Source organism: Thamnophis sirtalis, unplaced genomic scaffold, assembly GCF_051295495.1.
Source record: "Thamnophis sirtalis isolate CommonGarterSnake01/CBP01778 unplaced genomic scaffold, rThaSir2_p1.2 scaffold_2, whole genome shotgun sequence".
In the NCBI taxonomy this organism is placed as follows: Eukaryota; Metazoa; Chordata; class Lepidosauria; order Squamata; family Natricidae; genus Thamnophis; species Thamnophis sirtalis.
The window spans coordinates 97,106,092-97,176,378 of record NW_028261382.1 but is presented as its reverse complement, the minus strand read 5'-3'; the positions used below and the strand labels follow the sequence as shown (position 1 = coordinate 97,176,378).

At 46.9% G+C, this 70,287-nt stretch overlaps 3 protein-coding genes across 3 annotated transcripts in view; 2 read left to right on the top strand and 1 right to left on the bottom strand.

Moving 5' to 3' along the window:
- Nucleotides 1-11,044, top strand: part of MFRP (membrane frizzled-related protein) — a 21,394-nt gene extending 10,350 nt beyond the window's left edge. Inside the window, exons 7-13 of the mRNA XM_087703790.1 lie at nucleotides 992-1,117; nucleotides 1,284-1,360; nucleotides 2,560-2,708; nucleotides 4,640-4,770; nucleotides 8,675-8,809; nucleotides 9,207-9,337; nucleotides 10,791-11,044. Coding sequence (XP_087559916.1) covers nucleotides 992-1,117; nucleotides 1,284-1,360; nucleotides 2,560-2,708; nucleotides 4,640-4,770; nucleotides 8,675-8,809; nucleotides 9,207-9,337; nucleotides 10,791-11,015 — 974 coding nt within the window. The 3' untranslated portion in view covers nucleotides 11,016-11,044. The remainder of the gene's footprint in view (nucleotides 1-991; nucleotides 1,118-1,283; nucleotides 1,361-2,559; nucleotides 2,709-4,639; nucleotides 4,771-8,674; nucleotides 8,810-9,206; nucleotides 9,338-10,790) is intronic.
- A 5,427-nt stretch (nucleotides 11,045-16,471) lies between these two features.
- On the top strand, nucleotides 16,472-23,073 carry C1QTNF5 (C1q and TNF related 5). The gene is made up of 3 exons (XM_087703789.1): nucleotides 16,472-16,567; nucleotides 19,225-19,455; nucleotides 21,525-23,073. Exons 2-3 carry the CDS (start codon nucleotides 19,236-19,238, stop codon nucleotides 22,040-22,042), a joined length of 738 nt encoding a protein of 245 aa, XP_087559915.1. The 5' UTR covers nucleotides 16,472-16,567; nucleotides 19,225-19,235; the 3' UTR covers nucleotides 22,043-23,073.
- A 14,911-nt stretch (nucleotides 23,074-37,984) lies between these two features.
- On the bottom strand, nucleotides 37,985-43,339 carry RNF26 (ring finger protein 26). The gene has a single exon (XM_014066342.2). It carries the CDS (start codon nucleotides 42,489-42,491, stop codon nucleotides 41,073-41,075), a length of 1,419 nt encoding a protein of 472 aa, XP_013921817.2. The 5' UTR covers nucleotides 42,492-43,339; the 3' UTR covers nucleotides 37,985-41,072.
- Nucleotides 43,340-70,287: the final 26,948 nt, after the last annotated feature.

Sequence of the window (70,287 nt, the reverse complement as noted above, 5' to 3'; positions counted from 1 at the left end):
TATTTCTCTCTATTTCTCTCTCTATATATATATCCCTTTATCTACCTACCTACCTACCTACCTATCTACCTACCTACTCTCTCTCTCTCTCCCTACCTACCTACTGTATTTCTCTCTCTATTTTTCTCTCTCTCTCTCTATCCCTCTATCTATCTACCTACCTACCTACCTACCTACCTACCTACTCTCTCTCTCTCCCTACCTACCTACTGTATTTCTCTATTTCTCTCCCTTTCTATCTCTCTATCTATCTACCTACCTATCTAACTACTCTCTTTCTCTCCCTACCTACCTACTGTATTTCTCTCTATTTCTCTCCCTCTCTATCCCTCTATCTACCTACCTACTTTTTTTAAAAAAAATTGCCTCTTCAAAACCTTGGTGCGTCTTATATTCCGGTGTTTCTTATACTCCTGAAAAATACAGTAAGTGTCCTAGAACAGGTTCTACCTAGAATAGGTAGAATAAAGACCGTGTTCCGTGAGCATCATGAGTGAAGTAATGATAGGATTGGTTCTTTCTTTCTTTCTTTCTTTCTTTCTTTCTTTCTTTCTTTCTTCTTATTTTTCTTCTTTTTTTCTCCTCCTCCTCCTTATTCTTTTCTTGTCCTTCTCCTCCTCTTTTTTCCTTGCTTATTCTCCTTCGCCTTCATACTTTTGCAAAGCTACATTTCCCAAAGTATCTCAAAAAAGAAGGGAGCTGAGGTGGAGCAGTGGTTAGGGTGCAGTACTGCAGGCCACTTTAGCTGACTGTTATCTGCAGTTCAGTGGTTCAAATCTCACCGGCTCAAGGTTGACTCAGCCTTCCATCCTTCCGAGGTGGGTAAAATGAGGACCCAGATTGTGGGGGCGATATGCTGACTCTGTAAACCGCTTAGAGAGGGCTGAAAGCCCTAGGAAGCGGTATATAAGTCTAACTGCTATTGCTATAATTGCAACCAGTTCCGAGGTAGACTGGATTTGCTCTGAACCTTTAATTCTATTTATTCCAGAGAACTGCTCCTGGGACGAATTCTTCTGTGACCAGGGACTTTGCCTCTTCCCAGCCTTTGTGTGCGATGGTCACCAGGATTGCCTGGACAATAGAGATGAAGCCAATTGTAGCGCCAAGCATACAGGTATGGAACCCATGCAAGCAAGAAACATTGCTGTGACTCTGCCTCGCATGAGGAGGAGAAGAAATTGGAAAAAAATAAAAAGATGGGAGGACACTGCAAGTATAACCAGCCAAGCGCCAGTAAGATAAATCCATGACCACCTATGGTGTTGGTTGTCTCCTTCCAGGTTGTGGTGGGACCTTGACCAGCTTGGAGGGACAGTTCTTCTCCCCAAACTACCCCAAACCATACCCACACCTACAGGTGAGTGAAGGCCTTTTGAGGTGGCCAAGCTTGGGCCCTGGGGACTCATTTTGCCCCAGAAATCCCACCTTCCACCTCTATCACTGTAGCATTACATTGTACCCCTTTCTGGGGAAGCCTGGCCTCTAAGGATTGGACCTGGCACGTAGGTAGGTAGGTAGGTAGGTAGGTAGGTAGGTAGGTAGGTAGGTAGGTAGATGAGAGAGATGATATATAGATGAGAGAGATGAGAGACAGAGAGAAAAAAACAGATAATTAGAGATAGATAGATGATAGATAGATAGATAGATAGATAGATAGATAGATAGATAGATACATAGATGATAGATAGATAGATAGATAGATAGATAGATAGATAGAAGAGGAGAGAGAGAGATGAGAGAGAGAGAGACAGATTAGAGAGATTAGAGATAGATAGATAGATAGATAGATAGATAGATAGATAGATAGATAGATAGATAGATGGACAGATAAATAGATAGATAAGAAAGATGGATGGATGATGGATAGATGATAGATAGATAGATAGATAGATAGATAGATAGATAGATAGATAAGAAAGATGGTTGGATGGATGATGGATGGATGATAGGATAGATGATAGATAGACAGACAGATATGGATAGATAGGGATGGAAAGATGGATAGATAAAAAAGATGGATGGATGGATGGATGGATGGATGATAGGAAAGATAGACAGACAGACAGACAAATAGGACAGGACAGGATAGGATAGGATAGCTAGATAGAAATAGAGAGTTAGAGAAAAAATTTGAGTCTGAGAAATTTTCACTTGGAAATTTAAACCTTAGTGGTTTAAAGAAAAATGGGCCTCCTACAGTGATGGAGTCTGAGTAAGGAGGAGAGAAAACTGCCCCATTCGCAAGATCCTGTGGTCAAGGCAGAGCAAACCCTTCCATCCCAACTCTCTGTTGGATTCATTCTTCATGTTCAGGTGGATGAAGATTCAAACCAAAAAAGAGGCCCAGTTCCCATGATTTTGAGGTCTTTGTCTTCACTCCCCGTCTTCCCCCAACCAACGACACGTCCGTGTTCAAAGAAATCTAGGGGGCTGCTAGGAGAGAAGGTTTGGGACCCAGATTTCTACCATCCCTTCTGACACCCTTGTCTTAGCATGGAGCTCCGTATCCTCCTCCCTTCTCCACTCATCTCCTGGACTTCTTCTCTTCTCTTCCAGATTTGTCTCTGGCACATCTCCGTCCCTGTGGACCACGTGATCCAATTGCAATTCTACAACTTCAGCCTCGAGTCCCACAAGGACTGCAATTTCGACTTTGTGGAGGTCTACGACAGTGCCGCCATGGGGGCCGGCAGCCTCATGGGTCGGTAAGCTGGACCCTTTTGCACACACCAGTGCTGGGTTTCAAAAATTGTTCTAACCTACTCTGTGGGTGTGGCCTCCTTTGTGGGAGTGGCTTGCCACCCATGTGACCGGATGGGAGTGGCTTGCCGCCCATATGACCGGATATGAAGATGCCAACGACACTTGTCAGAACCACCTTCAATTACCTCACACACAGCACTGGCATGCATAAGAATATGATGCAAACTTGTTTTTTAAAAGGCATCTTTGGTTTGCGTTAAAACAACTTCAACACCCGCAATGTTCTGATTGCACCACAAACGCAGTAGTCATCCTTACCTTTCACAGAGGCCCTGAGTTTTATAAATAGGAGTATGATAGTGTGGAATAATCATATCCAAGGACTAGTGGGGGGTTTCAATAAATTTTTGGAACCTCTTCTGTAGGTGTGGCCTGCTTTCCGGGTCCACTGGTGGAACCTCTTCTAACCGGTTCGGTAGATTTGACGAACCGGTTCTACCGAATAGGTGCAAACTGGTAGGGACCCACCTCTGACACACACACACTCCCTTTCTTCTTCTTCTTCTTCTTCTTCTTCTTCTCCTCCTCCTCCTCCTCCTCCTCCTCCTCCTCCTCCTCCTCCTCCTCCTCCTCCTCCTCCTCCTCCTTCTTCTTCTTCCTAGGATATTCCCACAGGTGCAGGGTCCACTTTTCAGACTGTTGAATGCCATTTTGCACACTCAGCTATATCTCCATGGTGACTTGCATATCTTTGTTGATGGCGTCTTGCCATCTCTTATTTTGGATGCCCACGAGGTCGCTGGCCATTGACTTCTAGCTGGTAGGCAGCCTTGGCCACAGTGGAAGGTGTTGCTCTCTGGACATACGTATCCATAGCAGGGGAGTCGGCCTTCTACCATCTTCTGAACCTGTACTCCAGGTTCTTGATTGCATTGATCCCTAAGGAAGAGAAGAGAACAGAATTTTTTCTTGACTGGACATACAAGGAATTTGTCTTTAGTGCATAACTTCTCAGGGTACATAAAAGGACAAAATACATTCATCAAGAACCATAAGGTACAACACTTAATGATAGTCGTAGGGTATAAATAAGCAATCAAATCATACTAGGAAACAATCCATATAAATCTTAAGGATACAAGCAACAGTCCTGCAGTCATAAGTGGGAGGAGATGGGTGATAGGAACGATGAGAAGACTAATAGTAATAGTAATGCAGCCTTAGTAAATAGTTTGACAGTGGTGAGGGAATTATTTGTTTAGCAGAGTGATGGCGTTCAGGGGAAAAAATGGTCCTTGTGTCTAGTTGTCTTGGTGTGCAGTGCTCTATAATGTTGTCTTGAGGGTATGAGTTGAAACAATTTATGTCCAGGATGCGATGGGTCTGTAGATATTTTCTCAGCCCTCTTTTTGATTCATACAGTTTACAGGTCCTCAATGGAAGGCAGGTTGGCAGCAATTGTTTTTTCTGCCGTTCTGATTCTCCTCTGAAGTCCGTGTCTGTCTTGTTGGGTTGCAGAGCCAAACCAGACAGTTACGGAGGTGCAGATAACAGACTCAATAATTCCTCTGTAGAACAGAATCAGCAGCTCTTGAGGCAGTTTGAGCTTCCGGGAAGAAAGAACATTCTTCCTTATGCTTTTTTGATGACATTTTTGATGTTAGGTATGAGATAGGATAGAACCTAGAAATTTGAAGGCCTCTACTGTTGATACTGTGTTGTCTAGTATTGTAAGAGAGGTGGTAGTATGGGAGGATTTCTCCTAAAGTCTACCACCATTTCTATGGTTTCGAGTGTGTCCAGTTCCAGGTTGTTCCAGTCGCACCACGAAGCTAGTTCTTCAACCTCCCATCTGTATGTGGATTCATCGTTGTCTTGAATGAGAGACCCATCACGTTTCCAGAACTAAGTGTGACTTCCCTGCTTTCTGCAGGTTCTGCAACTCCAACCCGCCTCCGGTGTTGACTTCATCCCAACACGTCATGACCATCCTGTTTGTGGCTGATGAGGAGATTGTGGACGATGGGTTCTTTGCTGTCTACCGTGCCCACAACCTGAGTGAAAGTAGGTAATGGTGGCCCCGTTGAGGCTAAGCGATGCAGCTCAGTCATCTGCTCACCCCTTGCCCCGAATAAGTGGGGTAGACCTGTCCTGGAATGGGAAGCTAAGCAGGGTTAATGATTGGACGGGCAGCTGCCCTGGGAAATAAACTGAAAGAAAACAAAAAAGAAATGCAGGAAGAAGAGAAGAGAATATTTGAAGCTCAGGATGGATCTTTGAGGTCCTTGATGCTCTCTGAGCTTGGTGGTTTTCTTGAAGACATTTCATTATCCAACTAGGTAATGTCATCAGTACTAGAAGGGAAGGGGGTTGAAGAGGAGGGGGAGGAGGAGGAGGAGGAGGAGGAAGAAGAAGAAGAAGAAGAAGAGGAGGAAGAGGAGGAGGACTGTGGGGTCCTTGATGCTCTCTGAGCTTGGTGGTTTTCTTGAAGACGTTTCATTATCCAACTGGGTAACGTCATCAGTACTAGAAGGGAGGGGGGTTGAGGAGGAGGGGGAAGAGGAGGAGGAGGAGGAGGAGGAGGAGGAGGAAGAGGAAGAAGAAGAGGAGGACGACTGTGGGGTCCTTGATGCTCTCTGAGCTTGGTGGTTTTCTTGAAGACGTTTCATTATCCAACTAGGTAACGTCATCAGTGCTAGAAGGGAGTGGGTTGCTTTCGGTTAATATATCATAGATTTCCTTGTCAGCATTGGTGGGAATATGGGGTCCTTGGTGTTCTCTGAGCTTGGTTGTTTTCTTTTTTTTCCAAACAAGTTTTTATTTTATTTTATATTATTTATACGTATCAATGTGTGACTGGTGGGATACCTGGGTATCCTACATTTCAATGCAAATAAGCATAATATTGTTACTCATAATTACTACATTTCATTCTCATTCTTTCATGTTGTTTATACATAACCTTACTACCACCCTTCAATTCCTAAAACCTCCTTCTTATTCTTTTAAATATCTTAATATGTTAATATATACTGTAGTTTTCGGACTATAAGACGCAGCGGTGTATAAGACGCACCAAGATTTCGAAGAGGTAAGTAAGAAAAAAACGTTTTCGTCCTCCCCAGCCCTCAGGAGCACTCGGCAGGCTTCAGTAGGGCTGGGGGAAGGCAAAAAGGCCCCCATTTTTTTGCAAAAATGGAGGCGTTATTGCCTCCCCCCAGCCCTGCTGAAGCCTGCAGAGTGCTGCTGGTGGATGGGGGAAGGCCAAAAAACCCTCCATTTTTGCAAAAAACCAGCCCATTTTTCACCTGTTTTTCACAAAAACGGGAGATGGGTGGATCTTCGGGAGGCCAAAAACGGCTGCATTCTGTGTATAAGATGCACCAACATTTCCACCCTCTTTTAGTGGGTGGGGAAGGTGCGTCTTATACTCTGCAAAATATGGTACATATACTATTATTCCCCTCTTATTTCCGTCTCTATTTTAACCAGCCTGGTTGTTTTCTTGCAGACGTTTAATGACCAAAGTAGGGAACAGTATCAGTACACTGACGATGTTCCCTAGCTGAGCCATGAAACATCTGCAAGAAAACAACCAAGCTCAGGGAGCATCAAAGATCCTCCCCTTTTCTTCCCCCCTCCATCAATTATTCGGGTGAGCCATCCAAGCAGAGAAAGGCTGGACTTCATCCAGGTCTCACGAGAAGCATTGTGGTCGCTTGTTCCCAAGCTCTCTTCTTTTGGAGACGGAACACAGTTTTGGTTTCTTGATTCCTGTAATTAGGGTTCCATTTTTCCCAGGCAAACTGAAAAGACCTTCTGAGAAGTCCTCCCCATCTGCAAGATGTGTGGGGTTGTGTTTATACAAGCAGAAAGATTGTGTATCCAGTTACATAACTGGGTAGAAAGACAAGACGGTGTTTCTCAATCGCGGCAACTTTTTAAGATGGGTGGATAAGTTCCCAGCCTTGCTGGCTGAGAAATCCTGGGAGTTGTGGATGGATGGATGGAAGAAGGGATAGAGGGAGGCAGGGAGGGATGGGAGGAAGGAAGGAAGAAGAGATAGATGGATGGATGGATGGATGGATGGATGGATGGATGGATGGATGGATGGAGGAAGGCATAAAGGGAGGGAGGGAGAGAAGGAAGAAGGAATGGAAGAAAGGAAGGAAGGAAGGAAGGAAGGAAGGAGAGATGGATGGATAGATGGAAGAAGGCATAAAGGAAGGGAAGAAGGAATGGATGGATGAAAGGAAGGAAGGAAGGAAGAAGAGATGGATGGATGGAATGAAGCAAGGAAGGAGGGATGGGAGGAAGTATGGAAGGAAGAAGGGATGAATGGATGGATGGATGGATGGAAGAAGGAAGGAGGGAGGGATGGGAGGATGTATGGAAGGAAGGAGGAATGGAAGGAAGGAAGGAAGGAAGGAAAGAAAAAGAGATGGATGGAAGGAAGAAGAAATGGATGGATGGGTGGATGGATGGAAGGAAGGAGGCAGGGAGGTAGGAATGGAAGGAAGGAAAGAAAGAAAGAAAGAAGGAAAGAAGAGATGGATGGATGGATGGATGGAAGGAAGGAGGGAGGGAGGGATGGGAGGATGGATGGAAGGAAGGAAGGAAGGAGGAATGGAAGAAAGGAAGGAGGGAAGGAAGGAAGAAGATGGATGGATGAATGGATGGATGGATGGGATAGGTGAATAGATGGGTGGTTCAGTGGGTGGCTGGAGGAAGGAAGGGATGTCATGTTGGACAGATGGATAGATAGATGGATAATGGTGCAAATTTTGATACAGAGTTTGCACAATCTCAAAAGCACCAAAAGACACCTCCAGGTCTCAGCAGGATTTTAAAACTGACACCGCCATGTTGCCTCCTCTGCCTTCACCCCATCATCCTTGCAGTGATACAAAGCCTTCGATATAAATGACCAAAGGGGCAGCTGAACAACACACGAAAACGACAGAAATCATTAACAAAGAAATGACCTAAATTGGTCTCTTCTCTGACATTCTCTTGAAGGCGTGTTGTTGCACTTCCTTCTGTTCCTTCTTTCTTTTAAGCATTGCGTAAGCGGACCTCCTGTGTCTTCCACTACATTAACCTAAACGTTGGAAGAAAGCCACAGCAGAAGTTTCAAAGGTGTAGTTCACGTGGGCAGGTGACCTAATCAGACCAAATGTTCATCCTTCTGTAAACTGTGGCCTAGAATCCGGCTTTGAGAGAGACGAACGTTAATTTTTAACTTTCACGCTTCTCTGGCAGGCCAGCGTCTAAACTGTTAGTAAATCACTGCTTTGAGCAGCTGGCTTCTGCAGGACCTCAAGCCGAGATTAAGGAGATAGCAGTCTCGCATCAAGAATCTTTGACTTCAGATCGGAGGATCTAAGTGAAGTGTTGGGAAGGGAGCACCTGTGAAGTGTTTCCTGGCCAAGCTGGGACCAATAGGTTGTCTGAAGGCAGAGCTTTGTGCCTGTGCTATTTGCGGTACATTTTTCCAGATGTTCTGGTTGTGTTGTTTTTTTTTCAACTGAAGAATTGAGGTGGCTATTTTCAAGAGAGGCACAAGAATAATCTAGGTTTCTTCTAGGAATCTCTGGCTTCCTTCAAAGAGAAAGACCAGAAATACAATGTGGGAAGAGTAGACATCCACCATCTTAAGCGGTGCTCCTCAACCTTGGTGGCTTGAAGAATGATGGACTTCATCTCCAAGAAGGCATCTTCTTAAGCAGGGTTTCTTAACCTTGCTGGCTTAAAGATGGGTGGACTTCTTCACCAACTTAAGCAGTGTTTAACAGCTTGAAGATGGGTGGACTTCAACTCTCAGAATTCCCCAGCCAGCCCTGAATTCTGAGAGTTGACCTTCAACCATCTCCAAGCTGCCAAAATTGAGAAACACTGATCTTGAAAGCCCAAGGAATTCTTTTCTCTAAATTCTTCTCTCTTTTCCTTGCCCCTCACCCCATGCAAGAGACATGTGGACCTCTGGAATTTGTCTGCAGGAATGGCGAGTGTGTGGCACAGGAGTTTGTGTGTGACAGCTGGAAGAACTGTCCAGATGGAAGTGACGAAGTCAACTGTACCAGCATTTCTTCCACCTCAGTGGGTAAGTAATGTCCCCTTACGTGGACCAAGCTCCCTTCGTTGGCCAATTTGCAGAACTACTCATCGCAATGCCCGCAGTTCAGATCTCACCTGTGATCTCAACCCAACTTCCTAGGTGGGTCAACCACACTCTTCCCCATCCAGCCCCCCCCCCATCCTCCTTTTTCTCCTGGCCTTCAGCTGGTCCCATGACGTTGAGGAGAACCTAAAAACCAACCTGAGTCACCAACAGGAGACCAGATGTGTGAATTCTGGAGAACAACCCACCTCCATTTTCCACATTTTTTTTTGTTTTGAGTGCGGGAAGTCTTCTTCCCCCTGAAAGAAAAGGACAACTCAACTCTTTACCATTGTATTCTGGTTACTCTCTGAGATCTTGCCTTCTCTCCCACCACTAGCAGAGGCCACCTGCGAACCGATAAAGATAGAAGTGTGCCAAGGTCTCAGCTACAATTCCACCTCCTTCCCCAACATCTGGCTGATGATCCCACATCAGCAGAATGCTGAGGAGCTGCTTCAAGACTACATGGTGAGGCTCAGGGCAGGCGCGAGGCTGGCCAGGAGGGCAGAGAGAGGGGGGAAGAGGGGTCAACCCTTGGGAAGAAACTCCACAGGGTGGGCATTGCATGGGGAGCAAACCCCAAACTTCCATCCCTATCAACACATGGAGGATTCAGGGTTAATTTCCCGTTGCATGATTAGATACCAAGAACTGGGTGGAATTTTCACGTTTTGCTACTAATACGTGCATGAGAATGACTTCTGTACAGCAAGTGTATGAGGAGGCGGCCTGGGCGGCCAGGGTCAGCGTCAAGGCAAACTGAGAAGCCCCCAGGGTCACCCCTCGCAGTGGTTAGGAGTGCAGTACTGCAGGCCACTTCAGCTGACTGTTATCTGCAGTTCAGCAGTTCTAATCTCACCGGCTCAAGGTTTACTCAGCCTTCCATCCTTCCGAGGTGGGTGAAATGAGGACCCAGACTGTGGGGGCGATATGCTGACTCTGTAAACCGCTTAGAGAGGGCTGAAAGCCCTATGAAGCGGTATATAAGTCTAACTGCTATTGCTATTGCTGTCCATTGCAGCTAGAAATCTCAAATACAGCCAAGGATGAATGTTTGTGTTAGCGTTCCAAATATCGTGCAGAATTAAATCAGAGTCGAAGGCAAAACTATGCTTAAAGTTCCAATTTAATAAGGCAGGCACGTTGGCATCGTGCTGTGGGGATTCCAACTCTGGAAGTTACATCAGAATCCCACTCAGTTAAAAGTTCACGATCTTGGCCCCCCACACCCACAGTCCATCACTTGGTCCAATCTCCTTCTTCCACGCTGTCATCCACACCCAGCTGCTTCCGGTCAGGTGCAAAGGTTTGGGAGACAAAAGATGACGTTGAGCTTCTAGGAAGGAATTTTTTATTTGGAAAACAACACATTCTACCCTTTGCTAAATCCCCCCCACCCCTTAATAAGAGTGTGGCAGGCCAAAGATTCTTAAAGGAACCGCTGCAGGCCTGACAGTTTGTCTTGTAGCCAGCCTGGGCGCTAAATCAGCCCTCTGCAAGCTCGCCCAAAGTTTCGTGCACCGCTCAGTGAAGTGCGCTGCTTGAGCTCACGGCTCACCCTGGGAGCCCTGCCTGCACTCCCAGGGAGGGAGGGAAGGAAGGAAGGACTGGAGCTACTAAACAGGCAGCCAAGCTAAGTGCCTGAAGGACCCCATCCTATCAACGAGTGGGAGTAATTGCTTCAGCGGCCCGTATCCGGCCCAGGGGCCGTAGTTTGAGGATCTCTGATTTAGTGCAATATTTTTTAAAAATGCAAAAATGCAAAGGTTCTTCTGCGGACCACCAAGATTTTCTTGCAGACCCCCAGTTGGTAGGGAACCTCACGAATGACTCTTTGTTGGTAGCGTTGGTCCCTCGAGAGCGTAGCCCAGGAATTCCTAAATTCCCAGCCCCTGACTGAGTCCGGCCCTCTCTTTTTCAGGTGCTGCGGGATCTCAGGTGTTACCCGTACCTGCGTTTGCTGATCTGCAGCATCTTCGTCCCCAAGTGCATCCCGGGAGGGGGCACCTTGCAGCCCTGTCGCTCCGTGTGCCTGGGGGCGGAGGAGCACTGCCGGAATCCCCTGGCCCACTTGGACATCCTCTGGCCCTTGAACTGCAACATCCTGCCCGACTCCACCAACCCTCTGAAGTGCTTCTTACCTTGAGGAGCCCCACCCCGTGCCCAGTGCCCAGAGGAGGAAGGGAGGGAGGGAGGACCAATTGGAGGCAGCCAGGAGAAGTCCCAGTCCATAAGATCCTTTGATCCGTTCATCTCGCAGGGAGCCTTTACTGGTTGAGCTCGAAAATATCTCCGGGGAATTCCTCCTCTGTTGAGTCTCCTTCTGGGCTCCATTTCTGTCTCTGTCGAATTATAGATTGCAAACAGATCGAGGGATCTCTCTGTCCTGGAATTCTAGGTCGTGAAGTTGGAAGGGATCTCAAAGGTCATCTAACCTAGCTTCCACTAAGTCATCTCTGACAGATCACCATTCGAGGTCCGAAGATCTGCGGCCATGGAAAGCTCAACACTTCATCGGCCAGCCTTAGCTGAGGGTTGCGCAATTGGAACGTCCCTCTTCGTCTCAACTCCCACGGATTCTGCAGGCAGATCTGTGAACTAAAAACTAGGACTGTGGTGGAGAACCAATGGCACGCGTGCCCAAAGTGTCCCGTGGAGCCATGTTGGCTGGCATGCGCAGAGTTGCCCGATCCTCCTCCTGGTTCCTGACACGCATGCGCATGTGATGATCAGCTGATTTTTGCGCACATGTGGCAGAGCTGGAAACTGGAAGAGCTGGTCTTCCATTTTCCGCTGTACACATGTGCACCAGCCAGCGCATCGTCATGTGCGCATGCAAGCAGTGGTGGGTTCCTGCTGGTTTGGCCTGGTTCAGCCATGCCGGTAGTGGCTTGGCAGTCTGGATTGCTGGAACCGGCAGTGACCAGGCCTGCCATGCCCCCCCCAAACTGCTTCCCTGGTTGGTGCCATCTTGTTTTTCAATTCTGCTCATGCGCAGAACAATTTTCATTGCATTGCCATGTGCGTGCAGTGTGCATCAAATGCATGCAGCTTGCACACAAGTGAATCAGCAGTAGGCATGTATCCCAGTAACCGGAAGACAAGCTGGCCGATGTTCCTTCTTTCTTTCTTTCTTTCTTCCTTTCTTCCTTCCTTCCTTCCTTCCTTTCTTTCTTTCTTTCTTTCTTCTTTCTTTCTTTCTTTCTTTCTTCTTTCTTTCTTTCTTTCTTTCTTTCTTTCTTTCTTTCTTTCTTTCTTCTTTCTTTCTTTCTTTCTTTCTCTTTCTTTCTTTCTTCTTTCTTTCTTCTTCTTTCTTTCTTTCTTCCTTTCTTCCTTCTTTCTTTTTTCTTTCTTTCTTTCTTCCTTCCTTCTTCTTTTTTTCTTTCTTCTTTCTTTCTTTCTTTCTTTCTTTCTTCTTTCTTTCTTTCTTTCTTCTTTCTTTCTTTCTTCCTTCCTTCCTTCCTCCTTCCTTCCCTCCCTCCTTCTTTCTTTCCTTCCTTCCTTCTTTCTTTCTTTCTCAGCACCCCCAACCCACGTTTTTGGCCTATCAGGCTTCAGGAAAGTCTGCTGGGAGTAAAAACGGACACACACACTGCGTTTCCGGAGAACCTGTAGTAAAAAAATTCTGAAAAAGTAACAAAAAAAAAAAGTTCCAAAGATCAGCTGTGCAATGTGCGATTGTTGGAACTTTTTTAAAAAAAACTTTTTAAGTATTTTTTTACTCCCGGTTCAGGCGAAGTGGCCCGAACCGGTAGCATTTCACTCCTGGGTTGGTTCCTGCTTGAACTGCCTTACCTCGTCTGGTGTGTCTCCTCTGACCTCAGCAGAACACACCCAACTGGGAAACACAAAGAGAGACACACACTCCCCAGCAGGGAGGAGTTCCATGGAGACAGCTGGCAAAGAGCAGCGTCTGCAATGGTTAGGGGCTGACCTCATCCAGATGTAACTATCACAGCTGGAAAACACGCAGAGCTTCTCCTGATTGCCACATGCAGCTGATTTTTTTTTTTTAAATGCAACCAGCTGCCGATAGGGGAGCACGCATGCGTGACGTACAGAGGCACACATGTGACACGATGTCCTATGTGTCAGCCGGCAAGCGGCGTAGATTTTATTTCATGGCTTTAAGGGGAGAAAAAGCCCAGATGTTCTTCATTCAGGCAAGGACAAATGAATGACTTCCAGGTGTCCTGGAAGAGGATGGCAGCAGCATCCAAGCAGCGCATTATGCGCTAACCGAGCTATGAAGCCAGGACAGGTTCAGGGTTTGTAGACTGCCCGTTGCCTGGAGGGTGGGGAATGAAACCCCCTGGGAAGAGGAATATCGGAGGGGGGCACGACAGGGTCTTCTGCCCTCTGCAACATTTCCTGTCAATTCCACCCTTTCAGCTCCTCCACAGCCGAACATCAGACATTGATTATTGGCAGTAAAAGAGGGGAGCATGGAAAAATAAGGGCAGCTGTGCCGCAGGAGCATCTTATAAAGCAGGTATGAATGCACATACACACAGGCAACAATCACTCCTGACGCAACCTCCACTCAGCAGTTCCCAAGGCTTCACTTCTCTGCTTCCATTCAGCGGGCAGCTGTTTGTTGTTTAAAATAGAATAGAATAGAATAGATATTGGACTGAAGAATAGAGAATAGAATAGAATACGAGAATAAGAGTAGAATAGAGAATGGAAGGGAAGGGAAGAGAAGGGAAGGAAGAGAAGAGGAGAATAAGTGTAGAATAGAATAGAATAGAATAGAATAGAATAGAATAGAATAGAATAGAATAGAATGCAATGCAATGCAATGCAGTAGAAAAAATGGAATACAATAAGAGAATAAGAATAGAATAGAATAATAAGAGTAGACTAGAGAATAGAATAGAATGCAATGCAATGCAGTAGAAAAGATGGAATACAATAAGAGAATAAGAATAGAATAGAATAGAATAGAATAGAATAGAATAGAATAGAATAGAATAGAATAGAATAGAATAGAATAGAATAATAAGAGTAGACTAGAGAATAGAATAGAATGCAATGCAATAGAAAAGATGGAATACAATAAGAGAATAAGAATAGAATAGAATAGAATAGAATAATAAGTAGAATAGAGAATAGAATAGAATAGAATAGCATGCAATGCAATGCAATGCAGTAGAAAAAATGGAATACAATAAGAGAATAAGAATAGAATAATAAGAGTAGAATAGAGAATAGAATAGAATAGAATAGAATAGAATAGAATAGAATAGAATGCAATGCAATGCAGTAGAAAAAATAGACTATAATAAGAGAATAAGAATAAAAATACGAATAAGAATAGAATAGAATAGAATAGAATAGAATTCTTTATTGGCCAAGTGTGATTGGACACACAAGGAATTTGTCTTTGGTGCAGATGCTCTCAGTGTACATAAAGAAAAATAAAATACATTCATCAAGAATCATAAGATGCAACACATAGTGAGTGTCAAGGTTACTAATAAGCTATCAAATCGTACTAGGAAACAAATAAAGCAATATAAATTGTAAAGATGCAAGCAACATGGTTATAGTCATAAGTGGGGAAAGAGAGATACTAGAAAGGAAGAGACGAATCCTATTTTTCGGTCAACTCCCTGCTTGCAGACAGAAATCTGTGTGTTTATGCTAGGACCCCACCCTGCTTGGATTCACAGCCAGGAATGCCTCCCTGTTCATTTTCGACGCACGCCGAGAAAATCTTTATGTTCGCTCCATAAGCAAAAGGCCCCCTTGCCATGCTCGGTGGCGGCGGTTTCCTCGTGGCTGATGCCCAGACACGCAGACACCGTTCTGGATAAGGCCTGGCACGCATTCAGCTGTCCAGGCACAACATAACAGGGTTGTCCTATTTGTGGCTGAGCTTGTGGGGGAAATCCTGCTGTGATTGTAGCGTGTTCAACGACCAGGGCACTGCAGGAAACCTGAAGGCGGCCGGTTGAGGGCACGGCACGGGATCGGAAACTCTGCCACTGCGTTTTCCGAACAAGGGCCACAATATAACTCCAGTCCTTCGTGGCATCTCTCCAGGACTAACAGCAAAGAGGACAAAGGGAGTTATTCACCTAAAGAAGTCCTCGGCTTACAACCACAAGGATTTCCATGGCTGTGTAAGACGGCTGCTAAGAGAACCGCGGCAATTGTTCACCGAACCTTCCGGTCATTAAACGAATCCGCCCTTCCCCGCCCCGTAGACTTGGCTTGTCTGGCTGGGAAGGTCGCAAACGTGGACTGCTGTGGCCTCGAGGCGGAGCCCTCGCCTCACCATCAGGAGGTTTTGAGTTCAGATGAAGGCAGATGTAGGGTCTCCTGCTTGGGCAGGGGGTTGGACTAGATGACCCACAAGGTCCCCTTTCAACTCTTGTTACTCTGTTAAAATGGTGATCACATGACCCCGGGACACTGCAACCATTGGTTAGCTGGGAAACTCTGGGAGTTTATGTCCAGATATCTCAAAAGTTGCCGGGTTTGAGAAACACGGAAAGCTCTTTTTCCCAACTCGGAAGAAAACTAGAAAGCGTGAGACGCTTACAACAAATTGCATTTGGATCAGGATGATGAGCTACGGAGCTCTTTGGCAGGAAAACCATGAACTGGGCCCGGGGCATTCTGGGAATTGAAGTCCATGGGTCTTAAAGTATTGCGAAACACAGATTTTCATGGAAGATTTGATTTGATTTGATTTATTGCATTTCTATGCCGCCCTATTCCCAGAGGGACTCAGGGCGGCTCACAAACCAAAATAAGGGGGGGGGATACAAACAGGAGGACAACAACGGAAAAACAACTACAACAATTTAAAAACAGTCAACAACCACACAATTCGAGCTTTTGTCCATGACTTTTTCTCTTGTCTATTTTAAAATTTTTATTTTCCCCCTCCTATACATTCACAAATATACGTTCTCCTAAGTACTATTGACATTCGTGTGTTATCTTTTAACATTTGTCACAATTCCTTTAGAGATTTAAAAATATAATCGGGGGGGGGGTCTCTTTCTTGCCACCCCTTACATCCATCTTATTTTACAACCACACTACTACTATTCCTTCCATCCTCCCTTCTCTACCTCCTTCTTTCCTCCTCTCCTTCCTCTTTTCTTCTTCCCCTCCCTCTCCCCCACTTCTCCTCCTCTCTTCTTCTTCCCCTTCCTACCTTCTCTCCTACTCTTACTACCCCTCCCTCTCTCCCTCCCTCCCTCTCCTTTTCCCTTTCTTCTTTTCCCTCTCCTTTCTTCCTCCTTCTGTTGTTTGTATTTATGTATTTTCTCTGTGGATTTTCGGGGATTTGGGATTTGACTTTTTCTCTATCCTTGACCCCCTCGCCCTCCCTCCATCCTTCCTCTTCCCCCCCCCCCGACCTATCCCAGGGACATCCAGACAGGATGCTCCTCCATGCCCCTGCTCAGCGTCCTGCTTGCGTTGCTCAAACACAGCAAGTCCATTCCTTCCTTTGCCATGTCGTTTTTGGCAAAGCCTCCCATTTCCTTTGCAAGTTTGGGAGGAGGAGAGACAGAGAGGGAGGGGGGAGGGAACCAAGGGTGTGGGGGGGGGGGAGAAGGCCGGCCACTGGAGCTCACTAGAGGCCCTCAAAGCAGCCAGTTGGCCGGTTGGAAAGTCCGTTGCTCCCGGGGAGAAGCAAGCAGAGAGAGAGGGGAAAAAACCCCCAAGGAAAACCAGGTAAGGGAAGAATCTCCCACCATCTCTATACATGTGCAAGGAAGACCCTCAACGCTGCTGGGTCTGGGGGTCCCTTTTCCACCCCATCCTGCCTTTCTTGGGGTGCCGGGAGGGGGGTGCTCTTTCCCAGTTGGGGGCTATGAATTGCAGAGTCCATCATTCCCAGCCAAGTTGGTCGGGAAAGACGGGAGCCTAGCTCAGCTGGGTTTGCTTTGGATAGGAGGGTCCTCTGGTGGGGGAGTGGGGGAGACAGGGGGCACAGCCTTGTTCCCCCTACACACAGACACACAGACACAGACACAGACACACACACACAGACAGACAGACAGACAGACAGACACACACACACACACACACACACACACACACACACACACGAGAAAGTTTGGACATTGGAATTAGTCCTTGATTGGAAGTCTGGCTGGCCAAAATGCATCCCTGGGGGAGCGGGGGGGGGATTAAACAAGGACAGGAGAAAGGAGACTTCTGGTATTTATTTTGCCCTTAAGTATGAAAAGGTGGGGGGGGCTATTGAGAGAAAAAAATATGCCCCTCCCCCTGTAGGGCCCGCCCGCTGTCTCTCCCCACCCAAAAAATAAGAGACTCAGATCTTACCCTCTTTCTGACATTCCTTTCATCGGCTCCTTAACCCGAAGAACTTAAGGGCACCTGTTTGATTTTCCTCCCCCTTTTCTTAGCATCCTCATCCTCCCCTCCCTGCAAGGTAGGACCTGGGGTGAGAGAGACTAAATTAGTCAGCCCAAGGATAATTGGAAGAAAAACCACAGCTTTCTTTCTTTCTTTTTCTTCTCTTTCTCCCTCCCTCCCTCTCCCCTCTCTCTTTTTTTTCTGGTTTTTCTGGACTTTCTGATTTTTCTTTGAAGACATTTAGTTTCTCATCCAAGGAGCTTCTTTAGCTCTCTTTTCTTTTTCTTTCCTTCTTTCTTCTCTCTCTCCCTTTTTCCTATCTATCTATCTATCTATCTATCTATCTATCTATCTATCTATCCTGATTTTGATTTATATGCCTCCCATCTCAGTATTCTCGAGTGTTAAGAAATCTATCTATCTATCTATCTATCTATCTATCTATCTATCTATCTATCTATCTATCTATCTATCTATCTATCTATCTATCATCTATCTTCTTATTTTTATTTATATGCCTCCCATCTCAGTATTCTCGAGTGTTAAGAAATCTATCTATCTATCTATCTATCTATCTATCTATCTATCTATCTATCTATCTATCTATCTTCTGATTTTGATTTATATGTCTCCCATCTCAGTATCCTCTTGAATGTTAAGAAATCTATCTATCTATCTATCTATCTATCTATCTATCTATCTATCTATCTATCTATCTATCTATCTATCTTCTGATTTTGATTTATATGTCTCCCATCTCAGTATTCTCAAGTGTTAAGAAATCTATCTATCTATCTATCTATCTATCTATCTATCTATCTATCTATCTATCATCTATCTATCTATCTATCATCTATCTGATTTTGATTTATATGCTCTCATCTCAGTATCCGGAGTCTTCCTCAGCTGCTATCAGGAACAAGAGCTGATTCTTTCCTCCCAGCCAATTCTTTGCTTCTTGTGGCTTGCGAAGCAAACTCAGCACAGGAAATGCAGACATATACAAGCCGCCCCCCCCCCCAAGAGGATGCCAGAGTTTGCAAGGAAGAGATCACGTGTAATTTGGGGGGGAGTTGAAGCACATCTCCACAGAGCCCCCCCTCCCCTCCCCAATCAGTCCTGATTGGCTGAAAGGCGTTTTGGGAAAGCGGGGGGTTGGAGTTTGTGTGTTGAGGAATCCGCATCAGTTTCAAACTTTTTGCAAGTTTCAGTGTCTGGGTTGATTTATGCCCGGAGAGGCACTGGTAGAAATCTGGCCTGTCAGGGAAGTCTTTAAACTCCAATCTGGAGGAGGAGGGGATGATCTCCCCTCCTTTTAAAGGAAAAGACACTCTGTGTGCGTCTAGTGGAACTCTGCTTTTCCTGATGAATTCATCAGAAACTCTCAGCAGCCGATTAATTTATCTTTTTTTAAAGCAAAAATCGATGCATTCAGATATGCAGAAACTGTGCTCTTTCCTTGCGCCCTGCTGTAGCTTTGGGAAAAAAGGAATGGTTGTTTTTCCACTGATGGGACAAACTCCCCTTCTCTCTCACACACACACACACACATTGTCACTTACTCATGCTCACTTTCACACACACAAACGTGACACCCGGATGCTAAACCACGTCTATCTCTCTCTCTATATTCCAATTTCCAATAGCAGCAGGCAGGGCTAATCCTAAAATTAAGGGGATTGCTTGCAAAATAGCAATAGCAGTTCGACTTATATACCGCTTCATAGGGCTTTCAGCCCTCTCTAAGCGGTTTACAGAGAGTCAGCATATTGCCCCCAACAATCTGGGTCCTCATTTTACCCACCTGGGAAGAAGGATGGAAGGCTGAGTCAACCCTGAGCCGGTGAGATTTGAACCGCTGAACTGCTGATCTAGCAGTAGCCTGCAGTGCTGCATTTAACCACTGCGCCACCTTGGCTCTTAAAAGTGATTGGACGACACACGCACGCCCGGGGTTGATCTAGATGACCTTTAAGGCCCCCAACTTTGTGATTCCCTGATTTTTTCAGGCCTCGGGGACATGGAGCAGACGGGCTTCCTCTTTCTTTTCCTCCTCGCCCTGGCCAAGGAGGCGGCTCTGTTGGAAGACAACAAGATCCCCAGCTTGTGCGCTGGGCATCCGGGCATCCCCGGCACCCCTGGAATTCACGGCCAGCAGGGTTCACCCGGCCGGGATGGTCGTGATGGACGAGATGGGGCTGCAGGCCTGCAGGGAGAGAAGGGTGAAATTGGCCATCCAGGTAAGGAAAAGTGATGGAAATCTTTTAAGGATTCTGGGGCTGAATAACACTTGATTTCTCCAAATCTCAGCAATGCCCAATGTTAAAAAGGTAAAGGTTCCCCTCGCACATATGTGCTAGTCGTTCCAGACTCTAGGGGGCGGTGCTCATCTCCGTTCCAAAGCCGAAGAGCCAGCGCTGTCCGAAGACGTCTCCGTGGTCATGTGGCCGGCATGACTCAATGTCGAAGGTGCATGGAACGCTGTTACCTTCCCACCAAAGGTGGTTCCTATTTTTCTACTTGCATTTTTTACGTGCTTTCGAACTGCTCGGTTGGCAGAAGCTGGGACAAGTCACGGGAGCTCACTCCGTTATGTGGCGCTAGGGATTTGAACTGCTGAACTGCCGAACTTTCTGATCGACAAGGTCATTAAGGTGGGGGGGGGGAATCAGTGAGAAAAATGTTATTTATCAGCCCAACTTTTCCTGAATTGGGCTCAAGAAACAAGAATGTCGTGACAGGTTTCCAACATATGAAAAGAGGTTTCAAAGGAATCTGGGACCAGCGTCAAATTTAATACATTCACAGAGCGAGAAAAAAAGACTTTAAGCTTCTCCCAGATAAATAAAGGGGAAACAAGCACAGGAAGAGATTAAAGGACAAATGCAAATCATTTTTAAAAAATCGATAGTAACACGTAGATAATTGCATTGGCAAACACCATTAGGTGGAGAGGGGTCTGCACAGGGAAATCAAAGCAGCAGGAGGGGGGGAGGTGAATGCACAACTGACCCCCCCCCTTTTTTTTAAATAAAGAGGTGGGAGTTCAGGTATGCAATCATGAATATGGTCTTGACTCTTCTGAACTCTGTGGATGAACCTCATTTGATGTTACAGATTTGGGTTAAATACGTGCTGCAATTGCTATTCAACCTTCAGAGTTTTTCCTTCCTTCCTTCCTCCCTCCCATCTCTTTCTCCTTCCTTCCTTCCTCTCATTCCCATTATTTCCTTCCTTCCTTGTCTCTCTGCTCTCCTTCCTTCCTTCCCTTCCTCCCTCCCATTTCTTTCTTTCTTCTTCCTTCCTTATCTCTATGCTCTCCTTCCTTCCTTCCTCCCTCCCATTTCTTTCTCTTTCTCCTTCCTTCCTTCCCTCATTCCCATTCTTTCCTTCCTTCCCTTATCTTTCTCCTTCCTTTCTTCTTTCCTTCCTACTTTCCTCTCATTCCCATCTCCTTCCTTTCTTCCCCTCTTTCTCCTTCCTTCCTTCCTTCCTCTCATTCCCATCTCCTTCCTTTCTTCCCCTATCTTTCGCCATCCTTCCTTCCTTCCCTCCCATCTTTCTCTTTCTCCTTCCTTCCTTTTTCTCATTCCCATTCTTTCCTTCCTTCCCCTATCTCTTTCTCCTTCCTTCCTTCCTTCCTTCCTTCCTACTTTCCTCTCATTCCCATCTCTTTCCTTCCTTCCCCTAACTTTCTCCTTCCTTCCTCTCATTCCCATCTCTTTCCTTTCTTTCCCTATCTTTCTCTTTCCTTCCTTCCTCTCATTCCCATCTCCTTCCTTCCTTTCTTCCCCTTTCTCCATCCTTCCTTCCTCTTTCCTTCCCTCCCATCTTTCTTTCTCCTTCCTTCCTTCCTCTCATTCCCATTCTTTCCTTCCTTCCCCTATCTCTTCCTTCCTTCCTACTTTCCTCTCATTCCCATCTCTTTCCTTCCTTGTCTCTATGCTCTCCTTCCTTCCTTCCCTCCCATCTCTTTCTCCTTCCTTCCTTCCTCTCATTCCCATTCTTTCCTTCCTTCCTTGTCTCTATGCTCTCCTTCCTTCCTTCCTTCTTTCCTCTCATTAACATCTCCTTCCGTCCTTGCCTCTATGTTCTCCTTCCTTCATTCCTATCATTCTCATCTTCCTTCCCCGCTCTTTCTCCTTCCTTCCTTCCTCTCATTCCCATCTCCTTCCTTCCTTCCTTCCCCTATCTCTTTCTCCATCCTTCCTTCCTCTCATTCCCATCTCCTTCCTTCCTTCCTTCCCCCATGTTTAACCCTCCATTCTTGCTCTCACCTTCACTCTGCTTTTACTTTTTATCCCCGCAGGACCGACGGGCGTCCGAGGGGAGCCAGGCAGCCCCGGCACCAACGGGCTCCCGGGGGAGAAGGGGCCCCAGGGGGAGTGTGCGGTGGCACCCCGTTCGGCCTTCAGCGCCAAGCGCTCCGAGTCCCGCAGCCCGCCGCTGCCCGATGTGCCCATTGTCTTCGACATCGTCCTGATTAACGAGCAAGGCCACTACGACGGCAACACCGGCAAGTTCATGTGCGAAATCCCCGGGTTGTACTACTTCGCCGTACACGCGACTGTCTACCGGACGAGCCTCCAGTTCGACATTATGAAGAACGGCAAGTCGGTCGCCTCCTTCTTCCAGTTCTACGGCAACTGGCCCAAGCCGACCTCCCTGTCCGGAGGGAGCCTAGTGCGGCTGGAGCCGGAGGACGAGGTCTGGGTGCAGGTGGCAGTGGGCGAGTACACTGGCTTCTACTCCAGCGTGAAAACAGACAGCACCTTCACCGGGTTCCTCGTCTACTCCTACTGGCAGAACTCCCCTGTCTTCGCCTGAGAGGGAGCCCAGGAAATGCCGGCATCCTAAAGTCCCACATCTTAGCCCTGGTTTGCCTCGACAGCCCCAAGATCCTTCTTGAGTGGGGGGTGGGTGGGTGCAACACCCTTGATCTGACCCCATTGAGACTAGGAGATTAGGAGGGGATGGCTCTCTGTTAATTCCTGGTGGCCCGGACCACTGCCAAGAAGCCAATGCTTTTCTCCAGCATCTCCCTAACGCAAATAGTCCCCGACTTACGGCCAAATCTTCAACCGCTAAGCAAGGCGGTTGTTAAATAGCTCTCGCTCCATTTTGCAGCCATTTGCATCGCCGTCGTTTAAGCAAGTCGCTGTAGGCCTACATTATTCTTGCAAATCGGGCTCCCCCCATTTGACTTTGTCAGAAACGGGCTAGGAAGACGGCGAACGCCAGTCGTATGTCCCTGCGCGGCTGCGATTATTGCAAATACACGCTAGTTGCCAAGGGCCTAAATATTGACCCCATGGCCGTGATAGAATGAGGACCAGTTGCAAGTCACTTTTTTTTTTAGCGCCGGTGTGATAGCCGCTAAACCGGTGTTTCTCAACCTTGGCCACTTGAAGATGTCCGGACTTCAACTCCCAGAATTCCCCAGCCAGCATTCGCTGGGGACATCTTCAAGTTGCCAAGGTTGAGAAACACTGCGCTAAGCAAATGGTTGTAAGTCCAGAGTTGAGATTCAGCCGGTTTGGACTGGTTCAGGTGAATCGGATGTCAATTTTAATCTGGTTCACCGAACCGGCAGTTTTAAGGACTGGCTGATTCCGCTCACCTTGCCCTTCCCCCCCCCCAGGAGTCTCCACGTGGCCTGTTTTGGATGGAAGGTAAGTACAGGGCCTGTGCAGAGGCTCCAGGAGGGCAAAAAACCGGCCTCCCAAAAGAACCGGAAGTCCGAAAACATGTCCATTTCCAGCCTCTGGAAAGTCTCCAGAGCCCAGGGGAGGCCATTTTCACCCTCCCGGAGGCTCGACGAGAGCCTCCAGAGCCTGGGGGAGAGAGAAATCACACACACACACACACACCCATTCATGGTGCAAGAAACTGACTAGACCATGCCCCCCCCCATGGCCACACCCACCCAGCAACTGGGCAGAGAACCGGTTGCTAAAAATTTTCATTTCTACCCCTGGAGGGGTCTCTTCTACAGAAAGGCAGTTCCACCTTCTTCTTCCCTGACCTCAGAAGTCCTCCAAAGGGTGGACCTGATGCTTTCAGCCAATTCTTCAGCTCTCCCTCCATGGAATTTAATTTCCAATCCTTCTTTGGCTAGGAGGCTCCTTCCTGATTCCATCGTTTTTTTATGGGGAGAAGTGCAGGAACCGAAATCCTCCTCACGACGATTATGGAAACCCACCTGGTGACCAAAGAGAGCTATACCCTCTGAACCCCAGGGGTACGGATGGCCCTCTCCAAATGCTTTGGGTTGTGGGAGGGACAAAAGGTGCCCGTGAGAAAAACGATAGAAGAGGTAAAGTAGGTGATTCATGTTGATGATGGTGGTGGTTAACGATTCAGTTGTGTCCAACCTTTGGATGTTTCGAAGGGCCAAGATTCTCTTCCGATCTTTCTGTTCTGACCCAGACTTCCTTAAAAAGCAAGAAGCAGAGTCTTGGTCCCGACAAAAATCTCTTTTATTTGCGCGACTGTGAATTCCTTTCATTCACAGTCAGCAAGGCTTAGCAATCGGTTTTTCAGAGGAATGTTTATCCACACGCACCTTATCTCGCTTGTCGAGCTGCCAGATAACTAGTTTCCAAAGGCAGGGCAAAGCAAAATTTGGCACAGGATCTCTTATAATCCCCAACAGAACTTTCCAGACCAAATGAACGAATTGTTTCCTGCAAAAGCCCCCTCCCCATTCGCTCCTCTTTTGTGTCCTCTGGGAGGGGCCAATCACCTCCAAGGTGTGGCGTTACTCCCAAGTCGACCCTGCTTTCTTAGTTGTTCCTGACTTGTGGCAGCTCTGCGCATGCGCACACTGGGAACAGGCTCCAGCTGTTCTTCTGCCTCACTGCTGTCTCGCTCCCTCTCTGCCTCTGACGCAGAGCCCTCGTCTGAGCTTTCCTCGGGGAAACTGGCCCATGTTCCTCCCCAAGCTCTTCACTCTCCGACTCTGCTGCCTGTTCTGCTGGCGGGCCACAACACTCGCATTAAATATACTGAATTACACTGTGCTTCCATTTAATTGAAAACATCCATGTCGAACGAAAAAGCCAGGAGGTTTTTTTCATCTTGGCTCCACTCACGTTTTGGAATGCAGTCGCCAGAATGTGAACCAAAGAATTTGGCTGTTGGCCTTGACCAAGAGGCGACCTTGCTTTAAAGCAAAGCCGCATTCACAAAAGACTCTTAACCAAGCCTTGGTTGGGTTCTACCTGTTCGTGCCTCTCTTAAGTCTATATTGGGCCAACACAGTTGGGCTAGTCCTGTTCTGACCGAGGCTTCCCAAGAGCATGAAGCAAACTCCTTGTCCCAACAAAAAATCCATTTATTAATTTGCTGTGAATTCTGCTCATTCACATCCAGCAAAGTCTTTCGAGGGAGGATTTATGGTCACAGACCTTATCTGGCTTGGAGAGCTGCCAGGCTGATAACTGCAGAACTTGGCAAGGAGCCTCAGAGAGTCACAAACCAATGAAGAGAACTAATTGTCTCCTGCAAACTCCACTCCCCTTTCGCTCCTCTTTTATCTCCTCTGGGAGGGGTCATTCACCATCCACCTGTGGCCTTACTCCCAAGTTGATTCAGAGTCTCTGGGAGGGCAAAAAATAGTCCTCCCAGATATCCGGAAGTGGGCCCATTTCCGGCCTCCGGAGCCCAGGGAAGGCCATTTTCACCCTCCTGGAGGCTCAGAGAAAGCCTCCAGAAGGTGAAAAATTGGCCTACCAGAAGTCCGACACAGGCCTGTTTCCAGCCTCCAGAGGGCCTCCAGAGCGCAGGAGAGGCCGTTTTTGCCATCCTGGAGGCTCGGGAAAAGTTTCTGCAGTCTGGGGAGGGTGAAAAACGGAGTACGGGAGGTTCAAAACTGAACCCATTTCTGGGTTCCGACGAGCCTCCAAAGCCATATTCACTGACCCGGGGGCTCGAGAAAAGCCTCCGGAGCCTGGAGAGGGTAAAAATTCCCCGCCTCTCCAGCCATGGTGCAGGAACTCCCCTGTCATTTTTCAATCCCACCCATGGTTGGTTTGCATCTTCTGACAGCTACAAGATAAAAGTTCAGATATTGTCAAAGTTTGGTTCAGCCTCCCTTCTCCCACCTAAAGGTACTAATTATGGCCTTTAAAGCGCTCCATGGCTTAGGCCCAGGGTACCTGCGAGACCGCCTACTGCCACTGGTAGCCTCCCACCGTCCAGTGTGATCCCACAGAGTCGGCCTCCTCAGGGTGCCGTCGGCCAGACAGTGTCGGCTAGCGACCCCCAGGGGGAGAGCCTTCTCTGTGGGAGCGCCTTCCCTCTGGAATGAGCTGCCCCTGGAACTTCGTACAATCCCTGACCTCTGGTCCTTCAGACGTGCCCTAAAAAGTTGGCTTTTCCAGCAAGCCAGCCTGGCCTGAACAAAACAAATCAAATTATTGATCATTATTAATTTCAATTTTTTTAAAAAAAATGTTATTATCAATTCTAATTGGGTTTGTTTGGGATATTCTATTTTTTTTTTAAACTTTTGTATTATGAGTTTCTTTTAATGTTGTACGCCGCCCTGAGTCCTTGGGAGAAGGGCGGCATATAAATCTAATAAACCTAAATTTAAAACCTAAACATAAATGCCGGCTGGGGAATTCTGGGAATTGAAGTCCACTTGTTTAAAAGTTGTCAAGGTTGAGAAACACTGGAGTGGCTATCGAACTGACTAGCAGTGCATCCCATAAGCCTCCCATTCAAGCCGATACGGTGTGAAATCACAGGGTTCGTGATGACATCATCCTAACATTATGCAATCTGTAACTTCATGATGTCCCTTATTCTCTCCTGTGAAAAACCCAACCTTCAGTTGCAGTCCATGCAACTACAAGAGACATTTGAAAAAAAAATGTGCTGCATTTTAGCCAAATTTGAAGAAATTGCTTAGAAAGTGGGAGGGGGGGTGTCTTCCCCCACAAGGTTTGCTGTAATAGAGCATGGAGGTTCCGTCCACTAGGGGGCACTCTGAGCTTAAGAATTGCATTTGATAGAGAAGTTTAAAGTTTGCAATTAACCTTGTTTTTTTAAACCTTGTACCCAACTTTTTTTCCCCCCCTACGAAGAGATTTAGTCCATTTGGTTAACTTTTTTCGGTGCAATAAATGTTTCTGTGCATGTCATCCACTTCTGTGTCGTTCTCCACTCACCCCACCTCTCACATTTTTTAAAATATGATATAAATAATCTGGAGTACTTTTAATTGTCTGAAGGTAGCAACAGCAGCTGGGTGAAATCTTTTGGCAGTTGGGGGAACGAAGGCCGTTCAATGAATTGGGTGATGTAGCAAAGTGAGTTGAACCCCAACTTTAAAACAAGAATGGGGGGGCAAAAAAACCACGTAAAATCCAAACCACATACTTAATCGGATCCGTAGCTCCCTTTGTATCATCTGCTAAGCTTGCTTGGTGTTCGCCTTGTCTAATTTCAGTTCCTTGTGGACGTGAGTGTGATTTATATGCTGTGCGAAATCGGGCCCCTGGGCTGCTCTGCGGTCCAAGATTTTGTACAAGTGCACAAAGCAAGTGACTCAATCTCCCTCTTGAAGGGCGTGTTGGAAAAACAGCCTCATCAAAGCCTCCAGCCTCCTCCTGCATGGCTGCATGGTTCAGTATTTTGGCATGAAAATGCATTATTTCTGGGTGATGAAACATCTTGGCTTCCTGGCCTCGCATGGAGCAGAGCAAGTGAATCTGAGGGCAGAGCTTAAAGCTGATTGGGGTAGGGCTAAGGACGGCAGCCAATGGAATCACACCTAGAGTACTGCATCCAGTTTTGGTCACCACACTGTAAAACAGATGTTGAGATTTTGGAAAGAGTGCAGAGAAGAGCAACCAGGATGATTAGTGGGGGACTGGAGACTAAAACATACAATGAACGGTTGCAGGAACTGGGCCTGGCTAGTCTAGTGAAGAGAAGGACCAGGGGAGACAGGATAGCATCTTCCAGTATTTGAGGGGCTGCCAAAGAGAGGAGGGGGTCAAGCTATTCTCCAAAGCACTTGAAGGCCAGACAAGGAATAATGGATGGAAACTGACCAAGGAGAGATTCAACCTGGAAATAAGGAGGAATTTCCTGACAGTGAGATCAATCAACCGATGGAAACAGAAGTTGCCTTCGGAAGTTGTGGGAGCTTCATCACTGGAGGCTTTCAAGTCTGCCATCGGTCAGAAATGGCGTCTCCTGCTTGGGTGTGGGGTTAGACTAGATGACCTACAAGGTCCCTTCCAACTCTGTTATTCTGTAATCTGTAATATGAATCGCTTCACTCCAGAGATAGGGAGTCCAGAGGTTTGGGAAGGGTTCAAGCGATGGACTGCAGCTGTTTCTGCTCCGGATACTAAACTTTCACATCCCTGGAAATCCTAGAGGGTTGATGGGGATTTAACCTGGTGCAAAGAACGTTTCTAAAAGGCCAAACGAAGTGCCTAGAGCAGTATTTCTCATGTGGGACTTCAACTCCCAGAATTCCCCTCCCTCCTGGCCAAAGGTTTAGCAACTCTGGACTACAAAGAATGCTTGCAAGTCTTCACAAGTGCCACTTTTCTTTGTGCAATCTCTATTCCTTTTTTTGGGGGGTGGGGGGTGGAGATATTGGGCTGAAGGCATAGAATCCAATAGCATGTGTTTGTTCTTTAGGAGTCCTCCGGGATTGGGCGGCCTATAAATTTAATAAATAGCAATAGCAATAGCAGTAGACTTATATACCGCTTCATAGGGCTTTCAGGCCTCTCTAAGCGGTTTACAGAGAGTCAGCATATTGCCCCCAACAATCTGGGTCCTCATTTTACCCACCTCGGAAGGATGGAAGGCTGAGTCAACCCTGAGCCGGTGAGATTTGAACCGCTGACCTGCTGATCTAGCAGTAGCCTGCAGTGCTGCATTTAACCACTGCGCCACCTTGGCTCTTCTTAATAAACAGTTAAAACAGGAGCTTTTTTCCCATAGAAAGCTATACTGGGGACAACCCCTGCCCAAACTTTGCTCTGAAACTTCAAGATCATCCTTCTTTTCCAGTCTGGACTAAGATTTTTCCAGTGTGAGAACTTCCATAACGCCAGGGCCGGGGGGGAGAGAAAGGTCCTTTATTTTTAGCACGTGTTTTGCATTCTTGCCCGAAATAGATCTCCTCCGGGCCATTTTCCTAAATCCTTCTGGAGCCTTCCCAGATGTTTTGCAGAAGTTTCCCAGTGTTGGCTCGAGGGACAAAGTCTCTGAACTTGAGGGCCACATCTGGAGGTTTTCAGGGAGCTGGGAGGGAAGCTGTGCCGCTCCCACAAACGTCTGGTATCAAATTAGCGTGTCAAATTGCCAAACCGAGCCATTCCCGTTCATTTGCAAGGCAGATTTCTGCAGCTCCCAGTGGTGGGTTCATTGGTTCTGGCCTTGGCTCTAGGACACCTCCAGGAAGCTGGCTGAGAAGACCCACCAAAAGCAGGTTTCAAGAAGCTGAGAGGTGGGGGAATTCTGGGTCTATCTGAATATGCCTACTCTAATGAAGAGAAGGTCTAAGTGGGACATGATAGCATTGTTCCAATATTTGAAGGAACTGTCAGAATGAAGGTGGTGGGGTCAACCTATTCTCCAGAGCACCAGAAAGCAGACAAGAAGCAACGGGTGGGAAATAATCAAGGAGAGAACCAGTCTGCAAATAAGGAGATATTTCTTGATAACAATTACTCAGAGGAATGAAATTCAAGGGTGAAAAGAGGAAGGTTCTACATTTAGGCAAGAAAAACGAAATGCACAGGGATAGTATAGGTGGTTCCTTGCTCAATAGAAGTAACTGTGAGGGGGATCTTTGAGTCCTAGTGGACAACCATTTAAATGTGAGCCAGCAGTGGGCAGCAGCTGCCAAAAAAGCCAACACAGTTCTAGGCTGCGTAAACAGAGGGATAGAATCAAGATCACGTGAAGGGTTAATACCACTTTTATTGCCTTAGTAAAGCCACACTTGGAATACGGCATCCAGTTTTGGTTGCTACGATGTAAAAAAGATGTGGAGACTCTAGAAAGAGTGCAGAGAAGAGCAACGAAGAGGATTAGGGGACTGGAGGCTAAAACACATGAAGAAGGGTTGCAGGAACTGGGTGTGTCTAGTTTAATGAAAAGAAGAACCAGAGGAGACATGATAGCAGTCTTCCGATATCTCAGGGGTTGCCCCAAAGAAGAGGGAGTCAAGCTATTCTGCAAAGCACTTGAGGACAGAACAAGAAGCAATGGGGGGAAACTAATCAAGGAGAGAAACAGAACCGAGGAGAAATTTCCTGACAGTGAGGACAATCAATCAGTGGAACAGAAGTTGCCTCCAGAAGTTGTGAATCCCGCAACACTGGAAGTCTTTGAGATGATGTTGGATAGCCATCTGTCTGGAACGGTATCGGTATAGGCAGGGGGATGGACTAGAAGACCTCCAAGGTCCCTTCCAACTCTGCTATTGTATTTGTATTCTCCAGAGCACCAGAAAGCAGACAAGAAGCAACGGAGAGAAAATAATCAAGCAGAGAACCAGCCTACAAATAAGGAGATATTTCTTGATAACAATTAACCAGAAGGAACCACTTGCCTCCAGAAGTTGTGGGCGCTTCATCACTGGAGGTTTTTAAGAGGAAATCGGGCAGCCATTTGTTTAAAATGGTAGAGAGCAGTGATGGCTAACCTTTTCGGCACCAAGCACTGGAATCGTGTACTTACGTGTGTGAAAGCACCATCATGCATGCACGCACCCATAATGCAATGTGCGCACAACCCACCCCATGTGTGCCCCACTGCCTCACATATGGAGGCATAATCGTGTGCGCCCCCCCGTGCATGCGTGCAACCCTGTGCATGCATGTGCATCTCCTACATGGACTCCACCCCACACACATGCGCGGCAGACCAGAAAACCGGCTGGTTGGTGGGAGGCCTGCACGCCCCTCTGTGGCAGAGCTGAACTGGGGCGACAGCTCGCGTGCCAGCAGAGAGGGGCTCTGCATGCCACCTGTGACACTCGTGCCATAGGTTCACCATCGGGGGAATGGAGTCTCCTGCTTGAGCCGGGGGTTGGACTAGAAGACCTCCAAGGCCCCAACTCTGTTTGTATTCTGTGTCCTGGTTTAGCAGGAATGATCTCGTTGTCGAAGAAAAGCCTCGGGGTCAACGCTGACGAAGGGCCTCTGTCCCAAGTGACGTGGGGGTTGCGTGAGCCAGGAGGTTTTTTCCAGCGACACAACAAAGAAAGGCTATGTTTTGCGGCCTGGAGCCTTTGCAGAGCCCATCTCACATCTCAAAACACACACACACACACACCACCCCATTTAATTCTCAGCCACGTTTCTCCCCTCCCTTCCAAACACCCTCTCCCCTGGCTGACCATATCAAGAACAGAAGCAACCAGAATCTAAAAACCTGCAACAAATACTGGAATTCTGCATTCAGTTTTGGTCGCCACGATGTAGAAAAGATGTGGAGACTCTAGAAAGAGTGCAGAGAAGAGCAACAAAGAGGATTAGGGGACTGGAGGCTAAAACAGATGAAGAACGGTTGCAGGAACTGGGTGTGTCTAGTTTAATGAAAAGAAGGAGAGACATGATAGCAGTCTTCCAATATCTCAGGGGCTGCCCCAAAGAAGAGGAAGTCAAGCTATTCTCCAAAGCTCCTGAGGGGTGAACAAGAAGCAATGGGTGGAAACTAATCAAGGAGAGAAGCAACTTAGAACTCAGGAGAAATTTCCTGACAGTTAGAATGATGAATCAGTGGAACAGAAGTTGCCTCCAGAGGTTGTGAATGCCCCAACACTGGAAGTCTTTAAGAAGATGTTGGATAGCCATTTGTCTGAAACAGTATAGGGTTTCCTGCTTATGCAGGGGGTTGGACTAGAAGACCTCCAAGGTCCCTTCCAACTCTGCCATTGTATTGTAAATTGGTACCATACTGAAAATTCTACCGATCAGACTCACTAACCCTTCAGTTCTACAACCGCCTGAAATACAAATTTCAGACGAAGCCAAATTGATATGAACAGTTCTGTTTGTGTGGGTGGGGGGAGGGCAGGAAGATCTGACTTATTCTCCGATCGTTGGAGGGATGGCATTTTTTGCGTCCGGTCCAAGAGACGGCTCTTCATTTCCAACACCTGAAAAAGTTGGTGGCGTCAATCAATCCATCCGTGAAGTCCGCTGGTTTGATACAGACGCATCTCTTTGTGGCTCAGCTGTTTTCTCCTATCCGGGGAAAGTCCCATTAGCTTATTCCCTTGTTTTGGGCTTGGAAGGATTCCCCCACCCTCGTTTAGAGATTAGGGGGTAAGAAGATGCCCCAAAGCAGGGAGAGGTTCAGCTTGGCATCTGCTGCCTTGAATTGCTAACAGAGCAATGGAGCTGAAAGGACCACCTTCCTCATTAAAACAGCCACCTGCTCTTGTCTCGGCCATCCTCCCTTGACGACCGCCGGGTCTCCGGTTCTGCCAAACAAAAGAGAGCAGGTTTGAAGTGGGGAGGGGGGGGGAGATTGACTTAGGGGGATAAATTAGGCGGGTACGCAGGGGAGACAAGTGGAGCAAGACTCCCAGCTCAGCTCTCTATTAAATGAGACATTACTTTTTGGTGGGGGAGCAAAGCAACAGGCGTGGAACTCAAACGTTGGCACAGAACTTTGGGCAAATGGTGTGATTCTCCAACTCTTGTCAACAGGGATGTCTGCAGGGTTGTGGGTCAAAACGTCAATATAGTCACCACCGTGTGATCCGAGCCCTCTTTCGACACGACATTAAAATTGCGCCAACGTTAACTCCCGACGGCCAGCCGACTGTCCCTTCTGCAAGCCTCATGGAAAGTTCTCAAGAACGTTTTGAGAGCTGCGGCTACAAGATGATAGAAGGTGGATTTGATACCTTCATGGTTACTTCCACGGTGTTATCTAGTTTTCACAAGTTCTGGCAAGGAAGGACAAGGCGTTTTGTTTAACGCTAATAATTCTGCAGGACAGCAAGGTTCTGAGAAATCAAAAGTTGGAGCAAAGTCCCCCAGATTCCCTCAGGGAGCGCCAATATTTGAGCAAGGATTTCCGCCTGGATCTCTCTGATCCCATTCCCACAAGGGAATGTGTCACTGTCGAGAGGCCCCAGCTGCACATCTTCTTCCGTCCCAGGAGAATATATGTCTCTTGGGCAGCTTTAAGGGTTCTTAACTTTTCCTGTGTTAAAACCAGCAAGGGAAAAACTCTGTGGCTAATTTACTCCACCCGTAACATGTGCAAATGTTGAGAAGCTCATTTGTGGCTCTCGCAGGTCTGCTGAAACCATTTGTGGTGGATCTGCAAGAGAAGACTGCCTGAGAAATGGGAAGGGGTCAAGTTCTCACTCGTCTTCCTGCCCCAGATGGAGCAGAAAACCCATTTTTATCCTTTTCAAGGTATGTTCCACCACTTGTTCTGAGGATGAGTGGCTATTTAACGGCTGCTTTGCGCTCCAGAATTGAAAGCCCAAAACTTTCCCAAAAAAGGATCTACATGTCAGTATCTATCGGTAGCCCTTCTGCCTCTTGTTCCTTTACAAGGAACCAAGCGATGAGTAAACATTGACTTAACAATAGTGTTGCTGGGAAAGAAAAATATTTAATTCTCTCTCTGTAGAATATTAGCGACGACTTGGAACAAATGGGCAGCTGGTGAACATCCAGGCATTAAGTGACTTCATCTGTCATTTCTGCATGATAGCAACCAACGATTCACAAGCATCAGCAGAACAATGTTACTGCAGTCAACAGCTTCAACCCATCCATAGTTTCTGTGCTGACCGAGGCTTCCTAAGAGCCTGAAGCAAACTCCTTGTCCCAACAAAAACCCTTTTATTAACTGACGGTGAATCCTGCTCATTCACATCCCGCAAAGTCTTTCGAGGGAGGATTTACAGTCACAGACCTTATCTGGCTTGGAGAGCTGCCAGGCCGAGATCTGCAAAACTTGGCAAGGAGCCTCGGAGAGTCACGAACCAGTTAAGCAAACTAATTGTCTCCTGCAAACTCCACTCCCCTTTCGCTCCTCTTTCATTTCCTCTGGGAGGGGCCATTCATCGTCCACCTGTGGCCTTACTCCCAAGTCCACCCGTTCTTTAGCTGTTCCCTTCGTCTGGCAACTCTGCGCACACACACACTGGGAACAGGCTCCAGCTGTTTGTCTGCCTCCCTGATGTCTGACTCTGAAGGCAGCTGATAACTGGCATACGGCTCTGGCTCCCTCTCTGCCTCCAACACAGAGCCCTCATCAGAGCCTTCCCCAGACTCCAGGACTGGCCCATGTTCCTCCCCAACCTCCTCACTGTCCGAATCTGCAGCCAGTTCTGCTGGCTGCTGGCGGGCCTCAAGAATTTCCCCATCTTCTTCTCACCACTTCTCAATGTTGATCCCTTCTTTCTCTCCGTCCGCCAAGTGAGTCGGGAGCTATTCAGATCCAAGGAAATAGAAACATTTAACATCCTTCCGTGCCCTCAAATGCTCAGTCTCAACATCAGTGAGATGTTGGCTGATGCATCTTCTTCCGTGGTCCTCTCCTGTGAAGGTCTGAAGGCTTTCTTTCTCTCCCCACTTCTTAGGCATAGAGAGGGCAGCATTCTGGCTATGTCCAGCTTATCCAGTGTCCATAAAAAAATGGGCAAAGCTTTCTCACACTGGGCAGTTCACTAACTTGATTTTGGCCCACGCTGTATGGACACCCTGTTTCGGTCTCTGCTACTGCAAAACAAGACCGGAAAACAGAAGGTTCAGGAAGAGCATCTTCAACGAAGCTGTTTCCAAAAATTAGCCAAACAGGCTACACTTTTGATCATCTCATCCATTTGCAGGTGACCTAGGAAGCATCCACAGGGGTTATACACCATCATAAATGTTGCCTGTAAAAGCAACCTCATTGCTTACAGCAAATGCAACCTTGGCTCACAACTGAGGGCCAAGTTCGGCTTTACAGCTGCTGGAAATGTAGCCACAAAGAGAGAGGAGCAGGGAGATTTGGATACCGCAGCAGTGATAGTCACCTGTTTGCAAGACGCCATCTAGGATAAACAGACACACAAGGCCAAAAAAAAAATGCAATGTTTTGCCGCATGCCGCTCCAATGTTCTTGATCTAGCGCCAAATCAGATATGTTGTGAGGATCGTTTTACAATCTCTTGTTCCCACAAGTTTGAAAGGGTTATTTTTTTTAAAAAAAAAACCCAGTCAATTCCACTGGGGCTAGAACATGTTCTACCCTCCAATTATAAATAGACAGAGATATGGAATGAGGAAGAGGAAAGGGAAAAAAAAGTATTTGAACTTGTATTCTCTCCCCCCACCGCCACATGTAATTTTTTTTCCCCAAAAAAGGGGCCTTCAGATGGATGAGAAGAAAAAAGGAGGAATGTTTAGAGAAAGCCTGCAGTGGAGGAAAACGACCTTACACTGCCCAGCACAAAGACAATTTCCTCCTCCAGATTTCCCTTGCTCTGGCAGGGTCACTCATGGGAATTTATGCAGATTACGGATCGCTGATGCTGTGGAGGGAGAATTAATTGCATGTCTGAACTGACTGGTGTTTGGAGGAAGGAGGCTGCAGTGGTACAAAATTGGGGCCGAAATATTTTGCTGCTCAAAGGAAAAGAGAAAATAGTTCCCTCCCTGCAGGGACAGAGAAACACGCAAGCAGCCTGGAAACTAAATCTTTACACCTTGATTGGTGGTTCAATTATATTGTTCTGTCTTATACATCATGCTAAGCTTCAGGTAGCAATAGCACTTATGTGCCGCTTCACCGTGCTTTTGCAGCCAAGTGGTTTTACAGAGTGATCCTCTTGCCCCCAACAATCTGGGTCCTCATTTTACCCACCTCGGAAGGAGGGAAGGCTGAGTCAACCTTGGAGGTCTTCTTAGTCCAACATCTTGCTCAAGCAGAAGAACCTACATCCTTCTAGATAAATGGTTGTCCAATCTCTTCTTTAAAACCTCCAGTGTTGGAGCACCCACAACTTCTGGAGGCAAGTCGTTACCTTGATTAATTTTAGTTAAGTGTCAGGAGATTTCTCCTTAGTTCTAGGTTGCTTCTCTCCTTAGTTAGTGCTCCAAGATGGCCTCTTATCTCTTGCCAAGGGTGCTCAACAAACCGGGTTTTCTCTGGCAGAAAGCGAGTGATTCTATTGAAGATAAGCTGGATCTCTTTCGTTGTGGTCTTGTAATCATCTTTAGGAAATTTCCAGAGCAGTTCAGGAGGTCATTAGCCAACCACATGGCTCTTTAGGGAATATCAGCCAGGGCGCAGAGGCATATTTCGAAAGGACACACTGTTCTATCACAAACCATAAATGAGGGTTATCTTGAATGTCTGTTGATTACCTCAACAGATAGCTATGTCTCAAAAGTTCTTCTCATGTCCGGTTCAGATTCTTTAATTTAAGATGAAACAGGTCAGACACCACATCATTATTATTATTATTATTATTTTTAGCTTGTCACGTTTCATTTTGATGGCTGAACACAGCGTTTCTCGTGGAAAATAAAGATGCTTAGAAAACAACAAAAAACATGGAAACTCCCTTCATTCTTCCAAAAGTTGATATCATCAGATTAGAGAGAGGGAACTGGGGAAGAATGCAACCCAGTTCAGCAAACTACTTAAAAATTTTAATCTTCGACATGTTAAATTTATGTTTTACCAACAAAGAAATAAAAGGGTCAAAAGTGACTGCCTGATAGACCGTTCCCACTGGAGAAAAAACACATTTCATCTTCAATGTTTCTCAATTCAGGCAGGTGATTTTAAGACTTTGCTAAAGGATAAGCTCAAACGTTTGCACTGGTTGAGTGTGTGTTTTTAGTGTTCACCAGGATTTCCTCCTCCCCCCCCCCCCTCATCTTCGAATCCCACTCAGCTTGGTCTGGTGGAGAATTTCAGTGACTGTCAGGACGGCAACCATCTTTTCTTTTGGATCTTTGGCCTGCCACACTTTCTATTATTCCACTATGCCTTTTCCATTGTGGGAAAATGGGAGGGGGGATTGTACAGAGTTAGATGCTATGTAGCCATAACAAAATTCTTTTTAGAAAGCCAAGGTCATCCTTTGTCTCTGTGCCTCTGCACCTGACTGGAACTGGATGGGTGGAAGCTACCAGCATGGCAGTGGGAGATTGGACTGTGGGATGGACTTGTGGGTGTGGGGGCAAGATCTTGAACTTTCAACTGGGTGGGGAAAACCTGGAAGCTTTCAGATTCAGGTTTTCCCAGATGAGCCAACATGGCTCTCTTAATCAATTGGAACTTTGAGTAATCCTTTGTCTTGGACTCTGATTTAATTTTGGATTCTATTGGGAACCCTGACACTCACTTGACTTTGTTCTTGCCATCTTGGCCAAATTTTGCAGATACTTGCAGGGGCCCCCTCACCCATCATGATCTGGTCTGACTGGATTATAGCTGTGCTTCGAATGCGATTTTCCCTTTCTAGAAGCAATTACCGGGATTTAACTCAGAGCAGCACCCAAGATAGAAATAGCATTTAGACGTGTATACCGCTTTATAGTGCTTTCAGAGCCCTCTCTAAGCGGTTTACAGAGTCAGCTTATTGCCCCCAACAATCTGGGTCGTTTTTCCCACCTCGGATGGTTAGAAGGCTGAGTCAACCTTGAGCTCGGTGCCCGAACTGCAGGCAGTACTGCATTCTAACCACTGCGCCACTACGGCTCATACAGATACAGAAAAAGGATCCCCCCCCTTTCAGTTAACAGGTTAGGGATCAAATCCAGGAATGGGGAAGACCAACCTCAAAGCTTCATTCAGATGCTAGAGCCTTTCGAAATAAGGGATGCTGACACTGCAATCCCCAGTAGCTACAGAAAATGAATTTCCTTCGATATGATCAAGTTACTTTAGATTTGCCTTCCCTAGCTGTGTTTGATAAGCAATGATTCATGGCCTATTACAGGAATCCAGGACTTGGGATTTGCTCAACAAATCATAGCTTAGATGACTGCCAGAAGTTCCCAAGTGACTTGCTCAGGGCTGATCTTTCAACCTACTTGGGATTCCCACGCATTTTCCAAGCCGCGTTCTTTCTGCAACCCCGTTTGGCCCGGAAAGCATAAAAGAACTTCCCACATGTTTAGAAATTAAAAGGGGACCCAGGAAGTGTTGTCTCGTGCAAAATAAATAAATAAATAAAGAGAGTAGCGGAATACATTTTCTGGAAAAAAAAGCTCTATTTTTTTTTAATTGGTCGTTTACATAATGCGAAGTTCACCAACCAAGTGGTCCCTCCAAAGAGGCAAATCGGATTGCGAGAACACGACAACGCACAGGGAAGGGGTTCGGAATGGGTAGCAGTTTGGACAAGGCACAGATCAGGAGCAAGCGGCCAACCTCTTTATACAAGCAGTGCAGGCACTTCCGCCGTTAAAACTGCTCTTTATCTTCTCCTCTCTCCCAACTTTCCCTCAACGCTCGGCACTCTGGAATTACCTGCACACGATAAAACATCCACAGGCTGAGTCAAGCCAGAAACACAGCGTCCTTCAGAGACGGGCGGGACAGGCGAGGAAGAATATATTTTATTCTAACTTCTCTTAAATCCTCAAGTACAGATCAGGACGCGCAGAGCCTTAAATCTTCAAACGCAAAAAAACAAACAAAACAGAGAACGCTCTTCCTAGTCTGCAGGTAAAAAGGACTGGATTAAAACAACAAGGGATATCCTCAACCCTGAATCCGGGTAAATTCAGGAAGATGGTTTAGCACAGGTCTTTAAAGCAGAGGCCTCCAAACGTGCCAATTTTAAAGACTTGTGGACTTCAACTCCCAGACCAGCGTGGCTGGCTGGGGAATTCTGGGTGCTGAAGTCCAAAAGTCTTAAAGTTCCGAAGTTTGGAGACTCCTGCTTTAAACCATCACCTCTACTTGGCTCCTGGATGGTGAAGGTCTGTTTGGAGCCTCTGTCTTTAATTTACAGGGAGCATTTACAAAAAGCGCGAATGCTGTAAAAAAAAAAAAGAGCAGATCCCCTTTTGCATCTGGAAGCTGTACGGCCTATTTTATTTATGGTATTAATCCCCCGGTTATGTCTCTGGATTCCACCTGCTGCTATTCACATTGGATTTTTTTTCTCCTCTGACCTGAAGAGATCCTCCTTTGCACGCACACAAACACAGGTCTTCAGCACTGCCAGCATTAAGGCACTCAAGTTTAGCAATCGGTCAATTTTACCCCTCCAGCTCCCGAGAATCCTGCAGCTTCCCCCAAACATAAAAGGAACGACGTTAGTTCTCAGCTACAAATTAAGCACAGCTTTGCCAATTTAATTCTAAGGTTTAAAATCAGATTAGGAGAACAAAACAGCAGAAGACTTTCAAGTAAAACAAAATTAAAAAACCAGCGTAGATGATGGCTGGGGTTTTCATGTCTCCCTGGCTGCGGATGCAGATGAAAAATAAAACCGTGGACAAAAATAGCTCCTCTTTTTGTTTTGAAGGGAACAAATGGTTCAGGTAGGTGGGAAATGTTAACAAGATCGGTCAAAAGACGACAGAGGCTGCGATCCTCATCCACCTGTAGCCAGAGAGACGCAGACCGCAGCAAATTGTACTTTATACAATGTTCCTCTTGCAAATTGATGGCAAATCTTCTCGAGAGAGAGAGATTTTTCCCTTGAAATTTGGGTGGTACACATGATAGCCCTTCAAAACCTGTTGTTGAGAATGTTTACAGCTGACTTCAACTTCCCCATCTAGCAGGGTATGAACTCTGGGTTGTTGTTGTTTTTTTTTTTAAATGCTGGAAAAATCTGCTTTGTGCAAAGACAAGTTTAGTGCCCTGAGGACTTGAATTGGACAATCTCCAAAGATATGTCAAGCAACATCTCAAAAAGGGGAGCTGTGATATGCATTACTCAAGAGAGACACTGAGCCCCGTCCCCCCCCCCCTCCCCAGCCTGTGTTAGCGACAGCCGACTTTTCCGCAGGGAGTCTCGGCCTTCTCGGCAAACCTTCCTGGAAAAAGAGACGCTTCTTAAAATCAGCAGGGTTTGGATTCCAAGAAAAAAAAAAACGTACCACCTTCTCAAACCCCTGCTCTGTGGAGGCTGCTGCAATCCAGCCCATTTGCACAGCTGGGATCCAGCCACTTGGAGCTGCGGTTTCAACCAGGTTCCACTTAGAGGTGGAACAGCTATCAATAATTCAGCCGTTTCAAAAAAAATAAAATAAAACAACAACAGAAGAACTTCGAAATTTCTCATTTTTCTTTCCAATTCAAACATTAAAGAAAACAACAACTGATTCTACTAAATGGGTGCACTTAATCGCCTGACAATTGGTACACTCAAGGCTGGCCTTCCAAGCAGTCCTGTGGATATTTAATGACTGCCTCTGAAAACAACAATCTCTCTCCAACAAAGCAAACCACTGTAATCACAACCGCCTTCTTTTTCCTTAAAATTACCCTTACAGGATCTGCAAAAGGGGCATCTAACTTTGGTCGCTTGTGGACCAAGCGTGGACATCAACTTCCAGAATTCCCCAGTCGACAAGGTTAGACACCTCTGATCCGACAATGTCTCCTTAGAAGCCTCAGCAATTCTGCTTTCCGGGATTAAATTATGACCTCTAGAACTTACTTCCCCATGTTCTAACAACCAGTCCAGACGAGGAATCGTAAAAAGCCTTTTAGTCTAAACCATCAGTGTCATTTTAACCTTCCACTGCTACTTAGAGCCATTTGCCTAGCTAGCAAAACTACAGTTGTACTATTAGGTTCCCAAAATTATCCTCAAAAGAGGGAAGAAGGGATTTGAGAGTTGTGCAATAGAGCTGGAATGTACTATTTTGCATAGATAACCTGTGGAAATTGCATGCCGGTGGGTGGAATACGATCTTCCGTAAGTGTAATAAGCTCCTCTATGAAGCCTCTATGTGCTCTCTCAGTTTACACATTCGGTGTCCAGCTTATTTTCTCAGGAATCTGGACAAACATACATACAGTCTTGGAAATAATATTTGGACTAATGGTATAAAACTGGACATCGAGATGCTCAGTAACAGCCAGAATCTAAGACGTTAGTTGTGCCTTGTGAAACTTGACAACGCATGGCTGTGATAAAATGCACACGAGGTTGACATCCCCTTCGGTGGGTAGCACCAAACCCGTCCAGATCAAGGTTTGGAAGTGTAGACTTCTCTTATTAAGCAGGAATTAATAATAAGTGTCTTACATGAGTCAGGCAATGTTCTACAGAGATCAATAAAACCATCCAGAGGTGAAGTTACAATGAACTTTTAAAAAAAATGAAAAGAGTGGCAGGAGACATTCTGACTCCAATAATAAACGGCAGAATTATCTTATTCCTCTTTTCAGACCTGTTTATCAGCTATGTCCCTTAAAGACGTTTTTTGTCCCAAACACCAATCGATAGAAAACCCAAAATATCAGCGCCTGTGCTTTTTGTACTCTGGATGAAAAAAAAACAGCCATTGGACTCTTTTACCCCCACATCGGAATACGGTGCTTGACTTCGCCACCCACCTCTCGCCACAGGAAGTTTCCCAACTATTAACTGCGACCAGCAACTGGGGTGTTTCCTTTTTTTCCCCTTACGAAAGCAACAAAACCATAAAAAACAGAAGTGCAAAGAAACAATTCATAGCATTTTTCAGGTTCCGCTAATTGCAACTCGTGTCCCTGGATTTGTTTTTGTTTTTTTTAAAGGGAGGGGGTGTTAGTAACTCAGTGTTGACACCGAGAGCCTTTACCAGCTGTTAAGAGGTCCAAAGGCCAGCGACCTCTTGTGCTTTGGTAAAAAAGCACGTGGTGAAGGAGATCGAGCTGCTTCCTCCGGCGCTCACAGGTAGACGTTGAGAGTCTGCAAGATCATCTGTCTGCACAGCGGGCAGTTCCGCTGGTAGATGGCCTGCTGCAGCAAGATCTGAGTGCACTCTTGGCACAGGCAAAGGTGCCGGCAGGGTAGTAAGAGGACCGTCTTGGCTTGATCTTGGCAAATGACACATTTCTTCCGTTCTTCTTGTTCTTTAAGAAGCCGCCACAGGTCGCCGTCTTCTTCCGAAGCATTCAGCTGCTCCTTTTTGGCAGTTTTGGTCTGGGAGACGCTTGGCCCTTCCCCCTGTGAGCCTGTTCCCAGATCACTGTCCGTTCTGGTCTGGTCCCTGCTGCCTCTTTGGCGGGGACGTGGGGTCCCAGCTGGCCCTTGCCTTCGTGGATACGGTTCTTCCAGAGCCACTCTCTGCCCCGCAGCAGCTCCCCCTGCCCTTTCTTGGGGAGCTTCAAGCGCCTGCTGTGGTTCTCGTTCTCCCTGCTGGTTAGCCGCCCAGATGTTCCTGCTCCAACTGAGCACTTCAAGGCCCCAGTCTGCCCACCTCCGCCAGGTCTGGGAGCTCAACAGCATCTCCAGGGACAAGGTCACGATGTGGTAAAGGCGTTGCATGTCCCTGAGCAAGCGGTGGTAGGAAGGCATGGTGTTCAAATAGCCGGCCACTTGGTTGGCCAGGGTCCAAGTCAGCTGAGGGTTCAGGACGAGGATGCTGGTGACAACAATCGCAGAGAGCAACACCATGCCGTACAGGTTGACAAAGAAGACGTTGATCAACAGCTTGCTCACCGAGGCCAGGAGATCAACAGCCAGCTGGCAGGGAGTCCACAGGAGAATGGCCGTAGCGATGGCACTGCTGGAGAGGCGGGCGAGAAAGGCAACCAGAAGGTCTATGATCCTCAGAAAGGGCTCAACTATAGTATCCCAGAGGGCCAGCCCCGCGCCAAAAAGGTTCTGAGTCCCAATGAGGCAGATGTTGATTATGCTATTGATGAAATAAGCCACAAGGCTCATGGCTATGGCGCAGACTTCGCACATCTGCCTCAGAAGTGTCTGGCCGGAGCCAATCAGGTTCCAGAAACCTCGGTGAACAATTTCTTTGCTTCTCAAGCCCAGGTGGGTGAACAGGTGGCCGAGGACTTTCAAGCTCTCCATGCTGGAGCAGAGTCCCCTCAACAAGTTGAGGACAGTGTGCACGGAGCCCAGAATCAGGTAATACAATGCCTCCAAGATGCACAGCAGGACAACCAGGATCCCATTCCAGAACTGGCTCAGGCAGGCCACCGTGGCACTGGGCAGGTTGAAAATGAAGGCCAGGAGCCAGATCAAGACGGAGAGGAAGCTGGAAACGAGGAAGAAGTTGATGTCCAGCAGGATGACCAGCAGATCCAACACCAGCCCCATGCCGTTGATCACCAGGAACACCAGATCCATCACGGAGCTCTCAAAGAATCAGCCACAGCCAAGAACCAACTGCACGGCTCCGTAAAGGCAGCAGGGAGGAGAGGCCCACGTGTGCGTTCTGCTCCCTAGTTTTGTACGTTAAGGGAGGGAGGAAAAGATGCTTTGGCAACCAAGTCCTGCAAAACTCGTAGCTCACTGTGCATCAAGGGGAAAAACGGGCCAGCAGGTCCAAATTTGTGAGAGTGGAGAACTGGACAATTCTTCTCCCCAAAGGAAGTCAGCCCCTCCAATATTTTTTCTGGAGCAGAGTTTCCAGCCCTCACCCCAAATCGAGGTGGGGGAGGGGGGGCTTGCAAACCACTAGGCCCCATCCATGGAAGCCGGGGCACAATGCCCTCTCAATTCAAGGGGGGGGGGTGCTTCCACCACCTTCTTCCTCCCCTTGGGGGGGTCTTTCTTGCTGAAATGTATTTGAATAAAAATATTTCTTTTCTGTCCAGAGAAGTTGCCTTTTAATTCAGTTCAGAGTCTGGGACCCCTTTCAAAGAAATTGGGGGGGGGGGTAGTTTTGCAGCTGATGCCCTGGGTCGGAAAAAAGGGGGGTTCTTCGAGGGAGGGGCGCTTTCGGAGCAAGAAGGGCGCCCCATAAATACTGAGGAGGGGGTCTGGGTGGGGGAGGGGAGGGCGCGCGGGAATCCCCTCCCCCCGAGGGGGCGTCCCCCCTCCCACGACGTAGAGCTCGGAAGCCCAGTCCTCAAGGCCGCAGCCTCGTCCCCGGCCTCGCCAAGCGTGGAGGTGACAGGGCTTGCCCGCCGCGAGGGGCGCAAGCGACCACCGCCCCTTCAACCGCCTCGGCCGCCGTTCGCCTAACCGCTGGCCTCCCTTCTGCTGGGCGCCGCCATCTTGGAGGGGCGGGAGCCTCGGCGGCCAATCACCGACCGCGAAACCGAGGGAAGTCGCGTTTCCCTTTCCTCATTGGCCCGCGGCGGCTGTTGTTTTCGTCCTTCCCGCGCCGCCGATTGGTCCGTTTTGAAAGTCCCCCTCGGGCGGTTGACGTCGCTCCGAGGGAGGAGGGAGGACTGAGGGGCGTGGCTTCTCCAGAGGCGAACGGCGGGAACGAGGAGGTCACGGGATTGGACGGAAGGGGCGTCCCTTTGCTTTTCCCCGCCTCCTAGGGGGCGGAGCTTTTTTGCATCTTTGGGAGCCGTTAGAAATAATAACTGAAATAATGAGATTTAAATATAGTTTGTTATTTATCCAATGATATTTTATCACTTATTTTATCAGCCCTTAGGTCTTCTTTAACAGAGATTTTAATTTTTTTTTAAAAAAAAAGGAGAATATTTTTTGTGCACTTTGTTTTGAAAAGTTAATTTGGCTAAGACACTGAGCTTGTTGATCAGAAAGGTCGGCAGTTCAGTAGTTCGAATCCCTAGTACATGTCTCCTACGTGAGCAGGGGGTTGGACTAGATGATCTCCAAGTCCTTCCAACTCTGTTACTTAAAAAAAATGTGGGAAGGTTTTTGCAAAAGAATATATGTTGTTTTGGAGGGGACCAGGGCACAATTGGAATATATTCTATATCTTTTACTTGTTATAGTTGAAGAAATTTGGGGGGGGGGGACAGGGTCTCCAGGGGGTGGGGGAAGGCACTGTAATATTATTCCCCCTTTTTTTTCTTTTACTGTAATTAGATGTATATATTCTATGTTTGTGTTATTTGCATTTAAAAGAAATATTTTTAGAAAGGCTTTTGCAAAAGAAGGCATATATTTTAGCAAAAATTATTTCAGATTTCAGGCTGTTTTCTCATCCTGTGGAGATTTATTTATTTATTGCCTTTCTGTGAAGTTGGGGGAAGGCTCCAGAAATCCTAAACTCACATTCTCGCTTGGATCCTGCAAATTTAAAAGCACCCTTTAAACAAATTATTTATCTATTGTTTCCTGGCTTCCCTTCTGATTCTCTGAATGTCTCGCCGTTGAATATCTCACCTTTGCAAGTTTGCATGGCCGATACCTGAATTTAATTGATGCAAGACTAAGCCATCGCCCTCCTTAAAAATTCATATTGCACAAAAGGGTCCCATTTAGGGCAACACCTGTGAAGAAAAACTGGATTTTCCCCCCCAAAAGAGAAGCTCTCCAAACCTTAGACAGCATAGTCCACCTTGGCTTCAACTTTACAGCAAGGAAAAGAGTGGAAGGGGAGTGTCCGTGGGAAATATGTAATTAACTCAGCTCTCCTTTTCGCAGAGAAGATCTGCAATCTGGGTTTGTTTGCCATCAAGGTGCCATCTCGGGCTTATGCTCTTTGACCTCAAGGGCCAGAATGAAAAACCGACCGATGTTCAAATATTTGGGGCTACCTATGAAAAGCTGCAGCCCTCTGAACAGATAGGCAGAAAAGGGCCTTTCCCGGCCATCTCTGGTTTGCAACTCTTGTTTATTCATCATCTCCTTCCAAGTATTCTACCTCCGAGGTAGATTTCTATATCCCAATCGATGCGATCGTCATGATCCTCCAGCTCTTCCAGACAGGAGGCTAGAAATCCTCCAAAATCTGTCTTCTTGGATGGCTTTTACAACGCGGGAATCACCTTTTCAGTGGGACATAGAATAGAACAGAATAAAATAGAATAGAATAGAGTTGGAAGGGAAATTGGAGGTCTTCTACTCCAACCCCCTGCTTAGGCAGGAAACCCTACACCACTTCAGGCAAATGGTTGTCCAACATCTTAAAAACTTCCAGTGTTGGAGCATTCACAACTTCTGGAGGCAAGTTGTTCCACTGATTAATTGTTCTAACTATCAGGACATTTTTCTTTTGTTCTAAGTTGCTTCTCTCCTTGATTAATTTCCATCCACTGCTTCTTGTCCTGCCTTCGGGTGATTTGGAGAATAGCTTGACTGCCTCTTCTTTGGGGCAGCCCCTGAGATATTGGAAGACTGCTGTCATGTCTCCCCTAGTCCTTCTTTTCATTAAACTAGACACACCCAGTTCCTGCAACCGTTCTTCATATGTTTTAGCCTCCAGTCCCCTAATCCTCTTTGTTGCTCTTCTCTGCACTCTTTCTAGAGTCTCCACATCTTTTTTACATCGTGGCATCCAAAACTGGATGCCATATTTCAAGTGTGGCCTTACCAAGGCCTTATAAAGTGGTATTAACATGTCACATGATCTTGATTCTATCCCTCTTTATGTAGTCTAGAACTGTGTTGGCTTTTTTGGCAGCTGCTGCACACAGGTGGCTCCTATTTAAATGGTTGTCCACTAGGACTCCAAGATCCCTCTCACAGTTAATATGACTGTGCCATGAAGACACAGCTTACCATGCAAAGTGGCATTCAATCATCCAAAAAGCATACCCTGCACCTTCGGGAATTCCCCAGAAGATGTATTTATGGTGGTTATAAAGTTCTCTGGGTGATGTGATCCCCATCCACAATCTTCACAGCTCGCTTCCGACAAAGTCAATAGGAAAAGTTGAATTCATGTAATGCCCATATCCAAAAAAAAAAAAAAAAAGATCGTAAAATCAAGCATGAATCACATAATTATCATCTCACTTAGCAATGGAAGTTCCAGTCTCCCTTTGTGGTCATAAAGCCGAAGATCTGGTAATCATGTTGAGTTTTCCTGCCAAATTTGTTGGGAAAAGAGAGGAACGAACCCCCCCAAGATCTTCCGCAAAACTGCCAGAAGGATGAAGTAATCTTAGCTCGGTTTCCGCCACCTGGCTGATAGGCAGGAAGGCACTACTGTTAATTTGAAGCCTTTCCTCCAATGCCTGCCAGGAATGGAATAGTTTTTTCAACTTGGCACGTTCTCAGACGGAGCATTGGAGCCCAATTTTCATCACAAAGCAGATGAAGCCTGGAAAGGCAGCCTTGGCAAGGGGGAAACTCCCTTGCTCTCATTGGAAGCAGAGGGGACGCTGGCCTTTGGTCGCCCCCCCATGCAGAATGCCTCCCAAAAAGTCTCCTGTGGATGTATGTCCAGGGAGGAAAAGCTGAACTTACGGCATATGTTCAGTTTGACCTCGGGTGGGTTCCTGCCAGTTCTAACCTCTTTTATAGAAGAGGTTCCACAAATCTACAGTGCTGTTTAGAACCGGTTACAGTTCTCTCCCACCCCGCACGTCCGCACGTCATCAAGATGAAGAGCGAGAGGAGGAATTCTGGGAGTTGAAGTCCACAAGTCTTAAAGCTTTCAAATTTGAACACCCCTGGGTTGTTTTTTTCTCTAAAGGGTTAGGGCTGCAAGGATCTTGTAACTTGACAGCTTTAAGACTTGTGTGCTTCAAATGCCAGAATTCCTGAGCCAACATGACTGGAGGATGAATTCTGGGAGTTGAAGTCCACAAGTCTTAAAGCTTTCAAATTTGAACACCCCTCGGGATTTTTTTTTTCTAAAGGGTTAGGGCTGCAAGGGTCTTGTAACTTGACAGCTTTAAGACTTGCGTGCTTCAAATGCCAGAGTTTCTGAGCCAACATTTTGGTTGCTAAGCAAGAGCGTTGTTAAGTGAGTTCCACCACATTTTACAAGTTGGCCACGCCCACCCAGTCACACAGGTGGCAAGCCACTCCCACCCAGTCACATGACCGGCAAGCCACTCCCACAAAGCGGGCCACACCTACAGAAGAAGTTCTAATAAAATTTGAAACCCACCACTGTTTGACCTGTAACATGTGGAAGCATGCTCAGTTATTTTCCTGTGCTCGAGATACTGGATTAAAACCCAAAAGACTAACCAGAAAGGCATAAACACTCGGGAGAACGGTTGCAGGACCTGGGCATGTGCAAAAATCTCAAGAGGACATCTATTAATCATTCTCTCCCCCTTCCCGGTGTTTCCCTCAGCCTGGCTTAAGCTACACTGATTTGATTAACCCCATGTCAGCATTTGAGCTTTGTAGAAGCATCCAAGACTATCTAAGTAAGCCGCTAAATTGCACCGAAGAATTTCAAGGTGGGCTGTGGGCTTTCTCCCCCACGTAACAGCATCTCCCTCCTTCCTCCAGAAACTTCAAAACTTGCTTTCCGAGTTCTGTACTCTCGTCCTCCAAAGTTTCTGTGAATAGGAGGTTATGTTCTGTGCTTATAAACATTCCATATATACTTTACCTCTGATGGCGAATCTATGGCACGCACCACCGCCACCGCGCACGTGTGCGCGCCTCGCACTGGCCAGCTGATTTTGGGGTCTCTGCTGTGCACGTGGGAGATGTGCGTACATGCGTGGGGGGAAGGGGAGAGCACAGGGGTCCCCGTGGCCCATTTTTTGTTATTTTATCAATTTCATATATACATTCACAATTATATGATCTCATAACTGTTATTAATAATATGTATTTATAACAATTTTTTCCCTACAGTCGACAATATACTTGAAGATTGCTTTCTTAACATCCCATAGATCCATCTTATCTTACAACGGTTCTACTTCTTCTTCCCTCCCTCCCTCTTTCCTTCCCTCGTTTCTTCTCTCCTACTCCCCTTCCTTCCCTCCCTCCTTCCCCCTTCCCTCCTTCTCGCCTTCCTTTCCTCCTTCCTTCCTTCCCTCCTTTCTTCTCTCCTTCTCTCCTTCCTTCCCTCCTTCCCTCCCTCCTTCCCCCTTCCCTCCTTCTCTCCTGCATTCCCTCCTTCCTTCCTTCCTTCTCTCCTTCCTTCCCTCCTTCCTTCCCTCCCTCCTTTCCCCTTCCCTCCTTCTCTCCTTTCCTCCTTCCTTCCCTCCTTCCTTCCCTCCTTTCTTCTCTCCTTCTCTCCTTCCTTCCCTGCCCGTGGCCCATTTTTGATCCCAGGAGTCTGCGGAGAGGCCTGCTGGGCTGAAAATGGCCCATGGGGGAGGGGTCGTGCCCGCATGTGCAGGGAGTGGGGGAGCAGGGGGGGGTTGCACATCCATGCGCAGGGTGGGAGGGCACACAGGGAGGTCACACGTGCATTGCACACACATGCACAACCGTCACACGCACACATACGCTTTAAGCACACGAGGACAAACAGGTTAGCTTATACCTATTTACTACCAGGTGGGAACATCTTACGCCTGCCAGAGAAAGCAAGCATTTGTAGATGTCAACTTATCGGGAGAAAGAAATCTGTTCCATTCATTCTTTAAAAAAAAAAAAGAATAGCAAACTTTAAATCTGCAAGGCGGAAAGAAATGGTTCGGTGGAAAAAATCAGAAGACCAAATAGCCTCCTGTTTAATAATTCATGTTCCAGCGACCGAGAGCAATATATATATATGTGAATAATATTCCTTGTGTTAGCATCGCATACCCTTAAGCTAATTATAGCATGCTCATCAACAAAAACATCCTGTTTTAAGAAAAAGGAATCGAAGAAAGGAAGCTGTTTTGAGACCAGAATCTAGTATTTTATTTTCCCGAAGGCCAACCAGGTGTCTACTAGCCATAATACTCAAGGACACCATTGCCTCTAGAGCAAGTGTTTCTCAACCTTGGCGACTTTAAGTCCTGTGGACTTCAACTCCCAGAATCCCCCAGCCAGCACAGCTGTGCTGGCTGGGGGATTCTGGGAGTTGAAGTCCACAGGACTTAAAGTCGCCAAGGTTGAGAAACACTTGCTCTAAAGGCAGAATGCTACTTAGTAAATCTATGCACCAACCAACGAGCAAGAACTCTCACTGGAAAATGTCTTTTATCGCTGCATTTGTGTGACCTAAACACTTCCTCACCAGCAATCAACACCCAGTTGAGATAAGACTAATGCCAAGACTTACAACTGTAAGTGATCAAAATTTTAGGAATTGGCATCTATTTAGGACTGCTGCAGGATCCTGGGGTCGTGTGAGCACCGTTTGCAACTTTCCCAGCTGGCTTCCCACAAGCTAAGTCAACAAAGGAAGTTGGATTCGTTTAACAGATGTGTGATTCTCTTAACGACTGCAGCGATTGGCGTGGCAAAAAAAGGTTGTAAAATCACTTAACAACTGCTCTGCTTAGCAATGAGAATTCTGGTCTCAATTGCTATAAATTGGGGGCCTGTAGGAAGTTAGCCCCCACCCACCCTCCTAGAAAAATGAAATATCCCGGGAAATATTGAAAAAAGGCAGAATATTATGTTTCCCTGGATCAGAAATGGAGAAACATGTTTTTAGGCAGGAAGCAGGCTCACTCTAAATAGCCCCCATCTCTTTGTCAATGGGCCATTAAAAGGCCTGGTCCAGTCTATTCTACATAACAAAGACCTCCCCCCTTCAGCTCCAGGGTGATGGGGTTAAGGCCTGATAGTATGAGCCCTTGACCCATCTCACCACAGGGCACCTGGGAAGAAGCGAGGCTCAGCCAAACATGGACTCAAAGCACAGCCTAGAGAGTTGTCTCTGGGACTCTGACAACCAATCAGAATGCAAGCTCAAGATCAAAGGCCAGAGAGGGCATAAAACCAGGGACTGAGCCGAGGTGGCGCAGTGGTTAGGGTGCAGTACTGCAGGCCACTTCAGCTGACTGTTATCTGCAGTTCGGCGGTTCTAATCTCACCGGCTCAGGGTTGACTCAGCCTTCCATCCTTCCGAGGTGGGTAAAATGAGGACCCGGATTGTTGTTGGGGGCAATATGCTGACTCTGTAAACCGCTTAGAGAGGGCCGAAAGCCCTATGAAGCGGTATATAAGTCTAACTGCTATTGCTATTGCTATTATTGATGGAGATTTGGAAAGGTGAAGTGGAACAGAAAGCAGCAAAGGTGTCAGCTGGTGCCCACTCCGGTGTTAAGTTGTCTGTTTTCTCAGAGGCCGCCTCTTCCATCTGAAAGTCCGATCTTCACTGGCTGCTCCAACCCTTTCAACGAACTTTCGGACAAACAATAAAAATGCTAAATAATGGAGCAGACAGCGAGAACAAGCCATCTCCGAGGAGTATTTTTAAGTCTTACCTGGCAGTAGAAAGCGAGCGAGCCAGAGACACGATGAACTATTTGCAAAGAATTAAAAATAGATTGATTCAAAATAACTCTGACATGATGACTGATTTATGATGTATATATATACTCCGTACGGACACTGGATTGTTTTCTGAAAGAGACATTTTTCGGACTAGAATTTTACTCCTTTTCCGAACGGGCAGGAAATGTTTGCATTTCTTTGGAAAATGATTTACAAGAAGCAGCATGCTGTATGCTGTGAAATAAAATATCTCTTCTAGAAAGTCCCACTTTCTGTTGATCTGTTGCTAAGCATTATGCTATGTTGCTTCCACGGTCAGATTTCTCTTCAATTCCTCTGGCCTTTGCAGGATGTTCAAGTGTTCATTTGTTCAGGAAATCCATATATACAAATATTCTGTTGTCGGCAATAAAATACAGGGGTTTTTTCCCCCCTCCAATCTGCACCTCTTTTGTAGAAACATTAGTTTTTGTGTTGGCTGAAAAACGTGGAAAAACTCTTCGCAGCGAAACTGGAAGACAAATATTTTAAACAAAGGATGTAAAGTGAACCATCATTTATTCCAAGGTTTCAGAATATATATATATATCTATCTATCTATCTATCTATCTATCTATCTATCTATCTATCTATCTATCTATCTATCTATCTATATATATATATCTGTGTGTGTGTGTGTGTGTGTGTGTGTGTGTGTGTGTGTGTGTGTCTAGTATAGATCTGTTTCAAGCTATTTAGCTCTCATCAGCTAGCCATACCCTTACTGGGAATCGAACCTGGGCTGTATTACATATCAGGCAGTTATATTAGCCACTAAGCCACAGGCTCTCTTCCTCTATCAGCTAGGCCAGGGAAATAGGTATGTATTATGTGGCTAGCTTGAAATAGATCTATACTAGTCTCCCTTTATTTATTTAGCAGCACAAATGCAACACAAATGTAACAAAGGCAACATTAAAAATAATGCCTTTCTGTCTGGATGGTCTCTTGTGACGAGCCGATAGACAGAGAAAGGAAGCAGTCTGCTTCCTCCCATATTTGGGCATACCAGGGGTTGTGACACGACATACATACCTATTTCCCTGGCTCAGCTGATAAAGGAGGAGAACCTTGTGGCTTAGTGGTTAACACAACTGCTTAATATGTAATACAGCATAGGTTCTAATCCCAGTAAGGGTATGGCTAGCTGATGAGAGCTAAATAGCTTGAAATAGATCTATACTAGTCTCCCTTTATTTATTTATCAGCACAAATACAACATTACATACATACATACATACATACATACATACATACATACATACATATGAGTGAAGAGAATAGAATACCATTACTGATCATAAGCATAGTTGAGGTTTCATTTAGTGACTGCTTTGTTTAACATCTGAGTAGCCGGTCCCATTTGTGGTTACTAAATGAGTACTACCTGTATATCTGTGAAGCTACAGACTGACTCATGTAGTGAATTGGTGAACTGGAGCAGAAAGCAGCTGAAAGATCAGACGTCTGGTTCTCCCAACGTAGCATTTTGATTTGACTTGCAAATGAGGAAAGGCAATTGCTTGAGTTATCGAAAACGGCTTCAAGGCAGACATGTAGCCGAGCGAGGCCTCAAAATAACTCCAGGGGAGACTTTGTGCAAATTGGATTAAGTACTATGTTCATTAAGAAGCCAGCGCCGGGATACGGTGGCAAATTAAACTGTGAGGAAGATAGGTAGGAACAGAGTGGGAGTGGGCTAGGACCAGTGGTGGGATTCAAATAATTTAACAGCCGGTTCTCTGCCCTAATGACCAACTGGGTAGGCAGGGCTCGGTGTGACCATGTGGGCGTGGCCAACTCAACGTCACTCAGGTCGATGGGCGCTTTGCCTTAGCTGTGACAATGTGATTAGGGTTAACCGGAGAAGCAGTTTCTGTAAGCAGGGCAATAAAGATTAGGCTAGAAACAACACCAGAATGTTTCCCTCCTGCCTTCCTTACAGGATTAACCCTCTAAAGTGGGGGAAAAGCAAAAGGAGATTTCTTCCAACAACCGGTTCTCCAAACTGCTTAGAAAGTTAACAACTCGGTTCTCCCGAATAGGTGCGAAAAGGATGTTGGTTACCTAGAGGACATCCTGGTCTGCTGCAGGAACATGAGACACTTAACAAGTGCTGCGTAGCAACATAAAAATCCTTCTTGCAAATGGAAAGATGAAACTAGCAGATTTAAAATAAAAATAAAACCCAGTCAGAGTTTGCCTCATACGGTTGTGCCTATCCAGTCAACGTCCTGTTAAAATCCCCATTCCCTCCCGTTCAGCTGGTATTCGGGAGTGCAGAGAATAGATTGGGGGCGAGGCCAGCCAGAGGTGATATTTGCCGGTTTTCCGAACTACTCAAATTTCCACTACCGGTTCTCCCGAACTGGTCAGAACCTGCTGAATCCCACCTCTGGGTGATTCCCTAGGATTTCATCTACTCAGGGTTCAATTCTTTCGTGGTGCTTCCGAAACTCATTTTTGTTGAGAGGATGGGCAGCTTCGGGGTTTCTCGAGGTCAAGATCCCACCTGAATAAATTGCAAGTTGAACATTCCCCCCCACCCCACCGGCATATATTCCAATCTGTCGGAAGATTCTGTATCTTGCAGGCTATTTGTGTTCTATAAAACCTAGCATATTATTGCAGATGGGAGGCACTCGGCTTCTTTCTCTTTTTTTTTAACCTGGTTTGCCACAACATGGGTGGCCGAACCGATGGAGGCTTCTGGCGATCTAGATACGTTACATCCCTATGGTATTTCTCCTTCATTCCCGCCCTCTCTTTTTTCACTCCCCTCTGCCCACTCACCACCACGGAACAAGCATTCCTCCTGGAAAACTGCAGCTTGTCTTCCTTTGAATCGCCTGGTTTTTTTCTCCGCTTAGGAAAAGCTTGCAGGCTCAAACCCCTGGTCCGAAATGATGAAGAAGACACCTCACAACTTCCTCTTATTTTTACCAGGGGGGCTCCCCGGTTTTGTAGCTGGTCATTTGGGGAGCTTTATCCCTGGATAAAAGAAGATTTTATTTGGCAGCCGAAGAGCATTAAGCGGCGAAAGGAGAGGAACTGTTGAAATGGAACTCCCCTGGTTGATATATTTATCTTTCTCAAGATAGCGTGGCGAGTTTATAGATCGTTCTACTGATACTTGGGGCCAGTCCAGAGTTACAAAAACATAGCGAAACACACACACACAAACACACAAAAACCCCTCCATCAGCCTCCACTGCTAATATTTCTGTAAAGGTAACGGTTCCCCTCACATATCTGTGCTAGTCGTTCCCAACTCTAGGAGGCGGTGCGCATCTCTATTTCAAACCTGAAGAGCCAGCACTGTCCGAAGACGTCTCCGTGGTCATGTGGCCGGCATGACTCAATGCCGAAGGCGCATGGAACGCTGTTACCTTCCCACCAAAAGTGGCGCCTATTTTTCTACTTGCATTTTTACATGCTTTCGAACTGCTAGGTTGGCAGAAGCTGGGACCAGTAACGGGAGCTCCCCCCATTAAGCGGCGCTAGGGATTCATACCGCCGAACTGCCGACCTTTCTGATCAACAAGCTCAGCATCTTAACCACTGAGCCGCCGCGTCCCCTAATTTCTGTACCAGGAGTATGAATTGTTGGGGAGAATTAATCTTTCTGCACCTCACTTTCTTTCTGACTTTAGGTTCTTCTGTTCAGTGACATTCTCTGGCAGGAATGTCATTTATTTTTTCTCCTTTGCATTCATCCAGTTCCTTCCCCCACCTCTCTCCCTCCCTTCCCCTCCCCAACAAAGAGAGAGAGAGAGAGACGCACACACACACACACCCTGTGAAATTGCTGGAGATGCTTTCGGCATTTATGGTAATGTTTGACATTGTCTCTTTCTTCTCCCCCTCCGAGGCCACTGACTTCTTCATTCAGGGTTTTATTTGGAAGCCCGTAAGAGGCATCTAAGGACATACCTCGATTTGCTGATGGAGTTCTTGGCTCGGGGCCCGTCTGCCTCTTTGCCTTCCCTCCTGCCTTTCAAAGAGATCCCCACTTTTATTGTTCCCTGGGCCACAGTGTCTCTGGGGGGTGGGGGGGTTTAGATGGTTCTCCCTTATCACACCCCAGCAACGGCTTCCTTGGGCTTCACTTCCAAACTAGGAGGATTGGACAGAATTCGGCTGTGTTTTCCTCTGTCCCCAGGCTGAGTATAAATCTTGATACGCCAGGATGTGCGCTCTCTCTCTCTCCCTCCCTCCTCTCTCTCTTTCTCTCTCCCTCCTTCCTCTCTTTTCTCTCCCTCTTACTCCCTCCCTCCCCATCTCCCTCTCTCTTTCTCCCTCCCTATCTCTCCTCTTCTCTCTTCTCCCTCCCTCCCTCCCCTTTTCTCTCCTCCCTCTCCTCTCCCCTCCCTCCCCCTCTTCTCTCTTCTCTCTCCTCTCTTCCCTCCTCCCACTCCCTCCTCTCTTATCTTTCCCTCTTACTCCCTTCCTCCCCCTCTCCCTCTCTCTTTCTCCCTCCCTCCCTCTCAGTTTCTCCCTCCCTCCGTCTCTCCTTCTCTCTCCTCTCCTCTCTCTCCCTCCCTCCCCTCTCTCTCCTTCTCTCTCCTCTCTCCCACTCTCTCCTCTCGTCTCTCTCCCTCTTTCTCCCTCCCTCCACCTCTCCTCTCTCTCTCTGTCCTCCCTCCCCCTCTCCCTCTCTCTTTCTGTCCTCCCTCTCATTTTCTCCCTCCCTCCTTCCGTCTCTCCTCTCCCTCCCTCCCCCCTTCTCTCTTCTCTCTCTCTCTCCTCTCTCCCTCCCACTCTTGCCTCTCGTCTCTCTCCCTCTTTCTCCCTCGCTAACCCTCTCCTCTCTCTCTCCTCCCTCCCTCATCTCTCTCTTTCTCTCTCCTTCCCTCCTCACTTCTCTCCCTCTTCCTCCCTCCCCCTCTCCCTCTCTCCTTCTCCCTCCCTCCCTCTCATTTTCTCCCTCCTTCCATTTCTCCTCTCCCTCCCCCTCTTCTCTCTCTCTCTCTCTCCACTCTCCCTCCCTCCCACTCTCTCCTCTCATCTCTCTCCCTCTTTCTCTCTCCCTCCCGCTCTCCTCTCTCTCTCTCTCCTCCCTCCCTCTCGCTCTCCTCTCTTCTCCTTCCCCATTGCACCAGGGTCTCTGAGTCAGATCAAAGCCTCTGACACTTTCCTCTTTCACTGGGTGATCTCACACATTGGCAGTGCATTCCCCCATCACCACCACCGCAAAAATGTGACCTCAACAAAAGAACGTATAGAGTAATAGGGATGGGAGAGGCCTTCCAGCCAACCAACAAAGAACAGGGAATCAAATCATTCTCCAAAGCACCAGAGGGCAGGACAAGAAACAATGGAGGGAAACTAATCAAGAGAGAGAAGCAACTTAGAACTAGGGAGAAGCTTCCTAACAGTGAGGACAATTAACCAGTGGAACAGAAGTGGCCTTCAGAAATTGTGGGTACTCCATTACTGGAGGTTTTTAAGAAAAGACTGGACAGACACCTGTCTGAAATGGTCTAGGGCCTCCTATTCGAGCAGTGGGGCTGGACTAGAAGGAAATACTTAGAAGGAACTCCTGAGGTCCTCCAGTCCACCCCCAACCCCAACCAAGTAGGAGACCCTACACAATTCCAGGTAAACGGTTGTCCAGTTTCTGGGGAGGCATTATCCTGTCCTGCGTGACTCACCTGTTTGTTCGCCAAGCTGGCTGCTGGGTCAGACCTGCGGAAGGTGGCTGCACCTCTTTAGCTGGGCAGAGAGAGGCCTCGTTTGTTTGTTAACTTGCTTTGCAGCAAAGCTGCGGGTTGTTTCCCCACAACTAAACCACAAATGGCCGGGGTCAGTGCAAGGGATTAAGCCGGAGACAATGATTTATAACCAGAGTTGGCTGGGGCCTCTCAGTATGTTAAACCCAAATCAAAGTAAGCCCAAATCAAATTAAGAGAGCTAGTTTGGCTTCGTGGTGAAAGGCACCAAGCTAGAAATTGGGAGACTGTGAATTGTAGAATGTTGGTCACCGGGCTATAAAAAAAAAGAGGTTGAGGTTTTAGAAAAAGTGCGGAGAAGAGCAACCAGGATGATTAGGGGACTGGAGGCTAAAACATATGAAGAACGGTTGCAGGAACTGGGCAAGTCTCATCTGATGAAAAGAAGGACCAGGGGAGACATGGTAGCAGTCTTCCAATATCCCAGGGGCTGCCCCAAAGAAGAGCCGAGGTGGCGCAGTGGTTAAATGCAGCACTGCAGGCCACTTCAGCTGACTGCAGTTCTGCAGTTCGGCTGTTCAGATCTCACTGGCTCAGGGTTGACTCAGCCTTCCATCCTTCCAAGGTGGGTAAAATGAGGACCCGGATTGTTGTTGGGGGCAAAATGCTGACTCTGTAAACCACTTAGAGAGGGCATTTTCTGAGGATGTGACTCTGATGCCTCCAAAGTGATTCTCCATTATTTCTGATTTTTCCCCCTCCACCCCCCCCCCTAAGCGGAACTGACTTCCCAGATCAATCCCCTTATCGTCTTTTGCAAAGAAAATGCTCTCGCCCTTCTTAACCTCATTTCTGCTCATTTTCATGTAGAGGAGGAGAATGGCCCTGGCAGCTGACGCCGTGACTCGCCAGAATTCCAGGCAGACAGTAGAAGCCGGGAAATTAAATGACCCATCTGGCAACATTTGCAGATTTCCCCCATCCCAGAGAAAGTGAACCCTTCCCCACCGAATGCTTTCCCTGGTCGCAATGTGCAATATTTATGGCAGCTAAGACGCCGCTCATCAGTTCTGAGTCGGCAAGTAAGGCATCCTCAAAATGACCGAATGGCAGATAGTCGATACCCAGGACTATGTCAAACCACTCAGCTGCGCAAAGCGAAGCATAACCGTCTTGAGAAAACGGCATTGTTTTTCGCTGCCTCCATTTGAGGTTCAAAGCAAGCTGCAATGCTCACCATTCCCTCTGCCAGGCCTTTCTGGCTAATTTTCTAAGGCAATCACTTAATTGTCGGGCCCAAACTGCCCTGCCAATAACGGAGCATCATGACGGAGTGTCTTTGCACTCAATAAGGCCAGGTTGTGAAGATATCACGATGCGTTTTCCGCATGCACAATCATTTTATTCCCTCCTAAAGGTAAAAGTTCCTCTCGCACATATGCGCCAGTCGTTCCTGACTCTAGGGGGCGGTGCTCATCTCTGTTTCAAAGCCGAAGAGCCAGCGCTGTCCGAAGACGTCTCTGTGGTCATGTGGCCGGCATAACTAAACGCCAAAGGCGCACGGAACGCTGTTGCCTTCCCACCAAAGGTGGTTCCTATTTTTCTACTTGAATTTTTTTACATGATTTCGAGCTGCTAGGTTGGCAGAAGCTGGGGCACGTAGCGGGAGCTCACTCCGTTACGCAGTGCTAGGGATTCGAACCGCCGACCTTTCTGATCAACAAGCTCAGCGTCTTAGCCACTGAGCCCCAGCATCCCTTTCCCCCCACCCTCCTAGCACTGAGGAAATGGCTCATTTCTTCCAGGCCCTTCACTCACTGCAGTTCTTGGGGTTGCATAGACAATGTTTAGCAATGCATCACCTCCCTATCCTGTCGTGGTTGCAAATGTGAAGCTCTATTTTTATTTGACAAAAAAAGAAGAAGGGTAGAACTTCAGTTCAACAAGCTACAATTCAGTAAAATCAATAAAGTTCTCTGAAGGCTCCTGCTGATGTGTGTCTCTTTAATGCTCTGTGTGACAACTGAGGGTGTAATATGACGATTCCAGTTGACCTACTGCTCGAGTTTCCGCATGAAGACCCATCACCAGGACAAAGATATTTCTAAGTTGCAGGGGAGCAAGAATTTCGTCCTCATCAGAGTATCTGGTCTGTGGTTGTGAGCTTTTTGCCACAAAAGAGAACTGTCTTAAGGAGGGTTGGGCTTCTGGCTTCAGACCAGATCAACGGCACAAGGATTCCAGTTGACTCCAAGAGTGCTGGAGTCATTCCAGAAGAATCTATGGGAATGGCATGTGTGGGTGTCAGAAGAATGGGGGGAAAGAGCTAGAAGAACAAGCCAGAGGCTAAAACTTTCAAGGAGCCCCAGGCAGATGGCAAATTATTTCTCGCAGGAAATGAAAGCTTTGTTCAATATTGTATACAAAAAAAAAAACGCATTTCCCTCTATGGACTTCCCAAAGGATGTGAGTAATGATCTCAGTTGCTCATGTTTTTGAGCATGACTTACAGGAGAGCCCTCGTGCCAGTGTGGTTCCGGCCAGAGATGGGTTTCTACCAGTACGGTTTGGTTCGGCCGTATAGGTAATAACTCCGGCGGACACGTCACCATACCGGTTCTATCCTCGGTGGCGCCATCTTTTTCTGTTCTGCACATGGGCAGAACAATCTTCATTGGAAAAAAATGTATTTTCCCCTTTTTTAATGGTGTGCGCATGGCAGTCCCAGAGATGGGCCATTTTTCGCAAAAACAGACATGTTTTTGCCTTCCCCCAGCCTCCAGAAGCACTCTGCAGGCTTCAGCATGGATAGGGGAAGGGAAAAATGCCCCCGTTTTTGCAAAAAACAGCCCGTTTTCCACCCCTTTTTTGCAGAATGGGGGCATTTTTCCCTTCCCCCAGCCTCCAGAAGCACACTGCAGGATTCAGCAGGGCTGGGGGGAGGGGGAAATGCCCCCATTTTTGCGACAAATGGTCCATCTCTGGGATCGGCATGCACACACCATTAAAAAAAGGGAAGAAATTACATTTTTTCAAATTTTTGCCGTTTTCCACCCATTTTTTGCAAAAACGGGGGCATTTTTCCTTTCCCCCAGCCCTGCTGAAACCTGCAGAGTGTTCCTGGGGGCCGGAGAGGACAAAACCCTCTTACTGGGTAGTTTGCAGGCGCCCCCTTAGCTCCCGCGAGGCTGGAGCCCCCCCAAACTTTTCCCCACTGTTTTGGTGGGCATGGCTTGGTGAGGGGGTCATGTGACTGAGTGTGCGTGAGTGACATCGAGTTGGCCACGCCCACTCAGTCACATCCCCCCCATCTAGCCACACCCACCAAACCGGTAGTAAAAAAAATTTGAAACCCACCTCTGGTTCTGGCCGTGCATTCAGGGGAGGCATAGACTCCCTCCCAACACAGCCTAGGGAAGGATGGAGAAGGTGGATGGGGGTGTTGGTGGCCGAAGTGGCGCAGTGGTTAGGGTGCAGTACTGCAGGCCACTTCAGCTGAACTGCTATCTGCAGTTCGGCGGTTCAAATCTCACCGACTCAGGGTTGACTCAGCCTTCCATCCTTCCGAGGTGGGTGAAATGAGGACCCAGACTGTGGGGGCGATATGCTGACTCTGTAAACCGCTTAGAGAGGGCTGAAAGCCCCATGAAGCGGTATATAAGTCTAACTGCTATTGCTATTGCTAAGTCTGCGTCCCATCAGTGAGATAATTGTCTTACTCATGGAACTCGTGATGTGTACGTCAACTCATTCTCTTGATCTTCTTTCTAGACTCATCTCTCGTGTTGTGAATTGTTCATACAAAACCACAACTCCCGCCCTGCTTCAGGGTGGCCAATGTTGTGGCTTTTGCTTCGCTGAGGATCATCTGTCTACTTAAACAGCCCCAAGCAAGCCAGGGAATGTTGAACCTCCATAAAAATCAATCGGAGCTTCGGGTGCGTCCTTACGACCAGGTGCATCTAGATCTTTTCGACCATATCTCAACAGACACTTCCTTGCCTCTTCCTTCCTTCCCTCCTCTTCCTCTCCTCTCCTCCTCTCTTCCTCGGCACTTGTAGGAAGAACATTGTCCATCCCATTCAATGGCTTCGCTTTGCAGTAGGGATGGAGCGCATCCTGTAATTGTACTCTACAAAGCCTTCTATTAAGTTTTGGGGTGGTTTACCGATGGAATAACTATCCTGTCTTGCTAATCTGTCTCTAGCGAATGGGTTTCTTGTCATTAAATTGGGATTGCTAGAAAAACCAGCTTAGGAACTCCTAAATGGAAAAGAGTTTTTTTCTTTTTAAAAAATATTTTTTATTCTCTTACAAACGATGATAGATATACGTAGATTCACATAGTTCTTCTTCTTTACAATTGTCATTCTTCTCCATTTGTTATTCCATTTAAAAGGTTATAATATACAGTTTGGGTTGCTTTGTTTACCATCCCATCCACCTGTTATACCATCACCTTCTTTTCCCTTTCTTTTCTCCCTCTCTCCCTTCTCTACTTTCTTCTTTCCTCCTCTCCTTCCCCTTCCTTCTTCCCTTACCTCTCCCCTACTCCTCTCTTCCTCTTCCCCTTCCTACCTTCCCTCCTTCCCTTTCTCTCCCTTCCACGACCTCTCCTTACCTCTTTCTTTCTTCCCTCCTCTTCCTCTCCTCCTCTCTTCCTTTCTTTTCCTGTTGTTGTCAGCTCTCAATTTATGTTTTCTTGGGATGGTATTTTAAATGAAAAGGAGTTTTGTAGAAGCACCTGGATCCAAACAAGCTTTCTGCTCAAAGATGGATGAAGAAGATGCGGTCCTTCAGATGTTGCTGTACTGCAATTCCCATCATCCTTTCCTCACCAAGTCACGATGGGAGTTGTTCCCTATCCCTGGAGGACTATAAATTAGCCCACTTGGGTTCTAGCCAGCATCTTTGGAACTGAACTGAAGTGGAAAAACAATTTCAGCTATGAAAAACGACTTCGATTCACCTTTCATGATTGCATCGGTTTATTATTATTATTACAGCAAAGTTGCGCCCTGATCCTGTTTCTGATACACCACAATAGAAGGGCAACATTGTGATGCTGCTGGTTTGTTGTTGTTATTTGACGATTAAAATCATTATCTGGCAAAGAGTTGGGATGCTATAATTATACACCAATATCAAATCACCGCTGTCAGCTGCCGCATGGTATATAAAAAAGAGAATAAGGCATTTGTGCTCGCCCGGATGATCACTAAGAGAATTAGATTGCTCTTAGATCTTGGATTCTTGTCAAGAACTCCCGTTCAATGTTTCTGAAAGCGAAAAGAGAATGAATAAATAAATGGAATTCGTTCAGAGAAACTTCCCAATAGGACAGACTGTCTTGGAGGGTGATCTTAGGGTCTCCTGTTTATGAAGTAGAAGCCGAACATCCCTCAATCGGTCTAATTTGAGTGGAGGGCCCTTATCCGAGCTCTTGCGGATGTCGATTTGTTCCCCACCCTCTGACGAAACTGGTACAAGATTTTAACTCCGAAGACATTGTGTAAAGTAAGGCCACCCTTGGAATACAGCATCCAGTTTTGGTCTCCACAATGTAGAAAAGATGTGGAGACTCTAGAAAGAGTGCAGAGAAGAGCAACCAAGAGGATTAGGGGACTGGAGGCTAAAACATATGAAGAACGGTTGCAGCAGAGATGGGTTCCTACCAGTTCGCACCTATTCGGTAGAACCATTTCGTCAAATCTACCGAACCGGTTAGAAGAGGTTCCACCAGTGGACCCGGAAAGCAGGCCACACCTACAGAAGAGGTTCCAAAAATTTTTGAAACCCACCACTGGGTTGCAGGAACTGGGTGTGTCTAGTTTAATGAAAAGAAGGACCAGGGGAGACATGATAGCAGTGTTCCAATATCTCAGGAGCTGCCACAAAGAAGTGGGAGTCAAACTATTCTCCAAAGCACCTGAGGGTAAAACAAGAAGCAATGGATGGAAATTAATCAAAGAGAGAAGCATCCTAGAACTAAGAAGAAATTTCCTGACCATTAAAACAATTAATCAGTGGAACAATTTGCCTCCAGAAGTTGTGAATGCTCCAACATTGGAAGTTTTTAAGAAGAGATTGGATAACCATTAGTTATTAGTTAAGTAGTGTAGGGTTTCCTGCCTAAGCAGGGGGTTGGACTAGAAGACCTCCAAGGTCCCTTCCAACTCTGCTATTCTAAGTTAAGTTGGAAGCAGCTTCTTCGCATAAATAGATCCAGACTGTAGTAAAAAACCTGGACTCAATTATCTCCACAGCGAATATCCAAGATGATTCGGTTAAGCCTCCATTCTAGATAAGGGAGAACATCTTTTCCATGGTAATTGACAGTAATTCTTCATCTTGTTCTGATTTGAAGGATGGCTGCATCGTCATCCTTCAGAAAATGTGGCCATCCGTTCCATGGGAACACTTTATCCGATCATTCTCAATCACGTATCATTTCAAATACTGGGCGTTGTGCTGTCAAAGGGCAATTTTGCAAGCTACGAAAAGAGAAACGGCTGCATCCCATCATAGCAAAGTTCCTCTTGGATCACCAGGAGATCCAGAGATTTCCAGATGTCCGTAAATGCTTCTGTCCATGGTTTGATCTGGAAGGATCTGAGAATGTAGTGGCAGACTTCATCCCTGAATGTCCATCCCTTTCAAAAAGGCAACACCTGGGAGTGTTTGTTTCTAATGATCTAAGTGCCAGAACCCACCGTAAGTGTTGCGGGCATGCGAGCACAAGCGAACCGGTAGTAAACTGGTAGTAAACTGGTTAACAACCCACCATTGATCTGTTCTGACTGAGGCTTCCCAAGAGCATGAAGCCAACTCCTGGTCCCAAGAAAACCCCCTTTTATTAATGGACTGTGAATTTTGCTCTTTCACATCCAGCAAAGTCTTTCAAGGGTGGATTTACAGTCACAGACCTTATCTGGCTTGGAGAGCTGCCAGGCCGAGTTTTGCAAGGAGCCTCGGAGAGTCATGAACCAATGAAGCGAACTAATTGTCTCCTGCAAACTCCACTCCCCTTTCAATCCTCTTTTATTCCCTCTGGGAGGGGCCATTCACCATCCACCTGTGGCCTTCCTCCCAAGTCAACCCCTGTCCTTTAGCTGTTCCCTTTGTCTGGCAACTCTGTGCATGCGCACACTGGGAACAGGCTCCAGCTGTTCTTCTGCTTCACTGATGTCTGACTCCTAAGGCAGTTGATAACTGGTCTTTGGCCCTGGCCCTCTCTCTGCCTCCGATGCAGAGCCCTCTTCAGAGCCTTCCCCAGACTCCAGGACAGGCCCACGTTCCTCCCCAACCCTCCTCACTGTCTGAATCTGCTGCCAGCTCCGTTGGCCGCTGGGGGGGACACAAAACAATCAAAGCTAGAGATGTGAAAGCAGACAAAAAATCCCCCTGGCTTAAAAATTGAGACTAGGCATTCCCTAATTCCTTTTGTGACAGGCCAAACCTATCTGGAAGTACCAACCCACCAGAAGAGCAGGACAAGCCATCCAGAATCCCCAACAGTCTCTGCTGAAGCATGGCCAGCAATGCAAGCTCCACTCGGCTGCTGAAGAATTAAAAAATCTCCCTGACGCTGCAGTGAAAGCTGCTTCCTTGTAATTTAAAACAGGTATTTCTTGTCTTGATGTTTGACAGCTCGGATTGATTTTGCACCCGTCTTCTTCATGACAGCTCTTCAAACACCTGAAGACGCGTATTCTCTCTCTCTCTCTCCACAGCCTGCTTCAAGCTGAACATACCTCTAACTGCTCTGGGCAATTTTTTTCTTTCAAGTTCTTTGACTTCTGTGTTGCTACCCACTTGGCATGCTGAGTTGGTCCATCTTCTTGTGAAGGGAAGCATCTCAAACCAGATGCAGTGACGGGACCAATGTAGAATAGAGACAGTGGTGGTTGCTCTTCATCTAGCCCTTCATGGTATTGGATCTGGGTACTTGAGAGACCACCTGCTGCCAATTACCTCCCACAGACCCATTAGATCTCACAGGGTTGGCCTCCTCCGGGTGCCATCTACCAGCCAATGCCACCTGGCTATTACCCGGGGGAGGGCCTTCTCTGTGGCAACTCTGGCCCTCTGGAACGAACTCCCCGCAGGGATTCGGACCCTCACCTCTCTCCAGGCCTTCCGAAAAGCCGTCAAAACCTGGCATTGCCGGCAGGCCTGGAGGTGATGAGTTCCCTCCCCACTCGACTTGTATGGTTGTGCGACTGTTGCTTACTTTTATTATTTGTATTTCGTTTTTTATGTTCCCCTTTTCCCCCTTTTGAATTGTTCACCGCCCTGAGTCCTCCCGGAGAAGGGCGGCATACAAATAATAAAATTCTATTCTATTCTATCTCGACCAGCTGTTGTGGTCCACCAGAGGCCGGCAGAGCTGGCAGCAGAGTCGGATAGTGAGGAGATTGGGGAGGGACATGGGCCAGTCCTGGAGTCTGGGGAAGGCTCTGAGGAGGGCTCTGTGTCGGAGGCAGAGAGGGGGCCAGAGCTGTATGCCAGTTTTCAGCTGCCTTCAGAGTCAGACATCATTGAGGCAGAAGAACATCTGGAGCCTGTTCCCAGTGTGCGCATGCGCAGAGTTGCCAGACGAAGGGAACAGCTAAAGAACAGGGGTCAACTTGGGAGTAAGGCCACAGGTGGATGGTGAACGGCCCCTCCCAGAGGAAATAAAAGAGGAGCGAAAGGGGAGTGGAGTTTGCAGGAGACCATTAGTTCACTTCATGGATTCGTGACTCTCTGAGACTCCTTGCCAAGTTCTGCAGATCTCGGCCTGGCAGCTCTCCAAGCCAGATAAGGTCTGTGACTGTAAATCCTCCCTTAAAAGACTTTGTTGGATGTGAATGAGCAAAACTCACAGTCAATTAATAAAAGGGTTTTTTGTCAGGACAAGGAGTTTGTTTCATGCTCTTGGGAAGCCTCGGTCAGAACACCAGTAGGGGTATCAAACTTGTGTCATTACAGCAGCATCACATGACATATTGGGACTTTAGGGAAAAATGCTTTAATAAGCAAAAAAAAAGAAGGTTCTAACAATTGCGTGGCTCATAACTGGGCCACGCAATCCTCGGAAGCTTTTTTTTATTATTATTACCGCTTTGCAGAAGCAAGAACAATCGTCCCTACTGGTTCAGCCGAACTGGGATGAACCGGGAGGATTTCAGCCCTGACGCTCAGGCTCCCGACTGTTTCAGCTCCCATTGGCTGGCCTTGTTACTAAGCCCTATTCCAGTTCATGAATACATCTACACTGACAAGCTGGTCTTAAAATGAGGCCCTCCCTTTGGGAGAGGCAAGTTTAATCGACGGAGATACTCAGTCATCCAAGTCACGGCTGTCCCAAAGGTGCTTTTTCCAAAGGCAACTGGAGTTTTGTTTTTCCTTGAAGAACATTTCGCTTCTCATCCGGGAAGCTTCCTCAGTTCTCCAGTTCAGTCTGTTTCATTGGTTTGCTTCCAAGTCCCGTTCAACGTGGTGGTCATGTCCTTTCCAGCCTCACATTGACAATGGACCACCTTACGGCGGGGGCTTTCTCTCCCCGGTGGCATCCGTGACCCGTCAAAACCGCGGTCCACTAAAGCGCGCCCGATTAAAGCGCGTACCTGACGTCATCAGCAGCGCGACGAAAAAAATTAAAAATAAATTAAATTAAAATTAAAATTAAATTAAAGCAAGCCGATTCACATAAAGGTAAGGGTTAGGTTTAGGGTTAGGGTTAGGGTTAGGGTTAGGGTTAGGTTAAGGGTTAGGGTTAGGTTTAGGTTTAGGGTTACGTTAAGCGTTAGGGTTAGGTTTAGGGTTAGGTTAAGGGTTAGGGTTAGGGTTAGGTTAAGGGTTAGGGTTAGGGTTAGGGTTAGGGTTAGGGTTAGGTTTAGGGTTAGGTTAAGAGTTAGGTTAAGGTTTAGGGTTAGGTTTAGGGTTAGGTTAAGGGTTAGCGTTAGGTTTAGGGTTAGGTTAAGGGTTAGGTTTAGGGTTAGGTTTAGGGTTAGGGTTAGGTTAAGGGTTAGGGTTAGGGTTAGAGTTAGGGTTAGGTTAAGGGTTAGGGTTAGGTTTAGGTTTAGGGTTACGTTAAGCGTTAGGGTTAGGTTTAGGGTTAGGTTAAGGGTTAGGGTTAGGGTTAGGTTAAGGGTTAGGGTTAGGTTTAGGGTTAGGTTTAGGGTTAGGTTAAGGATTAGGTTAAGGTTTAGGGTTAGGTTTAGGGTTAGGTTAAGGGTTAGCGTTAGGTTTAGGGTTAGGTTAAGGGTTAGGTTTAGGGTTAGGTTTAGGGTTAGGGTTAGGTTAAGGGTTAGGGTTAGGGTTAGGGTTAGGGTTAGGTTAAGGGTTAGGGTTAGGGTTAGGGTTAGGTTAAGGGTTAGGGTTAGGTTTAGGGTTAGGTTTAGGGTTAGGTTAAGGGTTAGGTTAAGGTTTAGGGTTAGGTTTAGGGTTAGGTTAAGGGTTAGCGTTAGGTTTAGGGTTAGGTTAAGGGTTAGGTTTAGGGTTAGGTTTAGGGTTAGGTTTGGGGGGGTTAGGGTAAGGTTTTCGCTTTAATTTTAAATTTACCGCTCACAGCGCGATGTTTTCGTCGCGCTGTGATGACGTCACGTACGCGCTTTCGTCGAGCGCGCTTTAGTCTACCGCGGTTTTGTGGTGGAACCGGTGGCATCTACCTGTCCATCAGGTCACGTAGCTGAGGCACGCTGTGGGTGGGGGTCCCATCAGCTACGGAGTTCCCTTGGGTGGGATCTAAGAGGAGAACCTTTTCTGACAGGACTCCTGCCTTGTGGAGGACATCGTTCCGTGTCTAAATTTATCCCGTCTGCATTTGTTTAATAAATAAAACAAACGACCATGTTTTGCTAACGGCGGCAGCTGCTGGTGTGTGTGTGTGTGTCTACTTCAAGGCCATCTCCACCCTCTTCTGCAGATGCAAAGAAGGACTCAGAGGTCACCCACTAAATATTTGCTGCCAAAATACTCCCAAGAAAGGAAGGGAGGGAGGGAGGAAGGACCCGTTCAATTTCCATCCAGGCTGGTTGGTTTCTCCTCCCCCCCCCCCGCAGATTCTCCTCTGCCTTCTCACTTGTAGGAAGAAGATGTTCTCTGCCTCTTCCTCTCCTCCTCCCTCCCTCTTGCAGGCCACCTCCCGAAGTTGAGAGATGGCCAAGAGCCAAGCAGTGCCAGGCAAGCTGAGTTATTTCAGTCCCTTGGCTGGGAAGAAGGCAGCTCGGGAACCTCACCCCTGGCTCCTCAAGGGGCCTCCCTCGGCCTCCCAGTTGGAGACCGTTTGGTCATTTTAGGAGAAGGGGCATCTCTTACCATCCTCTGCCCCTTCTGGGATTCCTACATCATCACTGATGCTGGAAAATGGACCGGAAGCATTGAAAGAAAGAATGTTTGGAACTGGAATCATAGTCATAAAATCATAGAGTCATAGGGCTGGAAGGGACCTTGGAGGTCTTCTAGTCCAACTCTAGTCCTGCCACAGCAGGGGGCTGGACTAGAAGACCTCCAAGGTCCCTTCCAGCTTCTATTCTATTCTATTCTATTCTATTTTCTATTCTATTCTGCTCTATTTTCTATTCTATTCTCTATTCTATTCTATTCTACTCTACTCTACTCTACTCTATTCCATTCTATTCTATTCATTCCATTGTATATTCTATTCTATTCTATTCTGCTCTATTTTCTATTCTATTCTCTATTCTATTCTATTCTATTCTACTCTAGTCTATTCTATTCCATTCCATTCCATTCCATTCATTCCATTGTATATTCTATTCTATTCTGCTCTATTTTCTATTCTATTCTCTATTCTATTCTATTCTATTCTATTCTATTCTACTCTACTCTACTCTACTCTACTCTACTCTACTCTACTCTACTCTATTCTATTCTATTCCATTCCATTCCATTCTATTCATTCCATTGTATATTCTATTCTATTCTATTCTGCTCTATTTTCTATTCTATTCTCTATTCTATTCTCTATTCTACTCTACTCTACTCTACTCTACTCTACTCTATTCCATTCCATTCTATTCCATTCCATTCCATTCTATTCATTCCATTGTATATTCTATTCTATTCTATTCTGCTCTATTTTCTATTCTATTCTCTATTCTATTCTATTCTATTCTCTATTCTACTCTACTCTACTCTACTCTATTCTATTCTATTCCATTCTACTCTATTCCATTCCATTCCATTCCATTCCATTCTATTCATTCCATTGTATATTCTATTCTATTCTGGACTCTTGGATTTTTCTTTGACCTTAAATTGAGCTGAAGAAGCTTCTTGGATGAGAAGTGAAACGTCTTCAAAGAAAAAAACCAGAAAGTCCAGTTGGCTGGAGTTTTGGGACAACCAGGACCTGGATGAGGTGGGAGGAAACTTTGTTTATCCTTAAAGACATTTGAGAATCTTCAGCCTTCATCCAAGAGAGAATCTCATCTCGAGCCCAGTGTTTTCTTACCCTTTGCAGCTTGAAGATGGGTGGACTTCAACACCCAGAATTTCCTCAGCCAGTTCAGAGTCTTGAAGTCCGCACAGGGCTGGCTGGGAATGCTGGGAGTCAGAGTCCACCCATTTCCAAGCTACCGAGGTTGAAAAGTCCTGCTTTAAGAGCCAGGCTGCCTTCTCCCTCTCTGCCTTCTGCTATCACATCCAGAGCAGCTGCAGAGGGGCTGCCACTCCGAAGTTGCAAAGACCCCCTCGGGGGTCCTGCTCATTTCCAGGCAGCTGTTTGATCAGGCCTTTTTCCATAGTGTCTGCCCGGAGCTGCTGGTGGGGATTCCGCTCTTGGCAGGACCCCTGCGGAGGATGAGGAGATGAGATTGCTTCTCTCTCTCTCTCTCTCTCTCTCTCTCTCTCTCTCTCTCTCTCTCTCTCTCTCTCTCTCTCTCTCTCTCTCTCTCTCTCTCTCTCTCCCTGTCTGTTTGCCCTTCTCTTTTTCTTTCTCTCTCTGTCTTTCTGTCTCTCTCTTTATCTCTCTCTCTGTATCTCTCTCTTTTTCTCTCTGTCTCTCTCTGTATCTATCTCTGTCTCTCTCTCCCTGTCTGTTTGCCCTTCTCTTTTTCTTTCTCTCTCTGTCTCTCTCTGTCTTTCTCTCTCTTTCTCTCTCTCTGTATCTATCTCTTTTTCTCTCTGTATCTCTCTCTCTGTAGCTCTCTCTTTTTCTCTCTGTCTTTCTCTCTCCCTGTTTTCCTTTCTTTTTCTTTCTCTTTCTTTCTCTCTCTCTGTATCTCTCTCTCTTTTTCTCTCTGTCTCTCTCTCTGTGTGTATCTCTCTCTCTTTTTCTCTCTGTCTCTCTCTCTGTGTGTATCTCTCTCACTTTCTCTCTCTCTCTCTGTATATATCTCTCTTTTCTCTCTCTTCTATCTCTCACTCACTCTTTCTCTCTGTTTCTCTCTTTTTCTGTCTCTCTTTCTCTCTCTCTTTCTCTCTGTATCTCTCTCTCTCTGTCTCTCTGACTCTCTGTCTCTCTGTTTTTCTCTTTTTCTGTCTATGTTTCTCTCTCTGTTTCTCCCTCTCTTTCTCTCTGTATCTCTCTCTGACTCTCTGTCTCTCTGTCTCTCACACTTTCTGCCTCTTTCTCGCTATCTTTGTCTTTCTCTCGCTCTCTCTTTCTCTCTGTCTCTCCATCTTTCTTTCTCTCTGTCTCTGTCTCTCTCTTTCTCTCTCTCTCTCTTCTCCTCCCCCCTTCCAGAAATCTTCTGATTTCCCATTCAGAAGATTAATTGCCTCCGGACACCCGCACAAAGACCCTTGCAGCCCCCTTCCCCAAACCGATCCTCACAGCCTGCCACCTGAGCCTTCCTCGTCTCTGGCCCCCACCTGGCAGGGAGGGAGGGAGGGAGGGAGGCAGGCGGCTTTCTGTCAAGACGATTGTTGGTCTATTTACTGTGATTAATTAGTTCATTAGAACAGGAAGCCTGGGATCAGCAGCTGCTCGCTTGCCGGTGCCCTCCGGGTCCTCCCACACCCTGCGCTTGACGGGATGACCGCATCGTCCCAGGCTTTGTGGGGAGCGGGGAGGGGGTCTCCTTTGCACAGAAACAGTGGGGCCTTTGTGCCCCGCGCGTGCAAAAGGCCAACGCGGAAAGGGAGTCTCGGGGGTGGGGGGTGGGTTTGTCCTGAACAAGGGAAGAGGTGGCTTAAACATAAGGGCATGATTCAGTTCTACGGAGGAAGGATTGAGTCTGTCATCTTCGCCT

What these genes read in the sequence shown, in the direction of transcription:
- C1QTNF5 (XM_087703789.1), top strand. Translation starts at nt 19,236, where the DNA reads ATGGAGCAGACGGGCTTCCTCTTTCTTTTCCTCCTCGCCCTGGCCAAG. An exon ending in GGGTGAAATTGGCCATCCAG is followed by an intron (nt 19,456 to 21,524) that starts GTAAGGAAAAGT and finishes TTATCCCCGCAG; the next exon opens with GACCGACGGGCGTCCGAGGG.
- RNF26 (XM_014066342.2), bottom strand. Translation starts at nt 42,491, where the DNA reads ATGGATCTGGTGTTCCTGGTGATCAACGGCATGGGGCTGGTGTTGGAT.